The 71,011-nt window shown below is 32.5% G+C and overlaps 7 protein-coding genes across 15 annotated transcripts; 1 reads left to right on the top strand and 6 right to left on the bottom strand.

Annotated features, from left to right (window-relative positions):
* Positions 1–1,897: 1,897 nt before the first annotated feature.
* Positions 1,898–5,792, bottom strand: LOC110615805. 2 transcript variants are annotated; one of them, XM_021757930.2, is made up of 7 exons: positions 5,591–5,792; positions 5,331–5,501; positions 3,493–3,657; positions 3,193–3,390; positions 2,751–2,825; positions 2,568–2,671; positions 1,898–2,497 (listed from the first exon to the last, which is right to left on the bottom strand). In XM_021757930.2, exons 1-7 carry the CDS (start codon positions 5,649–5,651, stop codon positions 2,387–2,389), a joined length of 885 nt encoding a protein of 294 aa, XP_021613622.1. In that variant the 5' UTR covers positions 5,652–5,792; the 3' UTR covers positions 1,898–2,386. The 2 variants fall into 2 exon arrangements, with proteins under 2 accessions (XP_021613622.1, XP_021613623.1); XM_021757931.2 differs by lacking the exon at positions 2,751–2,825 and having other exon boundaries at positions 5,591–5,788.
* LOC122723667 lies at positions 1,898–24,572 on the bottom strand. Of its 4 annotated transcripts, XM_043956654.1 has the most exons (8): positions 24,368–24,572; positions 24,108–24,278; positions 22,270–22,434; positions 21,971–22,168; positions 21,529–21,603; positions 21,346–21,449; positions 21,004–21,271; positions 1,898–2,225 (listed from the first exon to the last, which is right to left on the bottom strand). In XM_043956654.1, the coding sequence occupies exons 1-8, from the start codon at positions 24,426–24,428 to the stop codon at positions 1,972–1,974; spliced, it is 1,296 nt and encodes a 431-aa protein (XP_043812589.1). In that variant the 5' UTR covers positions 24,429–24,572; the 3' UTR covers positions 1,898–1,971. The 4 variants fall into 4 exon arrangements, with proteins under 4 accessions (XP_043812589.1, XP_043812590.1, XP_043812591.1 ...); XM_043956655.1 differs by lacking the exon at positions 21,529–21,603 and having other exon boundaries at positions 24,368–24,570; XM_043956656.1 differs by lacking the exon at positions 1,898–2,225 and having other exon boundaries at positions 21,057–21,275.
* On the bottom strand, positions 14,387–18,293 carry LOC110615945. 4 transcript variants are annotated; one of them, XM_021758203.2, is made up of 7 exons: positions 18,087–18,293; positions 17,827–17,997; positions 15,989–16,153; positions 15,690–15,887; positions 15,248–15,322; positions 15,065–15,168; positions 14,387–14,994 (listed from the first exon to the last, which is right to left on the bottom strand). In XM_021758203.2, exons 1-7 carry the CDS (start codon positions 18,145–18,147, stop codon positions 14,884–14,886), a joined length of 885 nt encoding a protein of 294 aa, XP_021613895.2. In that variant the 5' UTR covers positions 18,148–18,293; the 3' UTR covers positions 14,387–14,883. The 4 variants fall into 4 exon arrangements, with proteins under 4 accessions (XP_021613895.2, XP_021613892.2, XP_021613893.2 ...); XM_021758200.2 differs by having other exon boundaries at positions 14,387–14,990; positions 18,087–18,292; XM_021758201.2 differs by lacking the exon at positions 15,248–15,322 and having other exon boundaries at positions 14,387–14,990; positions 18,087–18,290.
* A 13,154-nt stretch (positions 24,573–37,726) lies between the features above and the next one.
* On the top strand, positions 37,727–51,844 carry LOC110615490 (AP-1 complex subunit gamma-2). The gene is made up of 18 exons (XM_021757347.2): positions 37,727–38,079; positions 39,451–39,753; positions 39,906–40,047; positions 40,311–40,484; positions 42,111–42,290; positions 43,329–43,483; positions 43,578–43,668; positions 44,702–44,865; positions 45,448–45,502; positions 46,556–46,678; positions 46,819–46,914; positions 47,581–47,708; positions 48,473–48,577; positions 48,678–48,934; positions 49,787–50,035; positions 50,116–50,291; positions 50,716–50,820; positions 51,401–51,844. The coding sequence occupies exons 1-18, from the start codon at positions 38,048–38,050 to the stop codon at positions 51,494–51,496; spliced, it is 2,631 nt and encodes an 876-aa protein (XP_021613039.1). The 5' UTR covers positions 37,727–38,047; the 3' UTR covers positions 51,497–51,844.
* A 1,662-nt stretch (positions 51,845–53,506) lies between these two features.
* Positions 53,507–55,180, bottom strand: LOC110614901 (RING-H2 finger protein ATL47). 2 transcript variants are annotated; one of them, XM_021756589.2, is made up of 2 exons: positions 55,027–55,180; positions 53,507–54,925 (listed from the first exon to the last, which is right to left on the bottom strand). In XM_021756589.2, exon 2 carries the CDS (start codon positions 54,691–54,693, stop codon positions 53,578–53,580), a length of 1,116 nt encoding a protein of 371 aa, XP_021612281.1. In that variant the 5' UTR covers positions 54,694–54,925; positions 55,027–55,180; the 3' UTR covers positions 53,507–53,577. The 2 variants fall into 2 exon arrangements, with proteins under 2 accessions (XP_021612281.1, XP_043812516.1); XM_043956581.1 differs by having other exon boundaries at positions 55,023–55,134.
* A 6,495-nt stretch (positions 55,181–61,675) lies between these two features.
* Positions 61,676–62,234, bottom strand: LOC110615334. Its single transcript, XM_021757179.1, has 2 exons — positions 61,918–62,234; positions 61,676–61,829 (listed from the first exon to the last, which is right to left on the bottom strand). Exons 1-2 carry the CDS (start codon positions 62,232–62,234, stop codon positions 61,676–61,678), a joined length of 471 nt encoding a protein of 156 aa, XP_021612871.1.
* A 382-nt stretch (positions 62,235–62,616) lies between these two features.
* Positions 62,617–64,983, bottom strand: LOC110615335. Its single transcript, XM_021757180.1, has 3 exons — positions 64,025–64,983; positions 63,269–63,544; positions 62,617–63,151 (listed from the first exon to the last, which is right to left on the bottom strand). The coding sequence occupies exons 1-3, from the start codon at positions 64,981–64,983 to the stop codon at positions 62,617–62,619; spliced, it is 1,770 nt and encodes a 589-aa protein (XP_021612872.1).
* Positions 64,984–71,011: the final 6,028 nt, after the last annotated feature.

A 71,011-nucleotide genomic window follows, 5' to 3' on the forward strand; every position in this document is an offset into this window, starting at 1 on the left:
AACTTGCCGAATGGTCCCACCCATCGACCGCCCTACCAGAAGGATCTCCGAAACAACGTTCAAACTCCTTAGAGGTAACCTTTAATCCTCAAAAATTTTGAATTGACTCATCTTCATCTCAGGTACTGCAAAAGGGTCCCAAAACAGAGATAAGTTAGGATAATCTTCCGTCGAGATGATAAAAGCGAGTTTAAAGCAAATTCCTGGGGCAATACAAAAATCCCGCCGGAAGAAGGAAACAGACAAACAAATTCGAAAGAAAAATCCCTTTGCTCCCACAGAATGCCTGGGACTGGTAAGGAGGTGATGTTAATATATATCCGAAAGTTTGTATTTTGCAGGACAGGGGAGCCGAATTCTCAACTAATGACCGTCAGAGTCCTTAAAAGGTATTCATGGGAAAGGAAAGAAAGGACATGTCCAGATAATGATGACAAGAAAGCAAAGATAGCAGAGAACGCGGAAAGTAAAGAAAAGCCCGAAAGAGGAAAGAGCATATAGGATTCAGAAACTGCGCAACGATAAAAAGAGGAAAGGGTATTATAAAGACACCTAGACACGAACAGACGCGGCCATAATGGTTCTTGATATTCACCCCCTCGGCAGTTGGAGCAATAACTCCCAAGAAGGTGAAGGGGCAATTGATGACCGCTGGATTTTTTCACCCCGGACCAGGGGCTTAACCACAGCTAAAGGCCCATAACATAGGGGCCCACGTATCTGATATACCCAACAAGCCTGGCTCATTCAACCTTCAAGACCGGGCTCGGCCCAGCTTCTTCACTCATAACGACCCAGCCCACACGAAGCATGCTCTCTCCTCTCAGGCCTAGCGTCCGGCCCGACTCTCGGCCCAACCCAGGATCCAGAATAATATTCACCAGACAGCCTGGCAGATTCGCTTAAACGTACGCATGAGGAGAATCAGAGGCCGTTACGCATGGAGCAAGCGGCTGATACCCTAGTACCTCCGAATCCGCATGGCAGAGACGCGTGGCCCAATCCTGGAGAGGCCTTTACACGTCACCAGCAAGCAAGACAATGTATAAAAGAGGAGTCCCCTCCTCAGGAAACTTAAGCCTTATTCTGTAATACATAAACCCTTGTAAAACTCTATTCTATTGGATCTCAGATCATCAGTTCCCATAATTAATATATTAGATTTTATTACTGAATAAATTGACATCACTATTATGCCAACTTCGTTAAAATTTAATAAATTTTATTTTTTAAAAAATAATTTTAACGAATTTTATTTTTTTAAAAATATATTTTTTAAAAATTGATTATTATATATTAATAATAATAAGTATTAAAATTTTTAATTTACTTTGTTGCAATTGAATTTAATAATGTAAGGATTTACACTTAATTACTATTTTGAGTTTAAAATTTTAGAAAAAATATTTTATTTTTATTAGTAGATAGAGTGAATTTATAAAAGAAAAAAAATATTTTATAAAATAATATTAATATAAAAACTGCAAAAACAACTAGTTTCAAAATAAAGCAATTGTTTGAAGTAAGCTCATGTACCAGAATTAGGACATAAATTAGCAGTTATAACAAGCCATTTCTAACATTTTTAATAGCAGCATGTTGATTTGGAGAAACTGTAGGTGTGAAAATGTCAAGGACATTCAAAAATCAGATTCGAGTTTGTAATTGCTTTATTACACAGGTCCAGGCCATCTTCCTTCCACCAACCATAGAGCTTCCCTTTTTTTCCCCCAAATTTGTGTTCTTAAGAAAATTATTTCCCAAATCAGGCCGTCTGATCTGGGAAATAAACCATCTGTTTCGCGTCAACTATGTCGGACTTGAATCTTTTGTATTCATCCACTTAAAAGCTATTGAACTGAAGAAAGCAAAATACGCAAGCAAACACATGCGGAAGTGTAACAACCATGTTCACATAAGTAAAACTCTCCCAGAGAGAAATTTAAACATAGAGAAATTTCACTGGCTAACTCACTTTCTCTTGACTAAGCCCTCTCTCACTACCAAGGATCCATTCAGTGGAGACGTTTCTTCGGCCGCTTTAGCAAATTCCATGATGTTGGCTTGTATCATAGTATCTATCCTTCCACGGCCATCCAACAAAACATCATCCTGGTCTCCTTGCTTGGAAACTTCATTACTTGAGTTTGACAATTTCAAGGGACCATTCAAACTCACTAAATCCTCTAATTCATCAGGAGGTATCTGTGACTTCTCAAAGTTATTTACATCAGAATCAAGTAAAGATACAAATCCCTTGCTTGAAGTTTGATAAGTGGTACGCCTACTAGAAGCATGTGAACCTACAGCGTTAATACTGAACAGAAGTGACAGATGAGATAGGTTCAAACATATGAACCTCCGCAAGAGTCCATAAAGCCTGGAGCTAGCAACTACGCTTCTGATGTCGGAGTAGAACATCAGTATTGGTTTCACCAGATTGATTAGGCAAAGCTTCCATGTCTTGCCGCAATGAAGGGGACTGGAGCCTTCCTGTCTATAAAGTTAGGTTAGAAATGGTGCAAGTAATATATGGAGGAACACCATATGAACAAGCAAAAACTTACATAAGACCTAATATGAGGATGCATCACAAACCCCATGACCATCCCTAGTACACATGAGAAGACCAGTCCAAGAGCAAGAACCCAAATGGAAACACCTCCAAATGCTGCAAAAATTAGAATAACAAGATTTGGTCAACGATCAAAACACAATATAAAAGGGAAAAAAAAGGTATTGAGCATGACTATCTCGTGGTCCTTCTATCCCTTTGACAAATTTGGGAGTCCCACTCCAATTGGTTGATACTCCCAGCAATGGTCCTATATAATAACTTTTGTCATACACCAAAGCATGAATTTAGCATAAAATGAGTCTCAGCTAAAACCAGACTCTTTTCTTCAAACACTAGAGAAAAATGTAGTAAAACAGATTCATGCAGGACTAAAAAGACTGAAAACTTAAACCAGTTCATGCCCCTAAGGTTCATTCAGTAATATAGATAAATTTGAATTACATTCTTTTGACGTTAAAACTAAAAGCAATTATGGGATAAGAGGCTGAAAATGTTAATGTTGAATACCATGTGTTCGGCATTGAGAATACTAAATATATTACAGAGCGGGATAAAAACACAACTCTATAATCAAGTGAACAAACCCATTCAGCTCCTGGAAACAAAGAACGCACCAGACTGAGAACCTCTAGCACAATTCTCTGGCTTAAGATCAATCTGGCGAACCAGTTGATTCCCATGATCTGAAATCAGTAACACGCATATTTCAGGAACAAAAGACACCTCAAAATCATTGGAGAATGTTGCATTTTGCGCAGGACCATCCTGATGACCAGTCCCTTCGGAGTACCCTCCAGCGATGGTGGTCACGCCTAGAGAAGTAAAGCATCCAAATTAAAGAAAACGACCAAAAACAACACAAACAAACTGCCGATTTAAGTTCTGAAACCACCACCTTAACCCCAAACAAGTACCTGAGTTGCTTATCATTCTTATAGCACCATTATTTCTATCAGCAACATAAATATTCCCTTTCAGATCCACTGTAAAGCTCTTTGGTTTATTGAACCGGGCAGAACCTGCTGCCCCATCTGAGAACCCAATGACTCCATCACCAGAAAACTGCTTAAAATCACTGTCTGCAAATTTTCGAATAAACTAAAATCTTGAAAAGACATATGTAAAGAGCAGAGATGTGCACAATTTCTAGCTCTGAATCAAAATGAAAAATTGTATTGCAAATAAAATAAACCATAACTATAGGAATTTAATTTTTATCAAAATTACAAGGGTAATTTCACAAATTAGTCCCTAATATATGTCAAAAACCATAGGTTGTTTAATCAGTATCAATTTAGTCCCTGAATTTTAATTCTTCTAACATATTAATCCTTACCATCTACATTTATCATTGACTTGATTAACTTCGTGAACTTATTTTCAATGTGAAATAATTTGATCCCTAAAATTTTGTTTTCTTAAAAAATAGTATTTACATTTGATCTTTTATATTTAAATAATCATATATTTTATAAATATATTAATATTATTCATAATCATAATTATCTAAACATAAAATAGAAAAAATTAATTAAGTAATAATATACTTTTATAGTAAAAGAAAAGTTTTATTGAAATAGTAAAAAATAGTTAATAACAAACACTATATTTTGCTATATTTTAAAAGTATCTATATTCTAGTTTATAATTTAAAAAATATATATATTTTAATTATAGTAGTATTTTTTCAAGGAAAAAATAATTAAATTCTTTTAACATGAATTTTAAGAAAAAAAATTATGCAAAAAAAGTATGTCATTATATGATCTAATATAATTGATTTTAAGAATACATAATCATACTTAACTCATTTGAGTTACATTCTAAAAACTATATTTCAAGTTAAATGTTCATTCATATTAATTATTTGAAATATTAATAATTTCATTAAAATTAAATTTTCATTAAAATATAGCTTTCGGTGAATATTTAGAACTATAATTTTAAACTATGTATGGTCGATTATGTATTTTCAAAATAAATTATATCAAATAATATAAAAATAAATTTTTTGCATGATTTTTTCTTGAAAATCACACGATTATAATCATTTATATAATATAAACTTTAATATGAATAACTAATTTTCTACACAAACTAAAGACCAAATGTAAAAATTTAGCAAAACATACTATTTGACAGTAAGTATTTTTTACCATTTCACAAGGCATTCATTATCTAATTAACTACTTTTAGAAATTTATATTTAAATAACTTATGAAATTTGTAATTACTTAAATATAAAACAACTAACTACTTAAATATAAAATTTAAATGTAGTGACTACACTGTTAATAATTAAAACTTCAGGAATTAAATTATTTCGATATGAATTAAAAATTCACAAAATTAACAGGGACTCGTCTGTCATCAAATTTCAGAGACTGCAGTGTTAGTCTTAATTAGAGTCAATACTAACTTAAATTGCATAAGTGATGTAATTACACACACGCATATATAAACTACTTTCTAAATTATATTACTATGTAATTAGAAATATATAAAATAACATATTTATTGAGAATTTTATATGATAGAAAATTATTTTTATTATTAATTTCTATTAAAATTTTAAAATCAAAACCAAAATCATAAAGAATTACATAAAATTTTATCAAAAACATATTTAAATTTTAGTTATAATGTTATTTCTTAAAAATCGAAAAATAAGAAACTCGGTCAATTTTTAACGAAGAAACTCGAAAAGCGGAACAAAAACAAACACCCTAGTAAAGGTTACGAGAGAAATTACTCTGAGAAATGGGTAGAGATACGGTGTAGAAGACGCTTCCGGAATAATCAAGGACTATGAGATCGGACGATCCAGGCCGAGGGAGAACCATATGTGGATTTAATTTCAGTTTGTGGCCGTCGATCACGGTGGTCACCTTGTAGCCATCGTCTAGAATACGATCCGCTGACACTGAAAAAAGTCAAGACGACGTTATTTCAACTCAGAAACATAAATTGTGGGGGACGTAAAAGGTTAATTATTAGGTTGAGAAGAATAACCATGGTTTGAAGCTAGAAGAAAGAAAACGATGAAGCAGAAAACGAGTAGAAGGGAAGCCATGGAAGATTATCAAAGCTGGAGCAGAACAATAAGAGGAGACCGAGCTTCTTAATTTTACTTGCAGAGGAAGGGGGAAAAAGTAGTGCTGCAGTGGTGAAATGCGGCATTGGAGGAAAGGGCATCTCGTCTAGCTTCTGTTCTTTTTCCCCAAAATTACTGCTTTGCCAGAAAGCTTTACCTGTGCGCTCCGAGAAAGGCCATCTCGAAACTGGGCCCGGAATGTTTGCGTTCATGTTTATCCATGTCTTTATTTTATTAAAAAAATATACAGTAATTTATATTTTATTTATGGATAATTTTCCGGCATATTGCTTGTGATTTAATAAAATTTATAATTTAATTTCTACTTTTTAATTGTAAATTTAATTTTAAAATTTTATTTTATTAATAAAATAAATTTTTTATTAATTTATTATTAGTCAAATGTAATAAAAAAATTAATTTCAATTAAATAAATTAAATTATTATAAATATTAAAATTATAATAATTAAATTATTATAAATGGTTAAACTTAAATGGGTTGTATTATTATAAAAAGTGAAATATAGAGAATTAAAGGATTTTCAAATTTTAGAGAGGAAAGAGAAAATGACAGAAAAATTGCGAGAATAGGCAAAAAAATAAAAGGAGGTCATTGATCTTCGATCACCTTTGGGATCTTTTTCAGTTTTTTCTTTTATTTTCCTGTTTTAATTTTGTTTTTTTTAGTTTATTTGTGTTTCTTTTTGCATTCAAGCAGAGATTGCCTTCATCCTTTATTTTAATTTAAGAAACTCGATTTGAAAGATGATTTTAGAGTGTGCGATCCTTTATTTTGATTTAAGAAGCTCAATTTGAAAGATGATTTTAGAGTGTTTTAGTTTCTCAATGTATTTGGTACTTCGTTTAAATTTTAATTCATGAAAAATTTATAATCAATATGAAAAGATGGAAACGGAATTTTTTTATGAGATATGAGTTGTATTTTCTGTGGAGCAGTAGTAGAGGATACTTCCCACGTTTTTTGAAACTGTGCGATGGTTCAACAATAGAGGCCTGACTCTCTTCGTATTTTCTTATCTATGAATATTATTTGATTCTCTTGGTTATAGGATTTGGAATGTGGGTTATGTTTTAATTATCTTCTACACATGTCCTATTTTTAGGTTTGTGGTGGATATAGAAGTGGAGGAATAAGGATGTATTTCGTAGCATTCATTGCTTGTTAAGCCAATAAATTAGCTGTTTTAAGTTGGAGTTAGCACAGAATTTCCGAACTTAATGTTCACCAAACTATACTCAAATGTAGATAAATATTGATTTTGGGTTAAACTGAATGCAAATGGAGCAGGGGTCTTGTGCAACTGGTGTGGAGTATGGTTGAAGGAGCGGAGCTATATGCTTTATTATTTGGTCTCCGAATAGCATGAAATATGAGAATTTAATGGATGCGGAGCTGCATGCTGTATTATTTAGTCTCCGAATAGTATGGAATATAGGGATCAAATGGTTAATGGTAGAAATGGATTCTAAAACTAACTTTATTTAATGGAAGCCGACATAAAAAAGAATTTACGTCATACTAATATTTTGTATCAATCTCACCAACTGTTATATCTCAATTAATATGTGAGATTTAGACATGTTTATAAACAAGTAAATTATGTTGCGGATGGACTAACTAATCTAACAATGACATTTTTGGTGATTTAAGAAAATTTTCAAGCCCACCTAAAACTTTTGTAAAATTAGTACAGACTAATTTGTATGTATTCGTTAGATGACAACCGCTTAAAAGGTGGTCCTTCTTATATATCAAAAAAAAAAAAAAACAATTTTTTATTATAAAATTTTAATATTTTTATTATTTTATTTTTTAAATTAAGAAATATAAAAAAATTTATCAATATTATTATAAATATATATTTTTATTTTTAATTAATTATTTATATGAATAAATTTGAGTAGTGTGAATTTAATACATAAAATTTGAATATAATCTAAATTCGAATAAATTTATGCTTTTGTTAAACATTCGATTCATGAACGTTCCCATATTATTTTTATCAGAGCCGCTTTTCTTATATATCATAAGGTTTTAAAATTTAATATGAGCAATGTACAATCCATCTTTGGTTGTTTGTTTAAAAAAAGTATTATTTCAATTTTTTTTTTTGAGAGAAAAACGTTTTTGAAAATAAAAACCGTTTAGACCAGGCCATTTTCTAAATAAAATTCGATAACGTTGTGAACAATATTATATTAAATAAGTATAAATTCATATAATTCAACATGAAATATTTTTCAAACAAAACAATATCTAAAAATTGTATTGAATAAGAAATGTGTGTCTATATACAATAATCAAATAAGACTAGTTAATTAATTATATCATATTATATGTTGATTTATTAATTATTTTTTAATTCATTTATAACACTTTTTTTAATGGCAATTAATTTTAAAAAATTTAATATTTGTATTTTAATTTAAATGTTTTAATTTTAGTTTAATTAATTTAACTTTTATATTTTAATATAATTTTCATTGATCCGTAAATTTTTAAATTTGATAGTTTATATAATAATTTGAGTACTTAATTAATATGCTATGTATATTATTGCAATTATTTTTTAATTAGTCAATTGGTTGAAAAAAAATTTAAAATTTATATTCTTTTGTATTTTAATCTAAATATTTAAATTTTAGTTAGATTGTTTTAATATTTATATTGAGATGTAATTTTAGTTAATTTTTAAAATTAAAATTAAAAATAAATAATTTAATTATTAAATATAAAATTTACATCTTAAATGATAATAAATTTTATTTTATAATAATAATAATAATAAATATTTTATAATAAATATATTATTTAATTTAAAATAATAAAATATATAAAATAATTAAAAATAATATATTTATTATAAAATTTTTATAATTATTAATATAAAATAAAATTTATTTACTATTAAAATAATAAAAAATATATTTAATAGTTAAATTATTATTATTTTTAAAATTAAATATATTATTTAATTATAATTAAATATAAATTAATATTTTTTATTTATAGAATTAATTTATATTTAAAAAATAATAAAATATTTTATTTGATCTTTTATATTTTAATTTTTAAAAATTAATTAAAATATAAATGTTAGTCTAATTAAACTAAAATTTAAATATTTAAATTACAACGTAAAATAATTATATTGAACGTTTTTAATTATTTAATTATTAATTTATATAAAAATATTAATAATAATATACATAAAATACTAACTACACTATTAAATTTAAAATTTTAAAAATTAATTAAAATTATATCAAAATATAAAAATTAAATGATTAAATTAAAATTAAAATATAAATAGCGCAAACAATTCGTTAAATTTAAATCAATTCACCTTTTATAATTCGTATCACGTCTTGGCCCATAACCGACCAATCTGTTTCGCAAATAGATTATTATTATTTATATTTTCTTTATTACAATTTATTTAATTTATGTATTAACATTACATTGCTTTTCAATTTCTTATATAAAATATTATTTAGTTTAATGTATAAATCTCATATAATATACTATTTTTTAAATATTAAAAATTTAATTGTATTAAAATAGACCAACTCAAACAAACAAGTTGATTTATAATTAATTAGTTCATTTTATTATAATTTTATTAATAAAATATTTCTAATTATTATTTTAACTGAACGATTTATATTTACTATTTTATAAATAAAAATTATTATCATATATTTATATTTATATATTTAATTAATATATATATATATATTATTTTCCTTTATTTTATTTTAATATGCAATAAAATATTATATTTTATAACGGATAGCAGCAACAAATTTACTACAATAAGTCCATTAACTCATATAACTTATAAAACTACCAATCAGAAAATAGTAAATATCGGAGTCTGAATTTAATAAATTATATCTATAAAATTATTAGACTGTCTAAAAACATAATGAAAGAAAATATAGTGTAAATGAGAGATTACGGCTAATATGATAGTAAATTCACACATAATGAATGAGAAGCTAACTATAGAACTGTTGCCAACACCATATGTTCTTCCCTGCCAAAGCAAACCAACACTATATCAATATAACAATCCTATGCACAACCTTTTCATCCCATTTGAAGTAACCACCGCAATAATAATAGGTGAAAATTAATTTTCTATACCATATCACAATTGAGTTTGATACTTCCTATAGAAAAATAGCTCAAAGTAATGATAGAAAACGGTCTGAATGAATGAAGATAAGAGAAATCAAAAAAATATCATTTTATTATAGTTGTTTAAAATTAACCGAAATATATTACGATATAGTAATAAAATTAGACTGTATCATATATTTATTTCATTATTTCTATATACATTAAATGGTGAGTGTGACTAAAGACCGAACATGTGGACATAAAATTAGACTGTATCATGATTACTATGTTATATAATAGGTTGTTTGCATTAGAATTCACGAATATGATGCATTGCATAATACGATGAAAGTGATGTGGATGAATCTTGAATGATCCTCTAGCCCTCAGTACGATACGATATGACATGGAATGAGATGAGATAGAAAGACCAGGTCGCCCCTGGTACTATGTTATGTAAGCGAACACTAGGTGAGGCCTAATCGCCCCTGGTGTAGTTGGACATGTTATGACATGAGTTATGTAAGCGAATACCAGGTGTGGCCTCATCGCCCCTGGTATAGTTGGACATATTACGGTATGTAGAGGGCTATGGGTGACAAATTCATCCTTGATGTGATATGTTTGTGATGTGACGCATTCCATGATAGCATATGTTAAAATGAACTGTTTTCTTTTTATGGTTTCTGCTCACTGGGCTTTTTAGCTCACCCCTCTCCCCTAACCCCAGGTTTGCAGGGTCAGAGATAGTCAGGAGATCAGCAGGTTACGTCCATGGTCATGTTTATGTAATAGAATAGTAGTGGACATGATGTAATGTAAAGTTATGTATTGATGTAAAAAGAGTTGTATTGCATAATGATATTATGTTATATGTTCAGAGTTATAGTATTGTGCTTGGCCCGAGTTGGATAATCCCTTTGTACATGAGTTTTATTTTATGTTGTTACATGTGATGGACCGAGTTTGACATAGGGTATGCTGACCCTAGAGGTTCTATGAGTTCAGTCACAGTGCATACACAGGTCAAACTGGTTAAAGGTAAAGTTTTAAATGTTTTATGGATATGTTTGATCATGTTTGGGATTTTACCAGCTGTACAGGATGCATAGTAGGCTTGCTACGGGTCCCGGCAGCCTTATGCCGATCTGGATCCTAGCGCCGGTAGCGGTCCGGATTTTCGGGTCGTTAAATAAATATTAATAATTACTATTAAATGAAAACAATTTTTATAAAGATAAATTATTAATTAAAAATAAGAAACAAATTTAAAATTAAAAATAAAAAAATTTCAATAGCTAATTAAGTAATTTTTTTTAAATTAAAATGAGAGCTCAATCTTATTATTGATATCAAAAAATAATGCGTCATATAAAAATAAAGAAGTACATATTCTAAATAAGCTAATTAAGTAATTTTGATATAAATAATTTTAAATAAAATCATTTTTTTACAAAATTTTAATAATTTGAAAAGATTTACTTTTAATTCAAAATTAATTGTGAATTCAAATGAATTGAATTGAATTCTTATATTATTTACCAAATACAAAAATTTAAGAAAAAAAAATTATTTCTTTTAAATTATTTCAAAATTTGGCATTCCGAATAAAGATATTAAGATTTATCATTATCAATTTGTTAATATATTTTATTTTTTAAATTAAAATTAAAAATAAAAATAAATTATTTTATTAAAAATTTTATTAAAAATATATTTTATAAAAAATATTTTCTATTCGAATATTTTTTTAAAGACAAATTTTATATACACATATTAAAAATTATATTTTTTAAATTTCAAAACATATGTATAATTTTTTTTATTACAAATTAATTATTTAATCTATTTAAAAAAATATCAAAACACAGTAGTTTTTATATTTATCACTTATCTTTTTGTCATTCACCGTTTCGGAAGTTTCTAGAAAAAAATTAATCAAAAGGCTAACTTGTTAATCTGTTGAATTTCTTGTAAAATTAATCCGACGGGACAAAACAAGAGAATATGGTGACGAGGATCCGATTATCGGGATTTGGATGCAAAAACAAACCATTTCACCGAGGTCCTTGGTTTGTGGTTACTACAATCTCCTTTCAGGTACTGACTTTATCGCCCAGGCACTAATAGTATTTTTATATGGGAAAAGGCTGCTTTTTTCCCAATAGATACCCGAAATGGCATTGGAAGCAACGAAAAATGAATTGGAAATTGTTCGGAACAAAGATCGTTGGAAATTCTGAACGTAATGCGTTGCAATTTGACAATTCTTTCTTAAAATTTAGAGAGATTTATAATTTAATTTTTAAGAATTATCATTATTAATAAATCAGTTTTTTCATTTTTAAAAATTTATTAAAATATTTTTATCTTTTTTTCCATTAATAAAATAGTACTTTCATCTATTTTTACCGTTAAAAATATAATAGAATACCAAATTAGCTCTCTTCTTTCTCTTTCTCCTGCATTTATTTCACATTCTCTTTTTCTTTGATTCTTCTTTTTATTTGATTTTTTTTCAATTTTTTTTATTCTTATGTTTTTAAGGAGGAGGAGATTCTTCTTTTTCATATTCTCTTTTTTTTCTATTTTTTTTTCTTATTCTCCTTCATCATCATCTCATCATTTTTTTTTCTTCTTATTTAAGGAGAAGGAGGAGGAGATTATTTTTCTTCTTCTTTTTTTTCTTCATCATCATCATCATCTTTTTTTTTTTTTTCTTTTTCTTCTTCTTTTTCTTCATTATCGTCATATTCTTCTCCTTCTTTTTTCTTCTTTTTCAGGAGGAGGAGAGACTATTTCATTGACGGAAAGAAACGATAAGGACATTTTAATAGATATAAAAAAAGATAAAGACATTTTAATAGATATGAAAAAAAATAAGGACGTTTTATAGATTTCAAAAAATATAGAAACTGACTTGTTAATAATGACAATATCTAAAGACTAAATCGATTTTATTTGAGAGTAAAATTGGAGTTTAAAAATTTTATATCTCATTCTTTATCTAATTTTAACAGAAAAAATGATAGAAAAACTATTTCGTTGGCCGAAAGAGAAAATAAAGACGTTTTAATAGGTTTTTAAAAATGTAGAGACTGATTTATTAATAATGGCAATACTCAGAGATTAAATTATAAATTTTCCTGATATTGATGGGTGAAGATGAACAAAATTTAACTTCATAAATTCAAACTCTTATAAAAGTGATTGGGATTAAAAAGTCTTTGCATTGAACTTATATAGATCCTGCATTCCTAGGACTATATAAATTTTTTTTTATTTTACAGTATTATTATTTATTTATTTGAAAATTTAATAAAATTATAATTAATATAATTTCATTATAAATACTCTATAAATAATTATAGAAAATAAATATATATAATTGATTAAAATTATTATAATAAAATATTAATTATGATAAAAATATAAAATAATTAAAAAATTAATAGAATCACTGTATAAAATATTATTAAATAAAAAATTTATTAATTTAAATAACTATAAAACGTTAATAAATATAAATAATTAAAATATTATAAAAAATAAAATTCTAATTCTAATACTCTAAATCAATTATTATAAATATTAAACAACTAAGTTATTAAATTTAAATTACTGTAATTTATTATGTTAGTAATGGTAATAATTTTAGTCTATTCACTTTCTAAAAGTATTATATTTATTATTCATCTTAATATTAGCACAATTTCTATTTTATGCACTCCTTCGCACATCCCTCTATTCTCTATTTGATGCACCGTTACACTAATCTCACACTAATCTCGAAAGTCAATTCATGGTTGTTATTGTTGAAATCATTTATATTATTACAAAGTAATATTCCCATAATTAATATATGAATAAATTGACATCACTATTATTGCCAACTTCGTTAAAATTTAATAAATTTTATTTTTTAAAAAAAATTTTAACGAATTTTATTTTTTAAAAATTTATTATTATATATTAATAATAGTAAGTATTAAAATTTTTAATTTACTTTGTTGCAATTGAATTTAATAATGTAAGGATTTACACTTAATTACTATTTTGAGTTTAAAATTTTAGAAAAAATATTTTATTTTTATTAGTAGATAGAGTGAATTTATAAAAGAAAAAAAAATATTTTATAAAATAATATTAATATAAAAACTGCAAAAACAACTAGTTTCAAAATAAAGCAATTGTTTGAAGTGAGCTCAGGTACCAGAATTAGGACATAAATTAGCGGTTATAACAAGCCATTTCTAACATTTTTAATAGCAGCATGTTGATTTGGAGAAACTGTAGGTGTGAAAATTTCAAGGACATTCAAAAATCAGATTCGAGTTTGTAATTGCTTTATTACACAGGTCCAGGCCATCTTCCTTCCACCAACCATAGAGCTTCCCTTTTTTTCCCCCAAATTTGTGTTCTTAAGAAAATTATTTCCCAAATCAGGCCGTCTGATCTGGGAAATAAACCATCTGTTTCGCGTCAACTGTGTCGGACTTGAATCTTTTGTATTCATCCACTTAAAAGCTATTGAACTGAAGAAAGCAAGATACGCAAGCAAACACATGCGGAAGTGTAACAACCATGTTAACATAGGTAAAACTCTCCCAGAGAGAAATTTAAACATAGAGAAATTTCACTGGCTAACTCACTTTCTCTTGACTAAGCCCTCTCTCACTACCAAGGATCCATTCAGTGGAGACGTTTCTTCGGCCGCTTTAGCAAATTCCATGATGTTGGCTTGTATCATAGTATCTATCCTTCCACGGCCATCCAACAAAACATCATCCTGGTCTCCTTGCTTGGAAACTTCATTACTTGAGTTTGACAATTTCAAGGGACCATTCAAACTCACTAAATCCTCTAATTCATCAGGAGGTATCTGTGACTTCTCTAAGTTATTTACATCAGAATCAAGTAAAGATACAAATCCCTTGCTTGAAGTTTGATAAGTGGTACGCCTACTAGAAGCATGTGAACCTACAGCGTTAATACTGAACAGAAGTGACAGATGAGATAGGTTCAAACATATGAACCTCCGCAAGAGTCCATAAAGCCTGGAGCTAGCAACTACGCTTCTGATGTCGGAGTAGAACATCAGTATTGGTTTCACCAGATTGATTAGGCAAAGCTTCCATGTCTTGCCGCAATGAAGGGGACTGGAGCCTTCCTGTCTATAAAGTTAGGTTAGAAATGGTGCAAGTAATATATGGAGGAACACCATATGAACAAGCAAAAACTTACATAAGACCTAATATGAGGATGAATCACAAACCCCATGACCATCCCTAGTACACATGAGAAGACCAGTCCAAGAGCAAGAACCCAAATGGAAACACCTCCAAATGCTGCAAAAATTAGAATAACAAGATTTGGTCGACGATCAAAACACAATATTAAAGGGAAAAAAAAGGTATTGAGCATGACTATCTCGTGGTCCTTCTATCCCTTTGACAAATTTGGGAGTCCCACTCCAATTGGTTGATACTCCCAGCAATGGTCCTATATAATAACTTTTGTCATACACCAAAGCATGAATTTAGCATAAAATGAGTCTCAGCTAAAACCATACTCTTTTCTTCAAACACTAGAGAAAAATGTAGTAAAACAGATTCATGCAGGACTAAAAAGACTGAAAACTTAAACCAGTTCATGCCCCTAAGGTTCATTCAGTAATATAGATAAATTTGAATTACATTCTTTTGACGTTAAAACTAAAAGCAATTATGGGATAAGAGGCTGAAAATGTTAATGTTGAATACCATGTGTTCGGCATTGAGAATACTAAATATATTACAGAGCGGGATAAAAACACAACTCTATAATCAAGTGAACAAACCCATTCAGCTCCTGGAAACAAAGAACGCACCAGACTGAGAACCTCTAGCACAATTCTCTGGCTTAAGATCAATCTGGCGAACCAGTTGATTCCCATGATCTGAAATCAGTAACGCGCATATTTCAGGAACAAAAGACACCTCAAAATCATTGGAGAATGTTGCATTTTGCGCAGGACCATCCTGATGACCAGTCCCTTCGGAGTACCCTCCAGCGATGGTGGTCACGCCTAGAGAAGTAAAGCATCCAAATTAAAGAAAACGACCAAAAACAACACAAACAAACTGCCGATTTAAGTTCTGAAACACCACCTTAACCCCAAACAAGTACCTGAGTCGCTTATCATTCTTATAGCACCATTATTTCTCTCAGCAACATAAATATTCCCTTTCAGATCGACTGTAAAGCTCTTTGGTTTATTGAACCGGGCAGAACCTGCTGCCCCATCTGAGAACCCAATGACTCCATCACCAGAAAACTGCTTAAAATCACTGTCTGCAAATTTTCGAATAAACTAAAATCTTGAAAAGATATATGTAAAGAGCAGAGATGTGCACAATTTCTAGCTCTGAATCAAAATGAAAAATTGTATTGCAAATAAAATAAACCATAACTATAGGAATTTAATTTTTATCAAAATTACAAGGGTAATTTCACAAATTAGTCCCTAATATATGTCAAAAACCATAGGTTGTTTAATCAGTATCAATTTAGTCCCTGAATTTTAATTCTTCTAACATACTAATCCTTACCATCTACATTTATCATTGACTTGATTAACTTCGTGAACTTATTTTCAATGTGAAATAATTTGATCCCTAAAATTTTGTTTTCTTAAAAAATAGTATTTACATTTGATCTTTTATATTTAAATAATCATATATTTTATAAATATATTAATATTATTCATAATCATAATTAGCTAAACATAAAATAGAAAAAATTAATTAAGTAATAATATACTTTTATAGTAAAAGAAAAGTTTTATTGAAATAGTAAAAAATAGTTAATAACAAACACTATATTTTGCTATATTTTAAAAGTATCTATATTCTAGTTTATAATTTAAAAAATATATATATTTTAATTATAGTAGTATTTTTCAAGGAAAATAATTAAATTCTTTTAACATAAATTTTAAGAAGAAAAAAAATATGCAAAAAAAGTATGTCACTATATGATCTAATATAATTGATTTTAAGAATACATAATCATACTTAACTCATTTGAGTTACATTCTAAAAACTATATTTCAAATTAAATGTTCATTCATGTTAATTTTTTGAAATATTAATAATTTCATTAAAATTAAAATTTTCATTAAAATATAGCTTTCGAAGAATATTTAGAAATATAATTTTTAACTATGTATGGTCGATTATGTATTTTCAAAATAAATTATATCAAATAATATAAAAATAAATTTTTTGCATGATTTTTTCTTAAAAATCACACGATTGTAATCATTTATATAATATAAACTTTAATATGAATAACTAATTTTCTACACAAAATAAAGACCAAATGTAAAAATTTAGCAAAACATACTATTTGACAGTAAGTATTTTTTACCATTTCACAAGGCATTCATTATCTAATTAACTACTTTTAGAAATTTATATTTAAATAACTTATGAAATTTGTAATTACTTAAATATAAAACAACTAACTACTTAAATATAAAATTTAAATGTAGTGACTACACTGTTAATAATTAAAACTTCAGGAATTAAATTATTTCGATATGAATTAAAAATTCACAAAATTAACAGGGACTCGTCTGTCATCAAATTTCAGAGACTGCAGTGTTAGTCTTAATTAGAGTCAACACTAACTTAAATTGCATAAGTGATGTAATTACACACACGCATATATAAACTACTTTCTAAATTATATTACTATGTAATTAGAAATATATAAAATAACATATTTATTGAGAATTTTATATGATAGAAAATTATTTTTATTATTAATTTCTATTAAAATTTTAAAATCAAAACCAAAATCATAAAGAATTACATAAAATTTTATCAAAAACATATTTAAATTTTAGTTATAATGTTATTTCTTAAAAATCGAAAAATAAGAAACTCGGTCAATTTTTAACGAAGAAACTCGAAAAGCGGAACAAAAACAAACACCCTAGTAAAGGTTACGAGAGAAATTACTCTGAGAAATGGGTAGAGATACGGTGTAGAAGACGCTTCCGGAATAATCAAGGACTATGAGATCGGACGATCCAGGCCGAGGGAGAACCATATGTGGATTTAATTTCAGTTTGTGGCCGTCGATCACGGTGGTCACCTTGTAGCCATCGTCTAGAATACGATCCGCTGACACTGAAAAAAGTCAAGACGACGTTATTTCAACTCAGAAACATAAATTGTGGGGGACGTAAAAGGTTAATTATTAGGTTGAGAAGAATAACCATGGTTTGAAGCTAGAAGAAAGAAAACGATGAAGCAGAAAACGAGTAGAAGGGAAGCCATGGAAGATTATCAAAGCTGGAGCAGAACAATGAGAGGAGACCGAGCTTCTTAATTTTACTTGCAGAGGAAGGGGGAAAAAGTAGTGCTGCAGTGGTGAAATGCGGCATTGGAGGAAAGGGCATCTCGTCTAGCTTCTGTTCTTTTTCCCCAAAATTACTGCTTTGCCAGAAAGCTTTACCTGTGCGCTCCGAGAAAGGCCATCTCGAAACTGGGCCCGGAATGTTTGCGTTCATGTTTATCAATGTCTTTATTTTATTAAAAAAATATACAGTAATTTATATTTTATTTATGGATAATTTTCCGGCATATTGCTTGTGATTTAATAAAATTTATAATTTAATTTCTACTTTTTAATTGTAAATTTAATTTTAAAATTTTATTTTATTAATAAAATAAATTTTTATTAATTTATTATTAGTCAAATGTAATAAAAAAATTAATTTCAATTAAATAAATTAAATTATTATAAATATTAAAATTATAATAATTAAATTATTATAAATGGTTAAACTTAAATGGGTTGTATTATTATAAAAAGTGAAATATAGAGAATTAAAGGATTTTCAAATTTTAGAGAGGAAAGAGAAAATGACAGAAAAATTGCGAGAATAGGCAAAAAAATAAAAGGAGGTCATTGATCTTCGATCACCTTTGGGATCTTTTTCAGTTTTTTCTTTTATTTTCCTGTTTTAATTTTGTTTTTTTTTAGTTTATTTGTGTTTCTTTTTGCATTCAAGCAGAGATTGCCTTCATCCTTTATTTTAATTTAAGAAACTCGATTTGAAAGATGATTTTAGAGTGTGCGATCCTTTATTTTGATTTAAGAAGCTCAATTTGAAAGATGATTTTAGAGTGTTTTAGTTTCTCAATGTATTTGGTACTTCGTTTAAATTTTAATTCATGAAAAATTTATAATCAATATGAAAAGATGGAAACGGAATTTTTTTATGAGATATGAGTTGTATTTTCTGTGGAGCAGTAGTAGAGGATACTTCCCACGTTTTTGAAACTGTGCGATGGCTCAACAATAGAGGCCTGACTCTCTTCGTATTTTCTTATCTATGAATATTATTTGATTCTCTTGGTTATAGGATTTGGAATGTGGGTTATGTTTTAATTATCTTCTACACATGTCCTATTTTAGGTTTGTGGTGGATATAGAAGTGGAGGAATAAGGATGTATTTCGTAGCATTCATTGCTTGTTAAGCCAATAAATTAGTTGTTTTAAGTTGGAGTTAGCACAGAATTTCCGAACTTAATGTTCACCAAACTATACTCAAATGTAGATAAATATTGATTTTGGGTTAAACTGAATGCAAATGGAGCAGGGGTCTTGTGCAACTGGTGTGGAGTATGGTTGAAGGAGCGGAGCTATATGCTTTATTATTTGGTCTCCGAATAGCATGGAAATATGAGAATTAAATGGATGCGGAGCTGCATGCTGTATTATTTAGTCTCCGAATAGTATGGAATATAGGGATCAAATGGTTAATGGTAGAAATGGATTCTAAAACTAACTTTATTTAATGGAAGCCGACATAAATAAGAATTTACGTCATACTAATATTTTGTATCAATCTCACCAACTGTTATATCTCAATTAATATGTGAGATTTAGACATGTTTATAAACAAGTAAATTATGTCGCGGATGGACTAACTAATCTAACAATGACATTTTTGGTGATTTAAGAAAATTTTCAAGTCCCACCTAAAACTTTTGTAAAATTAGTACAGACTAATTTGTATGTATTCGTTAGATGACAACCGCTTAAAAGGTGGTCCTTCTTATATATCAAAAAAAAAAATAATAATTTTTTATTATAAAATTTTAATATTTTTATTATTTTATTTTTAAATTAAGAAATATAAAAAAATTTATCAATATTATTATAAATATATATTTTTATTTTTAATTAATTATTTATATGAATAAATTTGAGTAGTGTGAATTTAATACATAAAATTTGAATATAATCTAAATTCGAATAAATTTATGCTTTTGTTAAACATTCGATTCATGAACGTTCCCATATTATTTTTATCAGAGCCGCTTTTCTTATATATCATAAGGTTTTAAAATTTAATATGAGCAATGTACAATCCATCTTTGGTTGTTTGTTTAAAAAAAGTATTATTTCAATTTTTTTTTTTGAGAGAAAAACGTTTTTGAAAATAAAAACCGTTTAGACCAGGCCATTTTCTAAATAAAATTCGATAACGTTGTGAACAATATTATATTAAATAAGTATAAATTCATATAATTCAACATGAAATATTTTTCAAACAAAACAATATCTAAAAATTGTATTGAATAAGAAATGTGTGTCTATATACAATAATCAAATAAGACTAGTTAATTAATTATATCATATTATATGTTGATTTATTAATTATTTTTTAATTCATTTATAACACTTTTTTTAATGGCAATTAATTTTAAAAAATTTAATATTTGTATTTTAATTTAAATGTTTTAATTTTAGTTTAATTAATTTAACTTTGATTTTTAATATAATTTTCATTGATCCGTAAATTTTTAAATTTGATAGTTTATATAATAATTTGAGTACTTAATTAATATGCTATGTATATTATTGCAATTATTTTTTTAATTAGTCAATTGGTTGAAAAAAATTTAAACATAAAATTATATTCTTTTGTATTTTAATCTAAATATTTAAATTTTAGTTAGATTGTTTTAATATTTATATTGAGATGTAATTTTAGTTAATTTTTAAAATTAAAATTAAAAAAAATAATTTAATTATTAAATATAAAATTTACATCTTAAATGATAATAAATTTTATTAAATCCTAATAATAATCAGGAGGTATCTGTAACTAAAATATTATTTACATCAGAATCAAGTAAAGATACAAATCCCTTGCTTGAAGTTTGATAAGTGGTACGCCTACTAGAAGCATGTGAACCTACAGCGTTAATACTGAACAGAAGTGACAGATGAGATAGGTTCAAACATATGAACCTCCGCAAGAGTCCATAAAGCCTGGAGCTAGCAACTACGCTTCTGATGTCGGAGTAGAACATCAGTATTGGTTTCACCAGATTGATTAGGCAAAGCTTCCATGTCTTGCCGCAATGAAGGGGACTGGAGCCTTCCTGTCTATAAAGTTAGGTTAGAAATGGTGCAAGTAATATATGGAGGAACACCATATGAACAAGCAAAAACTTACATAAGACCTAATATGAGGATGAATCACAAACCCCATGACCATCCCTAGTACACATGAGAAGACCAGTCCAAGAGCAAGAACCCAAATGGAAACACCTCCAAATGCTGCAAAAATTAGAATAACAAGATTTGGTCGACGATCAAAACACAATATTAAAGGGAAAAAAAAGGTATTGAGCATGACTATCTCGTGGTCCTTCTATCCCTTTGACAAATTTGGGAGTCCCACTCCAATTGGTTGATACTCCCAGCAATGGTCCTATATAATAACTTTTGTCATACACCAAAGCATGAATTTAGCATAAAATGAGTCTCAGCTAAAACCATACTCTTTTCTTCAAACACTAGAGAAAAATGTAGTAAAACAGATTCATGCAGGACTAAAAAGACTGAAAACTTAAACCAGTTCATGCCCCTAAGGTTCATTCAGTAATATAGATAAATTTGAATTACATTCTTTTGACGTTAAAACTAAAAGCAATTATGGGATAAGAGGCTGAAAATGTTAATGTTGAATACCATGTGTTCGGCATTGAGAATACTAAATATATTACAGAGCGGGATAAAAACACAACTCTATAATCAAGTGAACAAACCCATTCAGCTCCTGGAAACAAAGAACGCACCAGACTGAGAACCTCTAGCACAATTCTCTGGCTTAAGATCAATCTGGCGAACCAGTTGATTCCCATGATCTGAAATCAGTAACGCGCATATTTCAGGAACAAAAGACACCTCAAAATCATTGGAGAATGTTGCATTTTGCGCAGGACCATCCTGATGACCAGTCCCTTCGGAGTACCCTCCAGCGATGGTGGTCACGCCTAGAGAAGTAAAGCATCCAAATTAAAGAAAACGACCAAAAACAACACAAACAAACTGCCGATTTAAGTTCTGAAACACCACCTTAACCCCAAACAAGTACCTGAGTCGCTTATCATTCTTATAGCACCATTATTTCTCTCAGCAACATAAATATTCCCTTTCAGATCGACTGTAAAGCTCTTTGGTTTATTGAACCGGGCAGAACCTGCTGCCCCATCTGAGAACCCAATGACTCCATCACCAGAAAACTGCTTAAAATCACTGTCTGCAAATTTTCGAATAAACTAAAATCTTGAAAAGATATATGTAAAGAGCAGAGATGTGCACAATTTCTAGCTCTGAATCAAAATGAAAAATTGTATTGCAAATAAAATAAACCATAACTATAGGAATTTAATTTTTATCAAAATTACAAGGGTAATTTCACAAATTAGTCCCTAATATATGTCAAAAACCATAGGTTGTTTAATCAGTATCAATTTAGTCCCTGAATTTTAATTCTTCTAACATACTAATCCTTACCATCTACATTTATCATTGACTTGATTAACTTCGTGAACTTATTTTCAATGTGAAATAATTTGATCCCTAAAATTTTGTTTTCTTAAAAAATAGTATTTACATTTGATCTTTTATATTTAAATAATCATATATTTTATAAATATATTAATATTATTCATAATCATAATTAGCTAAACATAAAATAGAAAAAATTAATTAAGTAATAATATACTTTTATAGTAAAAGAAAAGTTTTATTGAAATAGTAAAAAATAGTTAATAACAAACACTATATTTTGCTATATTTTAAAAGTATCTATATTCTAGTTTATAATTTAAAAAATATATATATTTTAATTATAGTAGTATTTTTCAAGGAAAATAATTAAATTCTTTTAACATAAATTTTAAGAAGAAAAAAAATATGCAAAAAAAGTATGTCACTATATGATCTAATATAATTGATTTTAAGAATACATAATCATACTTAACTCATTTGAGTTACATTCTAAAAACTATATTTCAAATTAAATGTTCATTCATGTTAATTTTTTGAAATATTAATAATTTCATTAAAATTAAAATTTTCATTAAAATATAGCTTTCGAAGAATATTTAGAAATATAATTTTTAACTATGTATGGTCGATTATGTATTTTCAAAATAAATTATATCAAATAATATAAAAATAAATTTTTTGCATGATTTTTTCTTAAAAATCACACGATTGTAATCATTTATATAATATAAACTTTAATATGAATAACTAATTTTCTACACAAAATAAAGACCAAATGTAAAAATTTAGCAAAACATACTATTTGACAGTAAGTATTTTTTACCATTTCACAAGGCATTCATTATCTAATTAACTACTTTTAGAAATTTATATTTAAATAACTTATGAAATTTGTAATTACTTAAATATAAAACAACTAACTACTTAAATATAAAATTTAAATGTAGTGACTACACTGTTAATAATTAAAACTTCAGGAATTAAATTATTTCGATATGAATTAAAAATTCACAAAATTAACAGGGACTCGTCTGTCATCAAATTTCAGAGACTGCAGTGTTAGTCTTAATTAGAGTCAACACTAACTTAAATTGCATAAGTGATGTAATTACACACACGCATATATAAACTACTTTCTAAATTATATTACTATGTAATTAGAAATATATAAAATAACATATTTATTGAGAATTTTATATGATAGAAAATTATTTTTATTATTAATTTCTATTAAAATTTTAAAATCAAAACCAAAATCATAAAGAATTACATAAAATTTTATCAAAAACATATTTAAATTTTAGTTATAATGTTATTTCTTAAAAATCGAAAAATAAGAAACTCGGTCAATTTTTAACGAAGAAACTCGAAAAGCGGAACAAAAACAAACACCCTAGTAAAGGTTACGAGAGAAATTACTCTGAGAAATGGGTAGAGATACGGTGTAGAAGACGCTTCCGAAATAATCAAGGACTATGAGATCGGACGATCCAGGCCGAGGGAGAACCATATGTGGATTTAATTTCAGTTTGTGGCCGTCGATCACGGTGGTCACCTTGTAGCCATCGTCTAGAATACGATCCGCTGACACTGAAAAAAGTCAAGACGACGTTATTTCAACCCAGAAACATAAATTGTGGGGGACGTAAAAGGTTAATTATTAGGTTGAGAAGAATAACCATGGTTTGAAGCTAGAAGAAAGAAAACGATGAAGCAGAAAACGAGTAGAAGGGAAGCCATGGAAGATTATCAAAGCTGGAGCAGAACAATGAGAGGAGACCGAGCTTCTTAATTTTACTTGCAGAGGAAGGGGGAAAAAGTAGTGCTGCAGTGGTGAAATGCGGCATTGGAGGAAAGGGCATCTCGTCTAGCTTCTGTTCTTTTTCCACAAAATTACTGCTTTGCCAGAAAGCTTTACCTGTGCGCTCCGAGAAAGGCCATCTCGAAACTGGGCCCGGAATGTTTGCGTTCATGTTTATCAATGTCTTTATTTTATTAAAAAAATATACAGTAATTTATATTTTATTTATGGATAATTTTCCGGCATATTGCTTGTGATTTAATAAAATTTATAATTTAATTTCTACTTTTTAATTGTAAATTTAATTTTAAAATTTTATTTTATTAATAAAATAAATTTTTTATTAATTTATTATTAGTCAAATGTAATAAAAAAATTAATTTCAATTAAATAAATTAAATTATTATAAATATTAAAATTATAATAATTAAATTATTATAAATATTAAAATTATAATAATTAAATTATTATAAATATTAAAATTATAATAATTAAATTATTATAAATGGTTAAACTTAAATGGGTTGTATTATTATAAAAAGTGAAATATAGAGAATTAAAGGATTTTCAAATTTTAGAGAGGAAAGAGAAAATGACAGAAAAATTGCGAGAATAGGCAAAAAAACATAAAAGGAGGTCATTGATCTTCGATCACCTTTGGGATCTTTTTCAGTTTTTTCTTTTATTTTCCTGTTTTAATTTTGTTTTTTTTTTAATTTTTTTTGTTTATTTGTGTTTCTTTTTGCATTCAAGCAGAGATTGCCTCCGTCCTTTATTTTAATTTAAGAAACTCGATTTGGAAGATGATTTTAGAGTATGCGATCCTTTATTTTGATTTAAGAAGCTCAATTTGGAAGATAATTTTAGAGTGTTTTAGTTTCTAATGTATTTGGTACTTCGTTTGAATTTTAATTCATGAAAAATTTATAATCAATATGAAAAGATGGAAACGGAATTTTTTTATGAGATATGAGTTGTATTTTTTGTGGAGTAGTAATAGAGGATACTTCCCACGTTTTTTGATACTGTGCAATGGCTCAACAATAGAGGCCTGACTCTCTTCGTATTTTCTTATCTATGAATATTATTTGATTATCTTGGTTTTAGGATTTGGAATGTGGGTTATGTTTTAATTATCTTCTACACATGTCCTATTTTTAGGTTTGTGGTGGATATAGAAGTGGATGAATAAAGATGTGTTTCGTAGCATTTATTGTTTGTTAAGCCAATAAATTAGTTGTTTTAAGTTGGAGTTAGCACAGAATTTCCGAACTTAATGTTCACCAAACTATACTCGAATGTAGATAAATATTGATTTTGGGTTAAACTGAATGCAAATGGAGCAGGGGTCTTGTGCAACTGGTGTGGAGTATGGTTGAAGGAGCGGAGCTATATGCTTTATTATTTGGTATCCGAATAGCATGGAATATGAGAATTAAATGGATGCGGAGCTGCATGCTGTATTATTTAGTCTCCGAATAGTATGGAATATGGGGATCAAATGGTTAATGATAGAAATGGATTCTAAAACTAACTTTATTTAATGGAAGCCGACATAAATAAGAATTTGCGTTATACTAATATTTTGTATCAATGTCACCAACTGTTATATCTCAATTAATATGTGGGATTTAGACATGTTTATAAACAAGTAAATTATGTCGCGGATAGACTACCTAATCTAACAATGACATTTTTGGTGATTTAAGAAAATTTTCAAGTCCATCTAAAACTTTTGTAAAATTAGTACAGACTAATTTGTATGTATTCGTTAGATGACAACCGCTTAAACGGTGGTCCTTCTTATATATAAAAAAAATATATTAATAATTTTTTATTATAAAATTTTAATATTTTTATTATTTTATTTTTTAAATTAAGAAATATAAAAAAATTTATCAATATTATTATAAATATATATTTTTATTTTTAATTAATTATTTATATGAATAAATTTGAGTAGTGTGAATTTAATACATAAAATTTGAATATAATCTAAATTCGAATAAATTTATGCTTTTGTTAAACATTCTATTCATGAACGTTCCCATATTATTTTTATCAGAGTCGCTTTTCTTATATATCATAAGGTTTTAAAATTTAATATGAGCAATGTACAATCCACCTTTGGTTGTTTGTTTAAAAAAAGTATTATTTCATTTTTTTTTTGAGAGAAAAACGTTTTTGAAAATAAAAAACGTGTAGACCAGGCCATTTTCTAAATAAAATTCGATAACGTTGTGAACAATATTATATTAAATAAGTATAAATTCATATAATTCAACATGAAATATTTTTCAAACAAAACAATATCTAAAAATTGTATTGAATAAGAAATGTGTGTGATGATCTGAGATCCAATGGAATAGAGTTTTACAAGGGTTTTGTATTACTGAATAAGGCTTGAGTTTCCTGAGGAGGGGACTCCTCTTTTATACATTGTCTTGCTTGCCGGTGGCGTGTGAAGGTCTCTCCAGGATTGGGCCACGCGTCTCTGCCATGCGGATTCAGAGGTACTAGGGTATCAGCCGCCTGCTCCATGCGTAACGGCCTCTGATTCTCCTCGTGCGTACGTTCGAGCGGATCTGCCAGGCTGTCTGGTGAATATTATTCCGGATCCTGGGCTGGGCTGAGAGTTGGGCCAGATGCTAAGCCTGAGTGGAGAGGGTCTGCTTCGTGCGGGCCGGGCCAGCTTGAGTGAGGAAGATGGGCCGAGCCCGGCCTTGAAGGTTGGATGAGCCAGGCTTGTTATGCATATAAGGTGTGTGGACCCCTACATCGTGGGCCTTGGGCTGTGGTCAAGCCCCTGGTCCGGGGTGAAGGAATCCAGCGGTCATCAATTTGATAAATATGTTCCTCTTCCTGGTCCATGATAGATCTGGTTTTCTTCTGGGTCCCTTCTTGCTGGGCTCCCTGGTGGATCTCTCCATGTTCTTCCTGGTGAAAGGACCTGTAAATAAGAAAGAATGGTCAGGGGCCTACCGGGTGTGCCCCGGCAGAGGCCCTCCGACGCTCAAGTCAGATTTTATGGCTCAGAGTAGTATATTTAGGCAAGGGTTACAGTAAGAATAAAAATGGTGTCCAGGAAGGAGAAGGAAGAAGAAGAGAGTCCCTCCTGCGTGGCCTTTACCGTGATATATATATCTGTCTCTCTGCCACAATGCTAGCTGTCTTCTGCCACAATGTTAGCTGTCTTCTGCCGCCTAGCTCCATATGTACGGATGTGTCAGGCGCCCGCTCCATGCGTAATGGCCATTAATTCTCCTCTGATACACATGCGGAAGGACCTACCAGTGGGGCATCTTGGTCATTTTCCCCTTTCCGGGCTGGGTTGAATGGTAGGGCTGAAGTTGAGCCTGGTGAGGGCCTGATTACTGGGCCGAGAGGTTTGGGCCGGCTTGATTGAGGAGTCTAGGCGGAGTCCGGCCCTGTGACTGAGCGGGCTGGACCTGGCTCTCGAGGGGAATATTGAAGCCTTCGGATCATGGACTGTTTTCATGGGCCTGGCCTTTAGACCGGGGTGAAGAAATCCAGCGATCATCAATTGCCCCTTTATCACCTCAGCAGTTATTCCATGACTGGGGAGGGGATAAATCTTTAAACTCTATTCATGACCGTGTGGTCTGAGAACTGCTATTGTCGAAAGTATCCCTTTCTTGCCTTTTTATTATTTTTGTCTGAGCGTTGGACTCTCGTGTATGTTTTTTGCCCCTGAGTATTTATGGGCTGTCTTCTCTCGGGCGTTTTGCGGGCTCTTTGTTGCCTGGACCTTTCTCTAGGCCAGCTGAGTTGGTTTAGTGTGAGCGGTCAATTCTCGAGGTCGGTGCCTCTTATGATTGCCCCTGATTCTCTGTTTGGCTTTGTATTTTGGTATGCAGTTTGCTTAGGAATCGCCTTGCCTTAATTCGGCCTGTCTTATCGGGTTTACCAGTACTGCGCTCGTTTTCTTGAGATCGGCATGATGCTTTGGTACTTTTGGCTGTTGTGTGAGATTAAAGTCTCTCTACCTGATGACTTGAGCTCCTTTGGGAGGTCGGAGTTTAGCTTTTTCATTTATGGTCCCGTGCCCCAATCTTTTATGTGAGATCAGAACTATGTTCTTTATGAGTTGTTTTTGCTTGTAGCACCGGATGATCTTGGGGATTCTGGCTATTTTTGCTTCGGGAGATCTTTGAGATCTTTGCCGGTCTTCTACCTCAGTGAGGTCTTCTGCCTCATTGAGGTCTTCTGCCTCAGTGAGGTTTTCTGCCTCAGTGAGGTCTTCTGCCTTAGTGAGGTCTTCTGCCTCATTGAAGTCTTCTGCCTCATTGAGGTCTTCTGCCTCAGTGAGGTCTTCTGCCTCATTGAGGTCTTCTGCCTCTTTGAGGTCTTCTGCCTCTTTGAGGTCTTCTGCCTCTTTGAGGTCTTCTGCCTCTTTGAGGTCTTCTGCCTCATTGAGGTCTTCTGCCTCTTTGAGGTCTTCTGCCTCTTTTGAGGTCTTCTGCCTCTTTGAGGTCTTCTGCCTCTTTGAGGTCTTCTGCCTCTTTTGAGGTCTTCTGCCTCATTGAGGTCTTCTGCCTCTTTTGAGGTCTTCTGCCTCTTTTGAGGTCTTCTGCCTCATTGAGGTCTTCTGCCTCTTTGAGGTCTTCTGCCTCTTTGAGGTCTTCTGCCTCTTTTGAGGTCTTCTGCCTCTTTGAGGTCTTCTGCCTCTTTTGAGGTCTTCTGCCTCATTGAGGTCTTCTGCCTCATTGAGGTCTTCTCTTGCTAGGACCTCAGTGAGGTCTTCTTTTGTCAAGACCTTATTGAGGTCTTCCTTTGCTAGGACCTCAGTGAGGTCTTCTTTTGTCAAGACCTTATTGAGGTCTTCCTTTGTCAAGACCTCATTGAGGTCTTCTCTTGTCAAGACCTTATTGAGGTCTTCCTTTGCTAGGACCTCAGTGAGGTCTTCCTTTGCTAGGACCTCAGTGAGGTCTTCTTTTGTCAAGACCTTATTGAGGTCTTCCTGCTCCGGGAGGTCTTTTAAGATCTTCACCGGCCGTTTTTATTTTGTTTTCCCGGGAGTTCTAGGGGATCCCGGTCTTCTTTGTTTTCCCGGGAGTTCTAGGGGATCCCGGTCTTCATGCTTCGGGAGGCATCTTTAAGATCCTCGCCGGCCGTTCCGGGGTGACCTCGGGGACCGCCGGCAGTTTTTTGTGCCTTCTTGAGGTTTTTGCACAAGATTCAGGCTCATTGGCCTTACTGTCGCTTCGTCATCTCAGCTGGTTTTGTGCCTAACTGAGGTCTTGTTTATTTTTCTGAATTTTTCTGCAAAATAAGAGCTTGCACAGAGCGTATATAACGAGAATGCTTGTTGTTAATTCAATAATATCCGTCAATAAATAATATGTCACACATGTCACTCGGTTTCACCTTTCAGATGCATGCAAGTATTAACTCATGCAATTTCAGGGATGCAATGAACAATATTTTTGCATGTGTAAATTTTTACAGGATTTTACTTTACAAAAGCAATATGTTCAAATACATAATCCCTTTCATTAGAATATTCATGCTATTTTAACTAGCAGCGAAAACTTTTCCATTGAGCTAGTTAATTTTATTTATTTTCTCCATGACATATTAATTATTTTTCATTTATTTTATTTTATTTTTAACTGAACATTATTAATTTTAAAAACTGAAATAATAATTCTTCTTTCCTTAATAATAGAAAACTCAAGCATTGATATGAGGGCATTCAGGACAATACTGACGCAAGGCTTATTTATTATTATTATTATTATTTGAAAAATACGGATGCTTACCTCTCGAATCGTAGGAAGCTCCCTTCGCAGCATATCATAATCTCTTCCGGGGTTAAGTTTTTGTATATATTCAAGCTCATCATCTGAGAATGGGATTGAAGCTTGAGGCCAATGAATCCACTCAAAATGTGGGTCCTCCAATGTTTCGTGTTAAAAGAAGAGGAGAATCCTTATGAACAGGACTGAGGTCATTACTCAGTACCATATCCCCAAAAGTCAAGCAACTCTCTTCCGTGGGGACTTTAAGAGCAATTTGCAACCTTCTTTTCACTGTATGTGCATTATCGCCACGATCCACTTCCGTCCTCAAGACACAACCAGTCTTAGTCTGCACAAAAACTCGTCTCCTCCCAGCGGGTTGTTTCCCCTCCATTCTCCTGTTCTCGTGATATTCCCCACCGAGTGGGCTGTTGAAGATTGCCACTGCCATCTGGGTTTGAACTGGGCTGTCCCAAGCACGTAGTCCACATGACGACGAAATCGGCAGCACCGACATCGTTCATGTCGACGCCGGCCTGCATGGTCGCATTGCTACATGGTCACACCGACCTCACTTGTTGGAGCTCGACCAGACCCACGACTTCCTCCTCAGGTCGGCGCGTCTTTGGCTGCTCGATCTCCTTCCATTCTTGCTATTTCAACCATCCGACCTGCTTTTTCCTCACGGACTCCTCTTCTCTAACCTGTTACCTGGAACTTCACAGCAGATCTGCCCATCCAATCTCTACAATATGTGTATTGTTGATCTCACATTTTTTAACAAAGATATTCATCATCTGAAATTTCACTTCTTTAAATCTCAAAGAAAAGATTAGTAATAATAAAATTTACTAAATATTAAAATAAACTATTTAAAAACTAATCAAAATATTCTTGAACCAGCTGGGTCTTTCTTTTCAACTTAGTTATTCAGCTAGGTTATCCGCTGGGTTGTCTTCCCCGTCCTCGAGGTGACCGAGCTTTCTCTGCTGTTACAACGCACGGCTTCGGGCTTCACCGGTGATACCCATGATTGGACACGACATTGGATCGTCACCTTCCCGTGCCGGCTGTCCTGACGCCATTCATCAGGCGTGAAATCACTGTCATTGTGAACCCAAAGCAACAGATTCCCTGTTTTTCACTCTTTCCGAACAATGATGAAGAAGAAGAAAAGAGAAAAGTTGTTGCTGATTGGCAGTGGGCCCTAATCATCCTGTGTGGGTCAGGAATTCTTGACTTCTTGTTGAAAGCATCTCCACTCACGTCTTTACTCTGTTATTTTCCTCAAACAGGGCCCCGATCTCGAGCGTGATCTCCAGCACGGATCTAGTTTCACACATGGGTTCGGCTCCCACGTGTAATCTCTTAACGATGTTGTTGATTTTAGTGAAAGTCCACCAGTTATTCCTTCTCAAGCCAACGTGCCTTCACTTATAATACTATGATTATTGGATTTGCCGAGCTCTTTTCAGTTCTGCTACTTCGACCGGCGAAACCATTGACGGTCTTACTAGCGGTGTTTGATCAGTCGTTCTTTCGACAACCAGACGGGCTAATGCCGACCATGCCGATCTGGGTATCTCAGTTCACCTTGTTTTCGAGCTGGATGACATACTGCGTCCGAACTTTTCCACCTCGACCTGCCTGGATATTTGATTATTTGCTATTGTCTCCAGGTTGCTCTGATACTTGAGGGGCGTTGCTCTGCAACAGAGTTGGATGGCTATGTCCGACCTGAAATGTTAGTCCGAACTTGTCTATTTTTCATTTATTAATTTTCTCTCTAACTTGCTAACCTGAGATTTTACAGCCGATCTCACAACTTCAACAAATATATATATATTTCTCATTCTTTTTTCCTTTTACAGAAAAGATTAAAATCTACACTCATAGACAAGCACTTCAATCTGAAGTTTCACCTCATCACCTCATCAGATCTTCAAAGAAAAAGTTAGTAGTAATAAAATTCAATAAATGTTAAAATAAACAACGAGGGTAGGAAAATGAAGATTAAGAGACTGTCAAGATATTCTTACACCAGCTGGGTTTTTCTTTTCAGCTGGGTTACTGTAAATCTCCAGCTTTCTTTTTCGTGTAAGCTTTCTTTTTTGTATTGTCTCCCTGTCGCCCCGATGCTTTCCATCTGTCTTGAAATGCGACTCCAACCTCGACCACGAATCTAGTTTCGAACATGGATCCGACCTCAACGAGCAATCTATCGCTGTGGTCGTCGGATTTGCTGAGTTCCTTTCTGTCTTGCTAAACACGGCTCCGACCTCCTTTTTTCTCACGGACTTCTCTTCTCTTTCTCTCACCTTCTTCTTCTCTCTTTTTTTTTTTTGATATATTTTTTTTATATATATATATTTTTATATATATACAGTGGACCTCAAAATTTCAACAATACATATATTCCTCACCCTTTTTTTTTTTTTTACAGAAAATATTCACCAGACTTCAAAGAAAAAATCAGCCGTAATAAAATCTAATAAATATTAAAATAAATTATCTGAAAAACCATCAAAATATTCTTTAGCACAATGAACCTTTCTTTTCAGCTGGGTTATCTGCTCAAACTTTCGTACCTTATGTGGATCTCAATGGGTGGATCTGAAAACTTTTGAGATAGTAAAATCTCTTTCGTGGAGGGCACATTCCCGGCCAAACTCGGCGAGGGGTTAAAAGGAATGGGTGGTTGGTTGTTTGGAGTTGTAGGACTGGAAAATAAGAACCGCTGCCCCTCTTGGGCAGAGCTCAGATTATTTGGAATGACGTTAAGGTTATTTTCTTGGTGGTTTGCCATTGTGGATCTCAGTGGGTTTTGAAAGTGAAAACTCCGGCGATGAAAAGATCTCCTTCGTTTCCCACAGACGGCGCCAATTGATGATCTGAGATCCAATGGAATAGGGTTTTACAAGGGTTTTGTATTACTGAATAAGGCTTGAGTTTCCTGAGGAGGGGACTCCTCTTTTATACATTGTCTTGCTTGCCGGTGGCGTGTGAAGGTCTCTCCAGGATTGGGCCACGCGTCTCTGCCATGCGGATTCGGAGGTACTAGGGTATCAGCCGCCTGCTCCATGCGTAACGGCCTCTGATTCTCCTCGTGCGTACGTTCGAGCGGATCTGCCAGGCTGTCTGGTGAATATTATTCCGGATCCTGGGCTGGGCTGAGAGTTGGGCCAGATGCTAAGCCTGAGTGGAGAGGGTCCGCTTCGTGCGGGCCGGGCCAGCTTGAGTGAGGAAGATGGGCCGAGCCCGGCCTTGAAGGTTGGATGAGCCAGGCTTGTTATGCATATCAGGTGTGTGGACCCCTACATCGTGGGCCTTGGGCTGTGGTCAAGCCCCTGGTCCGGGGTGAAGGAATCCAGCGGTCATCAATTTGATAAATATGTTCCTCTTCCTGGTCCATGATAGATATGGTTTTCTTCTGGGTCCCTTCTTGCTGGGCTCCCTGGTGGATCTCTCCATGTTCTTCCTGGTGAAAGGACCTGTAAATAAGAAAGAATGGTCAGGGGCCTACCGGGTGTGCCCCGGCAGAGGCCCTCCGACGCTCAAGTCAGATTTTATGGCTCAGAGTAGTATATTTAGGCAAGGGTTACAGTAAGAATAAAAATGGTGTCCAGGAAGGAGAAGGAAGAAGAAGAGAGTCCCTCCTGCGTGGCCTTTACCGTGATATATATATATGTCTCTCTGCCACAATGCTAGCTGTCTTCTGCCACAATGTTAGTTGTCTTCTGCCGCCTAGCTCCATATGTACGGATGTGTCAGGCGCCCGCTCCATGCGTAACGGCCATTAATTCTCCTCTGATACACATGCGGAAGGACCTACCAGTGGGGCATCTTGGTCATTTTCCCCTTTCCGGGCTGGGTTGAATGGTAGGGCTGAAGTTGAGCCTGGTGAGGGCCTGATTACTGGGCCGAGAAGTTTGGGCCGGCTTGATTGAGGAGTCTAGGCGGAGTCCGGCCCTGTGACTGAGCGGGCTGGACCTGGCTCTCGAGGGGAATATTGAAGCCTTCGGATCATGGACTGTTTTCATGGGCCTGGCCTTTAGACCGGGGTGAAGAAATCCAGCGATCATCAGTGTGTATATATACAATAATCAAATAAGACTAGTTAATTAATTATATCATATTATATGTTGATTTATTAATTATTTTTTAATTCATTTATAACACTTTTTTTAATGGCAATTAATTTAAAAAAATTTAATATTTGTATTTTATTTTAAATGTTTTAATTTTAGTTAATTAATTTAACTTTTATATTTTAATATAATTTTCATTGATCTGTAAATTTTTAAATTTAATAGTTTATATAGTAATTTGAGTACTTAATTAATATGCTATGTATATTATTATAATTATTTTTTAATTAGTCAATTGGTCGAAAAAAAAATTTAAAATTTATATTCTTTTGTATTTTAATCTAAATATTTAAATTTTAGTTAGATTGATTTAATATTTATATAGAGATGTAATTTTAGTTAATTTTTAAAATTAAAATTAAAAATAAATAATTTAATTATTAAATATAAAATTTACATCTTAAATGATAATAAATTTTATTTTATAATAATAATAAATATTTTATAATAAATATATTATTTAATTTAAAATAATAAAATATATAAAATAATTAAAAATAATATATTTATTATAAAATTTTTATAATTATTAATATAAAAAAAAATTTATTTACTATTAAAATAATAAAAAATATATTTAATAGTTAAATTATTATTATTTTTAAAATTAAATATATTATTTAATTATAATTAAATATAAATTAATATTTTTTATTTATAGAATTAATTTATATTTAAAAAATAATAAAATATTTTATTTGATCTTTTATATTTTAATTTTTAAAAATTAATTAACATATAAATGTTAGTCTAATTAAACTAAAATTTAAATATTTAAATTACAACGTAAAATAATTATATTGAACGTTTTTAATTATTTAATTATTAATTTATATAAAAATATTAATAATAATATACATAAAATAGCACTCCCAGGCTTAGCCTGATGGTAAGTGCATCCGGTTAAACCTGATAGATCTCAGGTTCGAATCCCCCATCCCCATTTCAAAAAAAAAAAAATATACATAAAATACTAACTACACTATTAAATTTAAAATTTTAAAAATTAATTAAAATTATATCAAAATATAAAAATTAAATAATTAAATTAAAATTAAAATATAAATAGCGCAAACAATTCGTTAAATTTAAATCAATTCACCTTTTATAGTTCGTATCACGTCTTGGCCCATAACCCACCAATCTGTTTCGCAAATAGATGATTATTATTTCTATTTTCTTTATTACAATTTATTTAATTTATGTGTTTATATAACTGGTTAAACATTACATTGCTTTTCAATTTCTCATATAAAATATTATTTAGTTTAATGTATAAATCTCATATAATATACTATTTTTTAAATATTAAAAATTGAATTGTATTAAAATAGACCAACTCAAACAAACAAGTTGATTTATAATTAATTAGTTTATTTTATTATAATTTTATTTATAAAATATTTCTAATTATTATTTTAACTGAACGATTTATATTTACTATTTTATAAATAAAAATTATTATCATATATTTATATTTATATATTTAATTAATAATATATATATATATTATTTTCCTTTATTTTATTTTAATATGCAATAAAATATTATATTTTATAACGGATAGCAGCAACAAATTTACTACAATAAGTCCATTAACTCATATAACTTATAAAACTACCAATCAGAAAATAGTAAATATCGGAGTCTGAATTTAAGAAATTATATCTATAAAACTATTAGACTGTCTAAAAACATAATGAAAGAAAATATAGTGTACATGAGAGACTACGGCTAATATGATAGTAAATTCACACATAATGAATGAGAAGCTAACTATAGAACTGTTGCCAACACCATATGTTCTTCCCTGCCAAAGCAAACCAACACTATATCAATATAACAATACTATGCACAACCTTTTCATCCCATTTGAAGTAACCACCGCAATAATAATAGGTGAAAATTAATTTTTTATATCATATCACAATTGAGTTTGATACTTCCTATAGGAAAATAGCTCAAAGTAATAATAGAAAACGGTCTGAATGAATGAAGATAAGAGAAATCAACAAAAATATTATTTTATTATAATTGTTTAAAATTAGCCGAAATATGTTACGATATAGTAATAAAATTAGACTGTATCATACATTTATTTTATTCTTTCTATATACATTAAATGTGGTGAGTGTGATTAAAGGCTGAACATGTGGACATAAAAAAAAAACATACTCTAAAATTTTATATTGTAATCTATAAATAGGACACAAATAATTATATAATACAATTAATCAAACGAATAGAAACTGATAAAATCTCATGAAAAAGTCACTAAAGAAAAAATTTCAATTTAAAAAATATTTGAATAGGTCATACACTCTATTAAACAGTTGATTGTGTACACATAACATGAATGAGCAATACATAGCAATTCATATAATCATTACATAACAAATTAATATAGTCATTACTTACAAAATATTATACTAAAGTATTTAATGAACCAACCAAAATATCTAATAAATCAAGAGCTAGAAGTCTAGGGAAAATTCTCATTACTTATTGATAAGGAAAAAACAACGTCATCGGAATAGTTTCATTCAAAGCATTTCGATTGATTAAATAAACTATTAATGAGGTATTATTTCATTTATTTTGATTCTCATTATAGCTCATAATCAATGAAATGTGTATTTTTAATTAAATTTAATTTTATTTTGAACACTTAATCGTCTACGATGAGAATAGTTACAATAGTATAATGTGCAATCACTCTGTCACTTCAAAGTTCCATGTAATAATCATAAATTATTTTTATTTAAAAAAATGTCAATGGCTGGTTAATTATTTTAGTATTTTTAATTTTTTCAAAGAGCGAGAAACAACTAAAATTTTAGCAGTGAGCTTTATGAAGATGATAAAATTTAGTTATTTTAATAGTAATATATTTAATTCAGTTTTATTATCTACTTGATTTCTTTATTCAGATTATTTAAAGGAATCGAATTTTTATTCATTAGTTCATTTGATTATAAATTTATCAATAAAATATTACTTATAATTATTATTTTAGTTGAATGAGTTATATTTACTATTTTATAAATAAAAATTATTATTACATATTTCTATTTATATATTTAATTAATATCATAATTATATATATACTATTTTATTTATTTTGATTCCATTATAACTCGTAATCAATTAAATATTTTATTTGTAATTAAATTAAAATTTCTTTTAATTTAGTTCAATTAATATTGTAAAAATTGATAATGTTTTAATTAATTAAAATTTTGTTTTGCTTCCATTAGAATAACCAATATAAACTGCTCAAACGTTCACGGCAATTATTCCGATGAAATTATTCAAATTAGCAATTCCACATCACCCGCAGGTGAACCTATCATTGCACGCAGCAGGAAGTTTACACTGCGTTTTTTTCTTCTGTAATTCCTTTGCAAAGTGCAACACAAGTGAAAAGAAAATAAGAGCTATTCGGTATCTGTCTTCAGATCCAAATCTGTCTTCCTTCGCTATTCTATGACAGATCCCTGAATTAACATATTCGGCTCTTCGACTATCGAGTTCGGGTCAATCCGTATTATCTTACTGAGTCCGTTGGGATTTTTTTTTCGTCTCGGCTTGTTTTCTTTCCTTTTGATCTGATCGAGCTCGCCGGAGAGGCTTCAAAAGGACCCAATCATGAATCCCTTCTCGTCCGGTACGCGTCTAAGGTGAGTTAAGAATCTTACTCTTGCTATTTTATTAGATCCTACAAGCATTTTTTTCATGTTCTTGATAATTTTAGTTTTAACCAACCTGTTTGGAAGCTAGAACTGTGCAATTCTGGTTTTCATTGGATTGCTCTAGCTGAAAGTGTAGTATAATTTGATTGGGATCGAATCTGCTGTGTTTTTTTTAAGCGTTTTGTTCATCATTTGGTTCTGGTAGCTGGATTTTGCTGCTTTTGTATGGTCAATTCGCGTTTGTTTTGAACGTGTAGAATGGATTAGCTTTGAGCTTTTTTTTTTTTAAGTTGCAATTAGAGAGAGGACATTGAAATGTGGAAAAATCCTTGCCTTGGACGGTTTGCTGAAAATGATAATTTACGAGGATTAGAGTTCTATTAAACTCTATAGAGATTTTAGTTGCGCGGGGATGACAATATATTACTGTGATATCTCTTCCTTTTTTTTAAACTTCCTAGGGTTTTCTAGCTTCTCAATGATCTAGTAAGCTATTCATTTGAATGCTGTCTACACTAGAAGAGGGTGATGTGTCACATGGACGGTAATTCCTGCCGGCCACTTCTTCTGAACTAAAATGTTTTGTAGATGATCCATCTATCATAGCTTAAAAGTGAATTGTGAATGGCAAAGATTCTTAACTAATTGCATTGAGGGTATAGCAGCAGAATTAGGTTAAAAAGAGAGGCACCTGTATCATATATGTACATGTGTAAGTTTAAGGCGTAAAAAGCATGACCCTGCTTTCGAGAAGTATATGCTTTCTACATGTTTTCCATTTCAGGATGCATGCGAAATTTATATTTCAGCAGTTTGCCTCTTCCTAAGCATTTTCAAATTACCTTTACTACCTTAAAGGATCGCATATTTAAGCTTTGGAAACAATTTATGACTTTCAATAGGATATAATGTGAAACATACAGTCTAAGCCAGGAGTTTGTTGATGGATTTGCAATATTTACCAATATAGTGGAGGAAGCTTTTCCTGTTCCAAATTGGGCTTGTAATTCTTAACGTGTGCCAAAAGAGATATACTCTATCGGTGTTGCTAGACAGTTTTATTTGTAATGTTTTCCTTTTCCAATCAATTCATTTGTGGGGTGAATTACCACCCATACAATTCTTTTTTCTGAGTCACTGACAAATACAATATGCATCATGAACTAGTAGACTGTGCACGTACTCAATATGGTTATTTGGTTTAAGATTAGGGCTGTTATATTTTACATCTTCTGTCATCTGGTGACTTCTGGTTATTATTTTGCCAAATGATTGAAGCAACTTACTGAATTGTACATTTCATAGATGATGGATGATAGACTTATCTGTAAAGTTCAACATGTTTCTATTACTGTACAGGGACATGATTCGGGCAATACGTGCTTGCAAAACTGCTGCTGATGAGCGTGCTGTCATAAGAAAAGAGTGTGCTGCTATTCGTGCAGCTATTAATGAAAATGGTCAAGATTATAGGCACCGCAACTTGGCAAAGCTGATGTTTATTCACATGCTTGGTTATCCAACACATTTTGGTCAAATGGAGTGCCTGAAATTGATCGCATCTGCTGGATTTCCGGAGAAGAGAATAGGATATCTTGGCCTCATGCTACTTCTTGATGAACGGCAAGAAGTTCTAATGTTGGTCACGAACTCATTAAAACAGTATCCAATTTGTTTTTTCTGGCTTTACAAAGCTCCCTATATCCTTTTCTTGACTTTGTCAATTGTATAATATTTCTTGCAATAGCCAATATAATGAATACGGAAACAAGGAAATCCCACTTTCTGCTTTTGCGCCCTTAACTTATGTGCAGAGATCTCAATCACTCCAACCAGTATATTGTAGGGCTCGCTCTTTGTGCTTTGGGAAATATTTGTTCTGCCGAAATGGCTCGCGATCTTGCACCAGAAGTGGAAAGATTGCTCCAATTTCGGGATCCAAATATTCGGAAAAAGGTGACCTTGTTTTTTTGAATAATGAAAAATAAGTTTTTTTTTTGGCCCGGGGGGACCTTTATTTCTTGTGCATGTTAATTAAATGACCCCCCCCCCCCCTCTCCAAAAAATGAGAAGATGGAAAAAAAAATCCAGGATGGTGCTTTTCTGAGTTATTTTTGTGTGTTTATTTTACTTGTGTAGCTTTTCCAATCCCTATTTTATGATTTATTCTCTGGTTTTGCATCTTTATTTCACATTTTCTAATTTGATCTTTAATACAGGCTGCATTATGCTCCATACGGATTATAAGGAAAGTCCCTGATCTAGCAGAAAATTTTATAAACTCTGCTGCTGCATTACTTAAAGAAAAACATCATGGAGTCTTAATAACAGGCATTCAACTCTGCACAGATCTATGTAAAGTCAGTCCAGAAGCCCTTGAATATTTTCGAAAGGTAATTGTTATGGCCTTTTTTCAGGGTGTTTGATTTAGTTTATAAAAATTAGCTTATAAGCATTATTAAGCAACTATGTGTTTGGTTTAACTGCTCATAAATATTTGATAAGCAGTTGACACATTTGGTAACGAATAGCTTATGAGCAGATTTATTGTTACATTGCTATAAAGGATATTAAATGAGATATATGGTGGATTTTTAAAATTAAATGAGGATAATGCGGTAAACTTGTTGGTTAAACTAACTCATATATTCAGTGCTTATAGGCATCAACATGAAAAGCCGGTTCTCCCTTTTAGCTCTTTTTTTGGCTTATGTTAAGCCCATAAATGGTTATAAACAAATAGATCATCATAATTTTAGAGCTTATAAGTGCTAAGACAAAAGCAGTCTTAATCTATTCACTGGCATACTAGAAGGTATCCAGCATTCTTTTTATCAGCCCTATCCAACCAAACCTCAGTAATGTGCTGGAAAGGCTAATTTAAGTTCATCTGATTGGTTATATAATAGGAGTTTTATTCTTATTTAATTAACATTGGCATGTGTTTATATGGAAATACAGCTTTCAGCTTCTAAAACATATAGTTTCAGATATGGGTTCGTTTCAGGTGATTAAAACATGTCACTAACTGAGGATTATAGATTTTGTGTGGAACTGTGGATTTGTGGATTTATATGGTTCGGTTGAGATCAATCACTTTGCTACAGAAGATTAGTGATTTTCTTAAGAATCTGATCACCATAGTTTACAAATAGAACATGACTTTATGGTTGCATTGCTTCAGTTTTGTAGAAGGCACCAAAAGGGGCAGGGTGAGGCAATGGGTCACCTCCTTGTCTTGCCTGCAAAGGCTAGGTGCCTTCCATAGAGGTGAGTGCCTCTGATCCCTGAGGTGCCAGGCGAGAGGTGCTAGAGGCGTTGCCTCACTGAAATAACAATATATGTATTCTTGGTCTTTAAATGTTGTAAATAGCAAAAATGAAAACCCAAGCCTCTCAATCTGTTTCAAACAGCAGCCAACATCTCTAAAGACTCTTTTCTTCCTCTCTTTTGTTCTCCTAATCGCAGCCAACTGGTATGTCTCTTGTTCTCTCTCTTTCTCTCCTCTTATCCTCCTTCCTTTCTCTTTCTCTTCCTCTCTTTTTTCCTGCTGGACCTGATGTGACAACAGATTCCTTTTTTTTTTAAATTTCTCTTATTCTCTTCTCTCCTCTTCTTTTCTTCTTCCATTCTCTTCTTCCCTTTCAAAAATGGCATTATGGCAGTATGATTTTGTTTTAATTACTATGTTGTATTGTATATATATATGTATAGTTCTCTGTATAGATGTATAAGTTTAAGCTATGGTGCCTCACTTTAAAAAGACTCTCGCCTTGTCTCTCGCCTCTTACCTAAGGCCATAGGATACCATGTTGCCTTAGTGTCTTAATAACACTGAAGTGGTAAATTTGGAATTCGTTGTGCTTTTTTTAGGTCAAATAATTTGAGAGCAAGGCTCTATTATATTATTGTTTGAATTGTAACAAGGGTACTTTTTTATGAAAAGAACTAAACTTTTAGGTGGTAATTTTTTTTTATCCAATATTATTATGACAAGTTTTAAAATTACTAATATGTAGAAATGCACGGAAGGTTTGGTCAGAACTCTAAAAGATGTGGCGAACAGTCCATATGCACCTGAGTATGATATTTCTGGCATTACAGACCCTTTTCTCCATATCAGATTGCTTAAACTTCTGCGCATGCTAGGCCAAGGGGATGCTGATGCCAGCGACGCTATGAATGACATACTTGCACAGGTCAGTGATCTTGTGCCTATCTTATTCTGTCCTCTCAATTTGGAAATAATTTCGGTTTATTTGAATATATCAGTTTTTGAAGACATGAATTTCTTCTCAGGTTTTGATTATATTTATCAATTTTAAGCAGAATTAAAGAGATAATGTAAGAAGATCAACATTATCAACTTTTTAAGTTTTTTTTTCGTGCTTCTCCATACTAGAGTGTTTGGTTATATTTAGAATTGAACTAGTGTCTGAAAGAAAGGTACTTATAGTGACAATCTTCTCCTACCTTTTGGGTAATTTAGGTGGGTGACTATGAAGGAGCTAATTTTTTTTGAGCTTGTGTTAAAAGATGAAAATGAGACTCTGGGCCAGAATCCTTGTTGAGCAGACAATATGGAGCTCTTGTTTATTCTTTATTGTTTTATTTGAATATTTGACTAGACTTTCTTGTGACATCTCACAGTAGTTTGCAATGCAGTTCTCAATTATAGGGTTAGGATCCTTAGGCAGGTAGGAGAAAAGTACTCTTATTATGTGTACTTTTAGCATGTGGACAACAATTTTGTGGTTTGAACTTGTAACTGATGGGGAATATGAAGTGAAGTTTACCTAATTCAAATTACTTTTGTCATCTGAACTAGATTATGTAAAAGATTGTTCGTTAGTCATGCCTTAATTATATAACAAGATTCTGTGCTCTTGTTTGAGCAATTTGATTCTTTAGGCTTAAGTCATTTAGATGCAGCTATCAAATCATGCTTGTGTGTAATTAATTTTTGGATCCTGAAATCAGTTGATCAACATGCGAAGCCCAACATCCAGGCAAAACTTTTGCAATTAATTTATCATTGGAGCCTCTTTTATATAATTAGCGTATGGTCCTTATTTTCAAATGAATGTAAGCTTTTCTAGTTCACTACTTTAAAAACATCTAATGAACGATTGCAAGTGGTCACAGTTCCTTAAACCATTGTTTTCTTTAGTACATTTGGCATTTACTTCATACATCGACTCTTCATATATTATTTTGTGGCTTGGCATTTCCTGTAGGTGGCAACAAAAGCTGAATCAAACAAAAATGCTGGCAATGCTATTTTATATGAATGTGTGGAAACTATCATGAGCATTGAAGATAATGGTGGTTTACGGGTGCTTGCTATTAATATCTTGGGAAGATTCTTGTCAAACCGTGACAACAATATCAGGTTTCGTTGAACAAAAAAAAAATCTTTTAAATAATATGTAGCTCCCTTTACAGTATATATATAATATATTTTCTTTTGTTTTTTTTTGTTGTAGATATGTTGCATTGAACATGCTGATGAAGGCCATTACTATAGATGCTCAAGCAGTGCAAAGGCATCGGGCAACAATCTTGGATTGTGTTAAGGTATGCGTGGTTGTACTAAGCATGACACAGTAGTTAAATTTTACATGTAAATTTAAGAAACTTAAGGAAATAAAACTATCATTGGATCCATATGATATTTGGATACTAAAAATTGAATTAAGTAGTGAAAATCAAATGCAGTGCATGTGCACTAGGTACTTGCAAAGTTATATTTTGTCCAAATAACTGGAATTAAAATAAAAAAGAGTGATTGAGGGGCTATTCTGAAATGATTTTAGGACTGCTACATACTCTGTACATTTTTTTATTCATCATAGACAGCCTGATGCATACAATATTTACAAGAAAGATATCTTCTTTTTCCATGTTTATAACTTCTGAAGCAAACATGGATGCATATTTTGAATTTGGTGTTTGACAATGGTTTTTTAGTTATACAAAAAATTTTAATGAGTTCAATTAGTTTATATTTTTAACTTTGAGGTATATTAATGAGCTATATATTCAGCCCTTCCCCCCCCACCCTCTCTAATCTCCCACATCTTTTTTTGGGCCTGGGAAAAGTCAGGCTTAACTACTTTATGGATTTGTAATGCATAAAAATTGCTGATAAGTCTGGACTCTGGAATTATTGCACTTAATAATTCACTCATATAATTCACTCATATTTTCTTGACATTTTCAATCTAAAACTGCTGGATTAACAGAATTAACTTATTTACCAGTAATCTGTCACTTTGGATATGGGGTCTTGTGTTTTGATTGGTAATTTGCAATTGAAATAATCAGAGCTGAGGATTTAAATTTGGCTAACACTGTTGTTTTTCTGTGGATTCCCCCCCCCCCTTCAAAAAAATAAATAAATAAATAACTCTTGCTATTTGTATTTGATTATTATTTTCTCATTCCTGCTAGTCCATCTTACATTTTACTAGTTAATAATTTTAGGTTTTAGCTGAGTTGCTTGCTGAACCTGATAATTCCTTTATTGTTTATTCTGCATAATATTGCTACAAAAGTAAGTCTTTTGAACAACTCAAGAAGCCTGTGGTTTGGCTTATTTCCCTTTCAGGATTCAGATGCTTCTATCCGTAAAAGAGCCCTTGAACTTGTTTACCTTCTAGTGAATGAGGACAATGTAAAGCCTTTGACAAAAGAGCTAATTGAATATTTGGAAGCAAGTGATCAAGAATTTAAGGGAGATCTTACCGCCAAAATTTGCTCCATTGTTGAAAAGTAAGTTGTGCTGCTTACCAATTATGATTTATAGTTTTCCGCCCTGGTTATTGGATACATTTATATTGGGTTGTCTTACATTTGCCACGCCATTTCAATGAATACAGCATTGCTTCCACCTTTTTTTACAAGGGAATCAATACCATGTTTTATAATAAAATTATATTTTGAATTAATGATTCATTGGGAGATGGTATGTGATTCAGAACAGTGTTTCCAGAATGGCCATCGTTCCATTTTTTTAGTTGTTACACAATTTTTTCTGTGGACAGTGTAATGATCAATTTTCAAGCTACCCGTTGAAGTTTTTTCTCATAATGGGAAGTGATTTGTATTGATTTTTAACATAAATGTGTCTACATCTTACCTTTCCAAAAAGTTTTCCCTTTTTGATATTTTTATCAATGATGGCAAATATTTACTCAATTCTATGTCATATCCTATCCTGCTGTCATGAGTCCCATGCCTTTGAAGGTTAGGGATAGAGAGTAATATAATGAGATTCAGTTTTTTGATATTTTTGTCAATGATGGCAAGTATTGAGATTTTTGTTATACTTACTTTTGCTTTTTGGTGCTTTAGGTTCTCCCCTGAGAAAATTTGGTATGTTGATCAGATGCTTAAAGTTCTTACCGAGGTAAAATTCTGAATACCATGTTTGAAATTTGTTCTGAAACGTTTCAATGTTTTGATTTTTAGCATGATCTTCATCCTGGCTTAAAAGGCTTTACTATTTGGGGTGCTGAAATAAGCAAAAAATTATTTCTATGGCAACTGCCATTTATTGGTTTTTTACTCAAGATGCCAGAATGGAGGGTTCCTTTTCTTGAAGGGAAACGTACAAAAAATACCTTGTGGTGTCATTAATTTTTCACTTCAAGGTCTATAGTTTATTTCAAGGTATATGATTCAATTTTATGTCAAGGTAGTACTTCACGGTATTGTGTTTTTACAAAGAACGGCGATTTCTAGACCCCAAGCTAATATGGAATTCGTATCACAAGGTATTATTGTGACATAAAATTGAACCACATACCTTGAAGTAAACCGCGTACCCTGAAGTAAAAAATCAATGAAACCACGGGCACTTTTTTGTACTTTTCCTTATCTTGAATCAATTGGAACAGGAACATATTGTGCTCTATTTAGGTTATGGCACAAGCTCTTAATATCCTTCTCCATGTGTCGTTCTAATCATCCCATCAGGCAATTTCATCTGGATCTTTAGCTCTTGTAAAATTACATTCTCTAAATTGTCCCTCTTGTTCTAACATCTTCAATCCTTTCCTCAAAGAGGCATCTTTTGTTATATTGGTGTCATATATTTATCACAAGTTCATAATGCTTTGTGCTTGACCCACCTAACTGATCTAGTTTTTAAGTTCAATACCTGCTTCAGCTATGTATTGTGCAATGTATTGCTGCTGTTACATAACAAATCTCAAATGGCTTTGGAGCCTGTAAATGGAGACATTTTAGAACTTGAGAAGTTGAGAGTTCAAGTTGCAAAAAAATATAGATTTTTTAGAACTAAAACAACCGTGAAGAAAGAGGAGCCCCAAAGGAATAGATTTGAGCATCTAGTAGTCCAATCTGTCAAAACATATGGCATCAGTTAAGCTTTAATGTGGGCAATTCTGATGATATATTTTATTTTATAAAATGCTGATCTAAATGCTATGCTTAGTAGGCTGGAAATTTTGTAAAAGATGAAGTGTGGCACGCCCTTATTGTTGCTATAAGCAATGCTTCTGATCTCCATGGATATACAGTCAGGGCTTTATACAGAGCATGTCAAACATCAGTTGAACAGGTATTCAACTTTTCCTTTTGATATATGTATGTGCATTGCAAGCTATCAGCTTGAACATTCAAGTCTTCATTCTTAAAAAGAAGAATGTGCTTGATATTTGTATCACTCAATTTGAAGGTTTGTTCAAATATTTTCATCAGGAAACCCTTGTTCGAGTTGCAGTATGGTGCATTGGAGAATATGGTGACATGTTGGTGAACAATGTTGGGATGTTTGAAATAGAGAATCCTATAACTGTGAGTATAATTGTTTCTATGCATCTTTTATAGGGCTATATTTGTATTCGCTGCTGTATTGCCCAGTATTATAACAAGTCTGCATACATGGTGCTAAGCACAGGATATTCTGAATTCTGATCAAAATTATGAAAAAAACTACATTGTGAATCTTCCTTATTCCATTGACACGTAATTTTAGAACGAGGGATATAGGATAACGAAATATCACTTTAATATTCACACCTTGTAACTTTTAAAGTGCACTGGTGTTCTTCCATGGATATGCTTTGAAAGTGCTACAAGTCTGTTGCTAGCATACTGAAATGTTGAAAAACAAGTTTCAGCACTGAAGCTAGTGCCTTTGGAATTGTCCTTTGTCCTTTTCTTTTCTTTCTGTTATTAGACATTGCATAACTTGAAGGTGAAAATACATGATAGTATCGATTCTTTATCTTCTGTGCCACTGAGTTCCCTAGTGTTCTTTGCATGGTGTATGATGACTTATCAAGCAGCTTTATAAATGCTTATGAATCAGTCCAAAAACTGCACATTTAATGTTGTTAACAATGATTTAAGTGGGTGGACTTGTTAATTTGCTTATAGTTATAGCCTCTTCAGAATTATCTTCTTGTCTTCTCTCTTCTTCCCTTGTTTAGTGGCCTTCCAAATTTAATTTCTAAGCAGGTAACAGAGTCTGATGCTGTGGATGTTGTTGAGATTGCTATAAAGCGCCAGGCCTCTGATCTCACTACTAAAGCAATGGCTTTGATTGCTTTATTGAAGCTCTCTTCCCGGTTCCCAGCTTGCTCAGGGTATGTTGTTTGTTGTTTGTTTTGCAATTTTTTTCCTGTTTTTGTTGCAACTGTATAGATACTCTTTTTAATGGCCTGTCTATTTTATTAAGCTTAGAGAAATATGCAGAAACCTCTATAAGAGGCTATACTTATCTATTGATGTCTGCCCATGTGACACAGCATGAAGCCCTAAAGAAAAACACACGCACACGAAGAGCATTTGAGAGAACGAACTCTTCATAAAATAATAGCATTTGTGAAAAACTTGACTTTAGCACATGGAAATTAAGGTTTTATATAGACACTGGTCTCCTAAACTAACTAGGAAAATATTAGTCTTAACTAAAGTGAGAAATTTAGATACACAAAAATAAGAATCCTAAGATACATAATACCCTAATAAAGTAGGAAATAGCCAACTCCCAAGTAAAATAGGAAAAATAAAAATAAAATCCTAATTGAAGTAGGAAATGTTAGAACTGAAAAATCCAGCTGAATCTGCCAATCGGGAATCAAAAAGTGGTCTGGACTGAAGAAACACGCCTACGGTATGTTTGGTCTGTAAATCATGTCATACACCAGCAAGGAAAACAAATATTATTACCTTTTGGACATGTTACAACATTTGCAGTTTGAATATTAATTATAATAAATTATTATTGATATTTTAATTGTGAATTCTGTCATTTTTCTTATACCATGAATATAATTATACTTCTGATGGTATTTGGGGAAGATATGTGACCTAATTTTAAGGAGTTTTTTCTTGGATAATTTTGTAGGAGGATCAAGGATATAATAGTTCAATATAAAGGAAACCTTGTTCTTGAATTGCAGCAGAGATCCCTTGAGTTCAACTCTATTGTTGAGAAGCATCAGAATATTAGGTATGTAGTCAGATTTTTAGCATATTAGCTAATTATCCTTTGAAATTCCATGATTATTAGCAATTATTAGATTCAGAAATTAATAGATGAGATTGTGCAGGTCTGCTCTGGTTGAAAGGATGCCAGTTTTGGATGAGGCTGCTTTCTTTGGAAAGAGAGCTGGTTCTTTGCTGACAACTGAGTCAATTTCCAATGGGGCATCTCTTAATCTTCCAAATGGAGTTGCTAAGCTCTCTGCAGCTCCTCTTGTAGATTTACTTGATCTTTCAGATGATGCTCCTGCACCAAGCTCTTCTGATGGCAACTTTCTTCATGATCTTCTTGGTGTTGATTTAGCACCAGCTTCAGCGCAACCAGGTTAGTTTGGGATCTTCTCTGGTGGAGCTCATGTAAATCTTCAACACTGCACCGTTTGTTTTTTTTCTTTCCAGTTCCTAGGGATCTGCATGTTTTTATTGTCAAGGGTCTATACCTGCTCACAAGCCCAAGGCCAATCATATGAGTAGGAATGATATTTGGTTTGCTTGATCATTGTTTCCATTGTCCAACTCTGGTAGCCATATAGACATGTTGGATAGATTCATTTGTATTCCTACTTGGTTGAATATGAATGACCCAAGACCATATGCTAATTGACTGAGCTCTGCCTGGACTTCAAATTGTACTGGATATTCCTATAAATCCACTTTAACAGTATCCTAAGATAAAAACTATTGGTAGTTTTACATTCTAAATAAAACAGGTTTAGGTTCTGAATTTTAGCTGAATGTTGGTAAGTGGGGTGGAGCTTGGCTTAAATCCATTCAGACCCAAATTTTTGTTTGCTTGAAATGTGTTTTGCAAACTCTTTTGTGTTGAACGGTGTTTAATATAATTAATTCATTACTTCAAATGCTTATTGAAGAAGTGAATTGTGAAAAGCATTAAAGCAAAATTTTGTTCTGGTGGCTTAATTCTGTTAGTTTACTCTCATTTTTATTTGTTATTCCTACTGAATAGCTCTCATATCATTGCTGCATTGAGCTTTTAATAAAGAATCACATTTTTTCTAGTTTGGGGCAACTGTTTCTTGTTTTGTCTGCTCTTTTGTTCAATGAGTAGCTTGCTTGGAAGTTGAACTGTGTTTCTATTGCAAATTTTATATTTTAATTTCATTATTGATGAGTTATAATAATAATATTGTTATAATTTCTCTCTGCATTTTTTTAGGCACAAGCCAGGCTCCCAAAGCTGGTACAGATGTTCTACTAGATCTTTTGTCCATTGGAACGACTACTCCAGTACAAAGCAATTCATACAAACCTGACATGTTATCGTCTGGTCAAGATAGCCAAAAACCAATTGCTACATTAGATGTACTCTCATTACCTTCATCTTCAGCCCAAGCCAATTCCTCTGTTGGAGCTTCTCCCATGATGGATTTGTTGGATGGCTTAGCCCCCAGCTCATCAAATCGTGGTAAATTTTTGTTGGCATTGACATTCTGTTTGACTACCTTTTTAAAGACCTAGTAGTGACAACCTTATTTCCCTGAACAGAGGATAATGGTCCAGTTTATCCATCTATAGTTGCATTCGAGAGCAGCAACTTGAGGATGACATTTAACTTCTCAAAGTCACCTGGGAACCCGCAAACAACATTAATCCAGGCCACTTTCACAAATTTGTCATCAAATGCATTTACGGATTTTGTTTTCCAGGCAGCAGTTCCAAAGGTGAGTCAAAATGATGGTCCTATATCAATTTTTCTGGCCACATCTCTCTTGATGTGTCTTTACTTATGCATGACCCTGTCCACCCTTTGCATCATGAAGTATGTTCTCTTCCTTACTTTTTCATGTAATATGGAGACTTCAATAAATTTTAAATTTAACCAATGCCGTATGCTTGAAAGTTCTGGGATTTTCATTGGTGGTTTGACAGTCCATTTTATTGATTATGTATTTTTCATCGTGTTTATAAGACCACCAAAAGAAGTATACTAGTTTGACAGTCCATCATATTGATTTTGTTTACCTGACATCTTTTATTAGACAACCAAAAGAAGTATAATAACAGTAATCTTGATCCAACTGCAGAGAAAAAGTTTCACATCTGTTTCAACATGCATTCTGATACTTTTCTGTTATCAATTTATAGTTTCTTCAGCTGCACTTAGATCCAGCTAGCGGCAATATGCTACCTGCAAGTGGTAATGGGTCAGTCACACAAAGCTTGAGAGTAACTAACAGCCAACATGGAAAGGTATATTTTTTCCACATCTGAATTTCTGGAGTCTGGAGCATTCATATTTGTAGTAAATCAGAGAATGTCATATATAATTTAGTTTTCTAGTAACTACTAGTAATACATTATTTCTGTGTATGGGAAAATTATGTTTCTGTCAGCATGATTAACAGTTGTATGATTTGTATGGTTAGAGTTGGCTCTTCTAGTGTCAAGCTTCTCTTAACATGAAAATAATTCTTAATGGTTCTCCTGGGTTTACCACATTTGTGAACAACCACAAGCTTCCTTTGAATACAGTATTCTCAGATGTCAGCGGAACCTTAAGACGGAAGTCAGGACTTTTCCTTTCTTGCTTCAATGTTCTAAAATTGAACTATAAATATAAGTAATTTTCTGCAGTGGCAATATTTTATGTGCTGCTTACATATTGTGCCTAGTATTTGTGTTCTTGCAACCACAACATAATTTATACTAATTTATTTGCTCCATCAGATCATTTTGCTTTCCAAAATCATACTGTCATACTTCATTCTTTCTCTGGTTTCATTGTTGTGGATAATATTAGATGGTGAAATAATTCCATGTTTGTTTCCAGAAATCACTTGTGATGCGCATAAGGATAGCTTACAAGCTGAACAACAAAGATATGTTGGAAGAAGGACAAATCAACAATTTCCCTCGGGATTTGTGAAATTAATTGGTCCAGATAGTGGTCACGATGCCACATTGCCATGTATGACCTCCAAATTTTTTCTCCTCTGAGAAGCACCTTACTCTTTGTAGTGATAGTAAAGTATATTGTTTGTATTCTTCTATTGAGGGCAGTATTATAGCAGCTGATGAGAATTTCTTTCTTTTTTTTTCCTTTTTTAATTTTGGGGTTTGGGATTGTACTTATCACAAATTTTCCTCTTAGGTGTTTTGTGTACATTATTACAAAATTTCTGCTGAATTTGCCTTTTTGAGGCTCAGAGAAAGGACCTAGTCCCATAATGAAACTCCAATTGCTGTGCAGTTTGTTTTTGAACCCACAGCCTCAGGTCTTTGTCTATGCTCACAGTCGCTAACTTCAGTTTGCAATTGTGTTACTGTACATTTATTTTGGATCATTAATGGATCCATTTCACGTATTCTGTTCAATATATTACAAAACACTGAACATTATTAAATTAAAAAAAAAAAAATCAGTTTTAGTTTATTTTGTGGTTGGACATAATGGATTTAATCCGAAATAAGTTTGGACATGTTTTCTGGGCTTTGTTCTTCTAAGTCTACAAGTATGTGACCTTTGTTACTTGACTTTTCAATTTCATATTGAATAGCCCTATTTGTTTTTTTTTTTCAAAAAAAAAAAAACTGTGTTATATATGTATTTTTTGAAGAGCCCAACTTTACCTTCCAAAAAAACAAAAGAGCCCAAGTTAAAAATTGCTCTTAGCTGGCACTAACTTGAAGCTTACGAGATTGACAATACGGAGAACAGCACAAAGGCATTTCCATAATATTTTTTATTGAAACCAGATCGTCCGGGCATACTCTTCTTAACTACCCATTAATCTATGCTTTTCCTTTGGAATCAGAAAATCAATTTTCTCACTCCTCTCCCCATAATCTATAAAATCTTGCATTATTACATCAACCTGAAAAGGACGCTGACACTGAGGATAACTTGACTAATGTGCCTTCTGGAATGGTAATTATATTAATAATAATAATAATAATGATGTCAACTTACCTACTCCTTACGTTGCATGCATCACTTTTGATCTTTCGGCTTTACCTTACCTGCTCCCATCTTTCCCAGTTACTGTTGGCTGCTGCAGCTAGCCCCTGCCCAGCTGTTGCACTTCCACATGACTATAATGGTGTTTCTGAGTTGGGGTACCCAAAATAATCTCAAATCATATCCAGATCAAATCAAAACTAGTTTTTGTCTTTTATTATCCTAAAAGAAATATAACTATTTTTTTAAAAATACATTCCATTTATTATATTGAATAATATAATTAAAGAGTATATTAAGAAGATAATATAAAATTTGTTACTTAAATATATCAACAGTGAAATAATATTTTTGTAAGCATATTTTGCATTGCAATGCGTATGTATAGATAAAGTTAGTTATTATTTATTGATCAAATATTTGTTGGTGGAAATGGGGGTGGGAAACACATTTTTATTTCTTTAATAAATTTATTTTTTAGGTGGTGGGGCTACAGGTTCAGCTCCAGCCCCACTTATCATGTCGACTATCCAAGTTATGGCTCCTCATCACAAGAGTCTCTCAAACCACTTTTCACGGACCCTTCATTCTACCCACAACTTGTGATTTGACTATATTATCACTGTAACCCTAGATTTTCCCCAACCCTTTTCATTTGGCTTCCCAGCAGGAAAATGGAATGCAAAAGTATCTATGACATTTGAACCACCCTATCAAATATCACAGCTTTGTGATTCAAACGCCACATTTTCTTCTTTTTCACAGGGTGACCTGTGAGTTCAGCAAAAAATGAAAAGCATTTTCTCGGTCCTATGCATGCAAGGAATTTCTCTGAAAAGAAAAAGCTAAAGCAGATTACCATTTACCAAAAAAGGGTCGAGTTAAAGAAGAAAATAAAGGCAGAGCCTTCTTTGACATGAAAGTAACTAATGATGGTAAGGATCAAAAGAAATAGTATAAAGCAAAAGCCAAAAGCTAGAAAAAAAAATTTGCTTAAATAATTGGATTAATTGTTATCATTTGAACAGTACAACAAAGCTCGGGAATTTTTACCTTGTGGGTTCTATCACTAAGCTCTTATCACTCCATGGCAAATCCACAGATACAGAAGAAATACCCCTGTGGGTTTCAGATAAACTTGGGAATTTACCTTTCTTAGACCATTGCCATATCTTGGAAACAGAAAAACTTTCACCATTACTTCTGTTAATCTTCTTCCCCTCAACATCTCCATCAGTTAAGGGATCCCCATTTTGTCCATTTCTTCCTTTCACAAGCTTGATAGGACCAGGACCAGCACCTGTGCCAGGGCAAAGAGCCACTTGCAAATCTAGATCAGCAACCACATAGTGGTATGACCCCATTGAATAACATCTTCTTGCATCCAAATTACTGCTACTGGTCTCGACTGCTTCGCTATTTGAGCTTTTAAATTTACCGAGTCTCACAGAAAACACCCTTTTTGAATTGATTCTCTCATTCTCTGCTGGTTTTTGGCCAACCGATACCCCACTTCCTGCTGTACTTGAAAACCCATCTTCTTCCCTTGGTTCTTCATCATCAAAAACTGGATTTTCAAAGGGGATCCCTGGTGTATAGAGGGTTCCTCTGCAAAGGGGGCAAGTTGAATTGGATAGTAACCATGTGTCTATGCAATCAATGTGGAAGGCATGACTACATGCAGGCAGCAACCTCAACTTGTCTTTCTCTGAGAATTCAGAGAGGCAAACTGCACAATCAAATGGCTCTTTTAGACCCTTAATCTCCTTGTAAAGAAATACAGGCAGTGCGTCAATAAAAGCTTGATCTAGGCCAGAATCATGAAGATGGAAGAGTTGTTGCAACTGTCTTTGGATAGCATCAGATCCGGCCATTTCTGGGTATCTATCGGACTCAGATACTGATGATCTATGTCTTATGAGAAATCTAACAAGCAGGTGGAGAACACCAGAAATGAAAAATATAACAGCTAGAATAATTATGATAAAAAGGAGAGCGGGGCTTATTTTGTTACTAGAAGAAGCTTGTTTCTGGTAATCACTATTATATGGCAATGAAGGAGAATACGAAGAAGAGGAAGCAGACGAGGACGATGAAAGCAAAGAGTAAGGATGGTGAGAAAAGTGAGCACCTTTGTGGATAATTTGAGATTGAAACCAAGACATTTTAGTCAATCACCATGCCTAAACATCATCAATTATCTCAAAAACTTTCTCGGATTAAACAGTTTTGTCGCCCATATGCAATCTCCAAAGAACCCATATATAATTCCTTTGCTCTTGAGAATTGAGATCAAACCCGACACTCATATACTGAGGCACAATACTTCTTATGCTTGCAAGAAACCCAGCTCACTTTTATCAAGAATTTGAAGAGAAGCTTTAGGAGATGTGTTAGCTAAAACAAAACAAAACTTTTCAATGGCGTGCAAGTAAAAACGGATAAAAAGAAAGGCCTCTCAATACTTAGGAGATGCGAAAGAGTTGTCGTTTACCTACCTCAGTTCCTGCAAACACCTGCCATTGATGGAGCCCATCGTGTTAATTTCTCTAGCCTCGGCGGACAGTGACTGCTGCAGAAAGAAAAATAACCTTAATAAAGAGAAAACGCGGTGCCTTTGATGGTTAAATTTGCTTTATTGGAAGGAAAAGGTGGTCGTGGTGAACTACAGCCAATTTTCCATAATTTATTTTTAATTTTTAAAATTAAATTATAAGTTTTCTATATTTATATTTGTACTGCCTTTTATTAAAAAAAATTATTGATGTCCTTAAATAGATGATGCTATCAATTTTTGTATTTAAAAAAAATTAATTTTAGGAATTTTTTTTATATAAAAGGGACAAATACGAGTAAAAATTTGTATTTTTATTGATTTAATTTTTTAATGAAAGTTTAAATTCAAAATTTCATAATCTTCCCTTTGAGCTAAGGCAGCTATGACATTTCCTTGCATTTGGTTTTGATAGTCTTTTTTGCTGTATTTTGGGGAAAGGTTATTTTGTTTTAGGCATAAAATTTTTACCAAAGAGTTTAGAAATTGTAAATGTTAAATTTCTTAATATCTTAAATTCTAATATTATATAATTTTTTTATTAAAAAATTAGGGCAAATTACAGCTTTATTTCTGAATTTTAAAATAATTATTAAATTGATTTTTATAACTTTAAAAATAAATAGTTCTGTTCAAATAAAATGATTTTCTATTTATTTTTACTATTAAAAGTATGAAAATATCTTTATTATTCTTTTAAATGAGTAAATTATATATTAATTTTTAATTTTTAATATAATTAATAAATCTATTATGATATTTTTAAAATTAAATATTTAAATTTTTTTATAATCAGTTTATTTAGATTCTAATTTTTTTATTTATTTATTACAATTAAAAATATAGAAAATATTTTTATTGTCTCTTTTTAAATAAAACATATTGAGAAGTTAAAAGTTTCATACATTTCCCTTATTTATTAATTTTTAAACATTTTAAGAATACTTAAATTTATATTAATTTTTATCTAAATTATCACATTTAATTAATTTTCAACACTTTTTATGTTTTTCGGTTTTCATTCATTAAAATATTACGGTACTTCATAATTTCAAAATTTTTAAAAAATACTTAACACTTTAGTTATTTTTAAATAGTATCAAATAACTTTTAAATAAGACATAGTTTTTTACAAAAAATATTTTAAAAAAATTATATTTTTAGAAGTTTTATAACCCATCAGATTTAAACTAATATCTATAATGGATGGAGGAATTATAATTTTAGATGAACTGAATATAGAGTGATTTAAGGATTCAATTTTAAAAATATAAGAATTAATATGTTAATCACGCTAAAATTTATAGATTAAAGTGTAATTTATGCGGTAAAAACTTAACCATTCATGAGAGTATTTTAGATATTTAAAATATTTATTTTTTCTCTGACTTGTTAACTAAAGGAATTATAAATAAAATAACCTCCGCAAGTTCCTCTGTGGTCCCTTTGTGACTCGATACTCTCGCATTTTCCTCTTTCTTAAACCTAACTTCTTCTTTCCTCTTCCTCATAGAAAACGATCTGTGTCAATTGACTATCGATGAAGAAAAAAATGTTGTTGCCCCTATTAAGAGCTCCAGAAATATTTCGATCATCACTTATAATTTCTGTAAGGTGGGGATATTTCTCACATACAATTCAATCAATTTTCAGAATATGCAGACCTCTTTGGCAGATTTATGACGGCAATTCTCGGACAGTTATTGTATTAAAAGGTTTGGTTCATAGTTACAAGCAGAACATTTTATTTTTGATGGAAACAAAAGCTCTTAGTTCTCGTATGTAATTTTTTCATAATTTTTTACATTTTGATGGTTGTTTCTCAATTAATAGATAAGGATTAGGAGGAAACATTTCGTTAATGTGGAAGAGTCATGGGTATGTTTCTGTAGTTGACTTTTCTTTAAATTTTATTGATCCAGTTGTTTCGGAAGGTAATGTTCAATAGAGGTTTATTTGTTATTATGGGTTTTTGAAATCGCAACGACGACGTCAGTCTTGGAACCTTATTCGAGTTTTATCTCGTAGAAGCTCTCTTCCGTAACTTTGTTCGGGAGACTTTAATGATTTATGCTTGAGAGATGAGAAAGAAGGAGGAATATCTTTGCCAAATTATCTTATGCAGGGGTTTAGACAGGCACTTGAGCATTTTTTGCCAAATTATCTTATGCAGGGATTTAATTTTGAATGATTGTAAATTTTTGTTAGACTCTAGAACTGATATTTCTGTTAGATGGATTCGTCATAATGCTACTTTAGCTGCTCATACTTTGGCTAGAGAATCTATCATGTATAATCGTCTCTCTGTTTGGGATAATATCTTTATTTGTTTGATGAAATTTTTTTAATATAATTAGTAGTTTTGTTTTCAAAAAAAATTAAATGATCTTCAATTTGGGTGGATTGATTATAAAGAGATTTAAATATTTACATTTAAAAATATAAAAAGTAATCTATTAATTACGCTAAAAATCAGGAAGTATTAAAATATAATTTAGTCTGAAAATATCATAGTTTCTAAGATTTAATCTCAACTACATGTAAGTTTTTTTTTTCTGTCATTAAATTTTAATTAGCATAGATTTTTTCTTCTCACAATCTATCGTTTTTGCGAACAACTCCCATGCTAATAAATTAAAATTAAAATCTTTAGTTTTTATTTAAAATATAAAAATGTAAAATAATATAAATTTTAGTTCTTAAAATAAACATATTTTAACTGAACTTTTAGATAAAAACTTTATATTTCGTTTTTTTTAAGTTATTTCATTTAACTTATGAACTAGAAAATTCATATTGTATTAAAAAATTAAATTGTATTGAGATTCTTTAACTTTGGATAGTTATTATACTAAAATTTAAAATTTTGAAATTAAAAAAAATATATTATTCATTGAATAGTAACCCATAAAAATAAATATAGAGAAACATATACATTAAATTTGAAAAGTTTTATCCCCATAACAACGCATTCTTTCAAAGTTTTTAAAATCAAAGAAAAATATCAATGTGCTTTTTTTTTAATTATCATGATTTAAGGTTAATTTCCACCGTTAGATCTTACATCCGTTCTTAATTTTAAAACTAAATTAAATTAAAATTTATATTCCTTTTTCCTCTGAGATATTAATTCATTGATAAGAGGCACAAGGTTCACAGAAGTATAGTCTAATGCCTAAATATATTGAAAAACAACAAGGATCTTAAGGTTGAAAACCAAATAACAAACCCTAAAATCCAAAAATCCTCTTGACCCATTCACATATTCAGGAAGCAAATTGAAGGTGTGCCACTCACCTTCTCCGTCATCTCCGGTTGCCAAGGCTAATAAGGGCATAACAAATAATGGTTCTTCTAACAGAAAGCGAAAGCCAAACAAAAATGATGAAAAACAGAGGAGGAAAATCACAAAAGCAACTGATAATAAGAATTTAAGGAATAGAGTAAAGAAGGAGAAGCGAAGTCTGATAATTTTCAGATTCCTTATTCATCCGTTTGGCAATCTTTAAATAAAGAATTTGTGGAATGCTCACAGCTAAAAAGAAGGAAAAATAAAAATGGTGGATTCCCCACCGATAACTGGAAATAGAACATAAAGCAAGAATCCAGCCACTACTCTTATAAAGTTATTGGTTGAGGAGAGTAGTTGCCCATGATCCCATGATCCTTGCACATTACTAGGAACAAGTAAAAAACTAAAAAAGTTGCTGAGGCAAATGAAGATATTTTGTTATCAATCCATCCCCCGCAAAGTCCTTATCCTCAAGGACAAAAGCCGGATAAACCATTGAAAATCGCCTGAGATTTTCCTATGTTGCATCCGCTTCTGAGGTGCCAGTCCATTTAACCAGAACTTCAATAATCGGCCTACATTGTGCCTTTTGGATAACTCGTTTCTATAAAATCCTCTCAGGTACTCGTAGAATGATGGATTCATCAGTGACCGGAGGCAGAGTAGAAGTGGGAGGTGGCCTGGCGCCGAGATGTTTGCGCAAGAGGCTAACATGAAAGACATTATGTATTTTTGCATCTTCACGCAGGCGAAGACGGTAAGCTACGGAACCTACTTTCTCCACTATTTCAAAGGGGCCATAGAAGCAAGGTGAAAGCTTAAGAGAGTGACGAAAAGCAATTGAAGTCTGTCTATAAGGTTGTAATTTCAAGTAAACAAAATCACCTATTGTGAATTCCACCTCTCTTATGTGTTTATCAGATTGGATCTTCATGTGCTCCTGTGCAACTTGTAAGTTTCTCTTCAAATCACGTAAGATGCTGGTGCAATCTCTAAGATAAGCATCCACTGCAGCAACCTGTGTCGTGCCCGGAAAGTATGAAATTACTATGGGCAGTAATCTTCTGTACACCACTTCAAAGGGAGAGATCTGCAGCAACCTGTGTCGTGCCCGGAACGTATGGAATTACTATGGGTGGTGATCTCCCGTACACCACTTCAAAGGGAGAGATTTTTGTGGCCGAATGCTTACTTGTATTGTAACTCAACTCAGCCCAAGGTAGCCATTCGCTCCATTTTCGAGGCTGCTTTCTTGCAAAACATCATAAATATTATTCCAAAATTCTATTGAGAACTTTGGTCTGCCCATCGCTTTGAGAATGATAGCTGGAGCTCATATTGAGTTCGGTTCCCTGCAGTTTAAATAAGTGAGACCAAAATAAACTTATAAAAACCTAGTCACGATTGCTAATAATGGACCGTGGAACTCCATGGAGTTTGACTACATGATTAATGAATTCAGTAGCGACTATGATGGCCATATAAGGATGGCGCAAAGGAATGAGATGGCAGTACTTGGAGAGACGGTCAACCACCGCTCACTACAAAAATTTAACGGATTAGTAAAGGAAATTTCCGTTACTAATTATTAAAAATCTGTTACTAAAACTATTTTGTAATGGATTTGTAACGGAAAATTTTCATTACAGCAAACCTCGTTGCTAATGCATTAGTAACGGATTTTCTATTCATTACTAATTTAGTAACGGATTTTCTAATCCGTTACTAATTTAATAATGGATTTGTAACGAAAAATCCATTACTAAATATTGTTTCCTCTTCGTTGGTTTTAGTAACGGATTTTTTTAGTAATGGATTTTTCTGTTACAAAAATCCGTTACTAATTGTGAAAAGGTAATAACAGATTTTTCCGTTACTAATCCGTTATTATTTTTAACAGATCAATAACAACTTAATCCGTTACTAATCCGTTACTATTTATAAAATTACAATAAAATATTACAAATTATATAATCTAATCAGACAATTTAACCTGTAAATACACTCACCTATTACAACTCATCTCAATAACAAAATGTAAAAACCAAATGTCATAGCTATCATGAATGCACTCAAATCCAATATCATATATTATGTAAATCAAATCAAACATATATCCAAGTATCAAGTTGTGCAATTTTAAACTAAAAAAATTAACAAATTATTTATTATCCTAGTACATATGTGTAATGAAAAAAGAAACTATAAATGTGTAGTATTTTCGTCATCGTCCTCGTCCTCATCATTAGCTTCATCTGCTTGATCAGGAGGCTGTGCAGAAGTTCCCTCACCAGGAGCTGAAGGCTGGATGCCTTGCCTTTGACTCACAAGCTGCATAAGTAAATCCTTCACCTGTGAGAGCTCAGAGGTAATCCGCACATTTTGCTCACGCAATACTTGTTCATTATCCTCATGCTCCTGTACCTTGCGTCTGAGATCAGCCACTTCATCTTGAAGATCCTTATTTTGCTGAGCTGATGTGAAGGATGTGCTAGCAGAAGTCTTGTTTGGGAAGAAAACTGAAACCTGTGATCCAAGACCATACACCCTTCTTTTTTTCTCTCCACCTACTGCCTCAAAGTATAACTGAGCCTCATCAATGTAGGATGCCTGACTACTGTCATTATCTGTCTGTGATGCTTGCTCTTTCAAAGTCAGAAAGCTGTCCTTCAAAAAAAGATACCATGTGATATAACAGTATAAAAAACAAATCAAATACTTTACTATAAATTTATTTAATTTCTCACATGAATGGTCTTTGAGCGTGCATCAACAAACTCTGAGGTACCCTTCTTTTTATGAGTAGTCTCAAATAACTCATGAGGTAGAGGATCTCTGCCTAGTCTTTCGCGCTACAAGTAAAATATAAATAGTAATAACATGCTTCAATATAAATTCACAACAAATTTTATAAAATTTAAAGCATTTGAAAAAATTTAAGTGAAAATGAATAGTACATACCATCTGTTGTTGATGCCTATACTGAGATATGGATCCTCCACAATGTCTTGATGGGCCAGCGCCTTGCCCACCTGTTTCACTCTTTCTGTTATTAGAGAATTTTTTGCATTTCTCTTTATACTCAGTTGCTCCCCAAGCGGATTGCCATGCATCCATTACTCCTTCTGTCAGTGATAGCCTCTTCTCCTTCCCATTCCTTACGCTACACATAAGGCTACGATACCGCTCGGCAGCTTTCTTCCTCTAAGCTATCTTCATAAGCTGCTCTATTGCCTCCTCCCATAAGAAGTGTTTTTGTAATTACTCATATTTAGTGAGAAATAATGCACAGTAAAAATAATCACATGTACTGTAAAATTTGTATTACCTTAAATTCTTGCCAATAGAATTCTTTAACCTCTTCTGATACATTTTTCCAACAAAAGCCATCTGCTACTAACTTTTCCTTGAAGATCAATATAATCCGCCTAGCAATCGGATCAGAAGGCTGCATGCTGTAGAAGAATAATTGACAAAATAATTATATTGAAATAAGCATAGAAATTAAATGCATATTTAAAAATACTTATAAATTTTACTCACATTGAGTTTACTAAGGAAATATATGGTCTGTATCCTGTGGGTCCGCAACTACCAGAAGCAGATGCAGATGCAGATGCAGCCATCGATGGAATAGGTGGCAAACCTATGGGAGCTGAGGCAGTAGCAGATGTGTGCACTAAAGTAGGAGAGGATGATGCAGCACCCTGTGTGGATCTCTCACCCTGGTCTGGTCTAGGAATCAAAGCAGTGTGCTGTACCAAATCTTGATTGATATTTTCTGATTTATTTGTGTGGACACTACCCCTGCCATGGTCTCCTCGACCCCGTGATGAAGATCCACGTCCTCGTCCTCTCATCCTGTATAAATTTACATTAAACAAATCACATATAGTTAATATATTTAATAACTGAAAGTAAAAGTAGATATCAATTATTTTATACCTTTTATTCACTATCTACATCTAAGTCATTATTATCATCATCATCAACATCATCGTCCGTTTCTGTTGCTATTATAGTTTCATCTTCATCATTTTCTTCACCATCATCAATTTCAATAACATCCCCAGTTGGATAATTTAATTGTTGTGTTGAATCATCAATTTCAATAACAATGGCAGTGTGTTCCATTTCATCTTGTTGAAATGGTTCTTCATCAGGTTGTGTATTTTCTTGTGTTGGAATTTGAATCATAGAACGTGCTTTGACTTTTATAGCAGTCCACCATTCAATTTTATCTCACTTTAGGCTAGGATACGAAGTATATATCACTTGTATTGCTTGTACTCCCAGCACAAAAGGCTCATATCTATTAAAAGATCGTTTATGATTTACATCGATAAGTTTATATTTACTATGGATCTTTGTGCCTACATTTGGAGTGGGGTCAAACCAATTGCATTTGAAAAGTACAACTCGCTTGATTGGAAGACCTGGATACTCCAAACGTATAACTTCAAGCAATTGTCCATAATAATCGCTCTCTTCGTTGCTGTAATTTGACCCCTTAATACACACCCCACTGTTCATAGTTGCTCTACTTGTACAGTATGACTTTGATTGAAACTTATATCCATTCACCATATATCCATTGTATGATGTCACACTTCGTAATGGACCCTTTGCAAGCGATATGATAAACTTGTTGGATATATTGCTGCACGAATCATGAGCAAAATTGTTGAACCATATAGCAAATTTACTCTCCAATTTGATGTCAATCTGAGAATCATTGACTGACGGATCATTTGAGCGCAGTTGATCAATGTAAATGCTGTAAAAATCTCAACTTCATTAGAAAAAGTAATTTAAAAAATAATATATAAATTACTTATTAACGATAACTTACTCAATGTAGGGTTTCACTTCTGGACAATTTAATAATATGTACATTTGTGCTGCTTTATACTCATCCTCCATAAGGTATCTGGTTCTCCCTTTTCCTATTGGTCGACCGGACTGCATGAAAATTGATAGGTTACCTTCATAATTTTCAGTATTTTCTGAAATGTCAACATTTCTTGGCACTTTTCGATGTCTAGTTTGAACATACGGCTCAAAGTAATGCGCACAAAATGAAGTGGCTTCTTCTACTAGGTACGCATTACAAATTGATCCCTCGACTCTAGCTTTATTTCTGATATTATTCTTAAACCGTCGCAGATATCTATAAAATATATGACCAACATTAGTAAACATTATTAAATAACTTAATTAAAGTGAAGTTAAAAGAACTTACCGTTCAAAAGGATACATCCACCGATATTGCATTGGACCTGCCAACTATGCTTCATATGCTAGATGGACGGGGAGGTGTTCCATACAATCAAAGAAACTTGGAGGGAAAACACGCTCAAGCTTACATATGATCAAAGGAATTTCACCATGCAACCGCAACATATCACTCTCACTTATAGCGGTAGATGTTAATTCCCTAAAAAAATTGCTCAACTCTGTTATGGGCTGCCAAACATTCGAAGGAAGCAACTCACGAAATGCAATTGGAATAATCCGCTGCATGAAAACATGACAGTCATGACTCTTCATCCCAAACATCTTCAGCCTCTTCATATCAATACATCGGCCCATATTGGAAACATAACCATCAGGAAACTTGAGATTTTTCAGCCAATCACATAAGACCTACTTACTTTGCTTATCTAGAGTATAACAAGCTTTGGGATATCTCCCAGTGACTTGATCCATTTCCAACTCTGGTCGATCGCAGATCACATTGAGGTCTGCCCTTGACTTAGCATTATCCTTTGTCTTTCCCTCAACACTCATTACAGTGTTGATTATATTTTCAAAAAATTTTTTCTCAATGTGCATTACATCAAGATTGTGTCGAATCAAATTACTTTTCCAATACGGTAAATCCCACAAGATACTTCTTTTTCGCCAACCGCATTGCTTTGATAGACTGGAATTTATTTCAAATGCATCCTCATCTATAACCCTCTTAAACCCCAATTCATTAATCTGTTTCAGTATTTCTTCACCGGAAATAGGTGGTTTAGCTTTCTTAGTAACAGATACATTCTTCCTAAAAGCTGTTTTATTTCTTCTAAAAGAATGGCTAGGAGGTAAAAATTTGCGATGATTATCAAACCATGATTGCTTACCTCCTCTTGTCAATGTAAATGCATCACTATCTTCCATGCAATAAGGACAAGCAGTTCGTCCTGCAGTGCTCCATCCAGATAACATTGCATAAGCAGAAAAATCACTTATAGTCCACATTAAAGCAGCTCGCAAGTTGAAATTTTCTTTATTGAATGCATCATATGTTTCAACTCCATTCTCCCATAAATCTTTCAACTCAGTTACTAGGGGTTGCAAATACACATCCAACTTATCTTTTGGATTTCTAGGCCCTGGGACAAGTATAGTGAGAAACATATACTCACCTTTCATGCATAACCATGGGGGTAAATTGTACGGTGTCAATATGACAGGCCATGATGAATATTGCTGACCAGATTGTCCAAAGGGTTGAAAACCATCGGTACATAGTGCCAGACGGACATTACGTTTCTCAGCACTGAAATGAGGCCAATTATTATCAAAAGCTTTCCATGTATGCGAATCAGCTGGATGATGCATTAAATCATCATTAGTCCCATGATTGGCATGCTAAGTCATATCCTTAGCTGTAGCATTAGATGCGTACAACCTTTGTAGTCTAGGTGTGATTGGCATGTAATACATTTTACTATAAGCAACTTGGGTTTTACTAGAGCTCTGGCTATCTTGCAATCGTTTGTATCTCGGATGATCACACACCTTGCACCTGAGCAATTCATTATCCTCATCCCAATAAATCATACAACCATTTAAGCAATTATGAATCTTCTGAATTGGTAATCCCAAGCCTTCAAGCAATTTCTTTGTAGAGTAGAAATTATCAGTAAACAAATTATCAGTAGGTAAAATTTCTTTGATTAATTGACAAATATTATCAAAACAACGTTCGGACAAATGATGTTCAGATTTGATATTCAATATCCTTGCCACAGCTGACAGTTGTGAATGATTTTCACAACCTGGCCACAATTCCTGATTAGCAGCGGCCAACATGTCATACAATCTCTGAGTAGATTGGTTTGGAGGCTCAGTACTTATTGATGGGGAGAAACTAGGCCCTGCTGCATCTGCAACTAGTTGCTCATAAGCATTAGAGAACTCACCATGTTGATATTCCACATTGCAAGTATTGTCAATCGAATCATTACTTCTTCTATGGACCGCATTGTAGTTTTGAATTTCGCCATGTAAATACCATACGTAATAGTCTCTAACAAACCCATATTTCATCAGATGAAACCTAATTGTATTCTCATCTTCAAAACTGCGATTTTGGCACTTAAATCGATTACATGGACACCTAATTAGTTCTCCATTCAAACAGTCTAGAAACTATTTGGCAGCTGATATGAATTCATTTAATCCTTCAAGGAATAAAGGATTTAGTAGACCATCTTTTAGTCTTGCATACATCCAACCTCTATCAGAATGCATATTGTACCTATTGTACCTATTGTACCTAGAAAAGAGTTGGTCATAACTCAAAACGACTATCAATATTTGCATATTGAATTTCAATCACAATCTAAGTTATTGAAAGATGACTATATCAATTAATTCATCCAACCAAATAAAATGACTATCAATTTGAAAGTTGACGAAGACAAAGAGAAGCTCCCTTCAACTCAACCAGACTAGGAAAATCTATAATGTCCAATATACCTTGTGTTCGTTTGATTAAACTTTTATCACTCCAAAACCAGGGAAATCTACCAAGTCCAATATACTTAATTGGAGTTCATTTGACTACACTTCATGTAAATAATCAAGTGAAAATAAAATGTAACTACCATGAAATATTTTTAAATTTAAGGAAGAGGTGACCATAAGTCTTGTTATCATTTTCTGTACTTTTGGCAATTTTTTTAACACATCTATGTATAAATTTATTAATATATTTTATTTTTAAATTAAAATTAAAAAATTGAAAATAAGTTAGATTTTGAGAAGGAGGACTTACAGGGAAAGGCATCCCCAAAAGTATATATTTTATTTTTAAATAAGAAGATAAGTTAGTTTTTGAAAATTAAATAAAATTAATATATTTTATTTTTAAATTTATCAATTATGGAGTAACTTATCATTGTGTTGATTTTTTTTAAATTTTAATTTAGCTTTTAGAACTTTTAATGAAAGACATATTGCTCAAAATATCATTCTTGCTCAAAAGACTTATTTTTGAAACAGCTTTAAATAAGAAAATAAGTTAGTTTTTGAAAATTAAATAAAATAAAATTAATATATTTTATTTTTAAATTTATCAATTATGGAGTAACTTATCATTGTGTTGATTTTTTAAAATTTTAGTTTAGCTTTAAGAATTTTTAATGAAAGACATATTGCTCAAAATATCATTCTTCTATATTTAATTTCAGAAGATCTTATTATTTCCTCCAGTTATGAGTTTTATGGATTTTCTTCAAAAGCTACTGGAATCACACAACAAGAAAACAAGAAGAATTGAAATCACAATCTACTGAAATCATTGAAATCACAACAACTGCAGCATCTCTTCATTCTAGAATGCTACAAGAAGTTGTTGGCAGGTTAACATTTAACCATACCTTAGATTTCAAGGGAAAAAGAAGACACTTAGGAGTAACTTATCATCCATGTTCAATTGGTGCTTAAGGAATTGCTAATCATTGCATTTGGTTAAGAAAATTCATGTCTAATTTGGTTTGTCCACAAAATCAAGCCACAAAACTCTTTTGTAATAGCAAGTTTGCAATAACAGTGACTAAAAATCCAGTGCACCACGGAAAAATGAAGCACATGAAGATTAAATATCATTTCCTAAGAGAAGTTGAAGCTGATTATGAAGTGAATATGTGTTACTGCAAATTAGAAGTTCAAGTTGCAGACCTTCTCACTAAACCACTGCAGAAAAAGCAATTTGAGCTATTGAGGACCAAGCTGGGAGTATTAACCATACCTTAGATTTCAAGAGAAAAAGAAGACACTTAGGAGTAACTTATCATCCATGTTCAATTGGTGCTTAAGGAATTGCTAATCATTGCATTTGGTTAATAAAATTAATGTCTAATTTGGTTTGTCCACAAAATCAAGCCACAAAACTCTTTTGTAATAGCAAGTTTGCAATAACAGTGACTAAAAATCCAGTGCACCACGGAAAAATGAAGCACATGAAGATTAAATATCATTTCCTAAGAGAAGTTGAAGTTGATTATGAAGTGAATATGTGTTACTGCAAATTAGAAGTTCAAGTTGCAGACCTTCTCACTAAACCACTGCAGAAAAAGCAATTTGAGCTATTGAGGACCAAGCTGGGAGTATTAACCATACCTTAGATTTCAAGGGAAAAAGAAGACACTTAGGAGTAACTTATCATCCATGTTCAATTGGTGCTTAAGGAATTGCTAATCATTGCATTTGGTTAATAAAATTAATGTCTAATTTGGTTTGTCCACAAAATCAAGCCACAAAACTCTTTTGTAATAGCAAGTTTGCAATAACAGTGACTAAAAATCCAGTGCACCACGGAAAAATGAAGCACATGAAGATTAAATATCATTTCCTAAGAGAAGTTGAAGCTGATTATGAAGTGAATATGTGTTACTGCAAATTAGAAGTTCAAGTTGTAGACCTTCTCACTAAACCACTGCAGAAAAAGCAATTTGAGCTATTGAGGACCAAGCTGGGAGTATTAACCATACCTTAGATTTCAAGGGAAAAAGAAGACACTTAGGAGTAACTTATCATCCATGTTCAATTGGTGCTTAAGGAATTGCTAATCATTGCATTTGGTTAATAAAATTAATGTCTAATTTGGTTTGTCCACAAAATCAAGCCGCAAAACTCTTTTGTAATAGCAAGTTTGCAATAACAGTGACTAAAAATCCAGTGCACCACGGAAAAATGAAGCACATGAAGATTAAATATCATTTCCTAAGAGAAGTTGAAGCTGATTATGAAGTGAATATGTGTTACTGCAAATTAGAATGTAACGACCCCAAAATGGACCGTCACCGGCGCTAGGATTCAGGTCGGCTTAAGGCCGCCAGAACCCGTAGCAAGCCTGCTATACTCTCTGTGTACCTGTAAACCTCATACATGATCATACATTTTCTGTGAAAATAAAACTCTTTTCTGAACCAAGGCTTAACCTGTGCATGCACTATCTCTGTACTCTGTACTCATGTACTCTGTACTCTGTATCCCTGACTAGAGCTTGCTCTAGATGGGTTAACTCATACCTGTTAAGCCTGGTTTTCACATACAGGAAAGCATATATATACATATACAGATCATGTACAAAACATACATCACTAGGTCAAGCAACAACTATTACATCTCTTGAATATTACATGTCCACTCTAAGCTATTACAGATCTCTTTATTTTTCCCGTACTCTGCTGGACTGTCCCTGTACACTGTACACTGAACCTGCAAAACTGGGGTTAAGGGAGTGGGATGAGCTCTATAGCCCAGTGAGTAGAACAGTAAAACATCGCAGTAAAATATGATCTCATGAAATGCATCATATCACAGACAAGCCACATCAAGAGTAAACCTGTCACCACATAGTCCCAGTAACTCTGTGCCAGGGCGTAGAATCGAGCACCTGGTCTTCCTGTCATATATGTATATGTGTATATAACACCTGTGTACTTACCATTGCCAGGGCGTCGTCAAAGGCTCCTGGACTTTACTATATACCTGCCAGGGCGTAGTCAAAGGCTCCTGGACTTTGCTATACCTGCCAGGGCGTAGTCAAAGGCTCCTGGACTTCCTGTCTGAGACTATTGGATCATTCAGCATTCACTCACATTACCAAAGAACGATGCAATGCAACATATTCGTGCATACTAATGCAATCAACCTATGGCATAAACATGATGCATGAGATATGCTAAAAGCAGTTGTGGTTCACTTAAAAGTCATAAGTTTAGTTCCACTCACCTCTGGCTATCTGGACTGACTGACTCTGCAGGCTCTACTCCTCTGGAGCAGTACTCACTGCTGCTATCTCTGGTTCCTTTGGTCTGTACCTATCCAGATAAACGCACATGAGGGACCAAACTAGCTGATGACTAACTCTATTTAAATTCCCCAAGAATCCCCTAAACCTCTCTCTAATAGTCATGCAAAGCAAGCAAAGGAAAGCTGGACAGAACACTTTCGGCGGCAGGTTCGGCGGCCGAAAGTCCTCTCCAGAGACGAAACTCAAGCACCTTCGGCGGCACCTTCGGCGGCCGAATCCCCCAAACAGAGCCGAACATGCACAACTCGCGGGGGCAAACTATGGCAGCCTAAACCACCATGCAAGAGGTTCGGCGGCCGAATGCACCTTCGGCTGCCGAACCTGAGTTCATCCAGAACTCAGCTTCAACGGCAAACCATCTCCTCCTTCCCTTCAATCTCTCCAAACCATATATACTCCAACTCCTCAACACACATATACTCACGTATATGATCACAGGGGTCCAAAACTATCTACTAACCCCAAACAACAAATCAAACATAACACAGAAACATGTATACATGCATAACTCATCAAAATCACTACTTCTCACTTAAACATGCATCTCTCTCCCTTAACTTCCATAAAACCTTCAGAAAACACATAAACAGGGTCAAGAGCATTACTTACCTCCTGTAACAAGAAGCTGAACACTCTGAACAAAGGAAAACGGACCAACTCTCCTCAAACTCTCAAACTCTCACAAACTTAGCTTTTTGCTTCAAAACACTCAAACTCTCGTGTTCACAAAACACTCTGTATGAGCTGCTCAACCTCAGCAAATACACCAGGGGAGACGTGGCCAACTTCTGGACATGATCTGGTGATAACACCTGTCCAAAATGCTGACTAAGGGAGACAAACCTGCTGGCTAAGCAACTCAGCTTCGGCTGCCGGATCGCATGCAAAACCATGCAACATTCGGGGGCCGAACCTGAATTCGGAAGCCAAACATTGGGCACTTTCGGCGGCCGAACTTATCTTCGGCGGCCGAACTTGGCTCCTCTGCCTTGGCTCATTTCAACTCAAGAACAAAACACATCATAACACGTAGAAAACATAACTCCTACCCTTATATCGAATCCCAACACCCCGGATTCCACCAGACCACAGAAATTCCGGTGCCGGATTCTAGCCGGGTATTACATTCTCCCCTCCTTAAGAACATTCGTCCTCGAAGGTTCCTAAAACACACAATTAACACATGAAACGGAGAAAATGAACCTCAAAACAAATATGGATACTGCTGGAGCATAGACTCCCGCGTCTCCCAGGTGCACTCTTCTAGATTATGGTGGTTCCATAGAACTTTCACCATCGGAATCTCCTTGTTCCTTAGCTGTCTGATCTGCGTGTCCAGAATCCGCACTGGCTACTCTATATAGGTGAGATCCGTATGAATCTCCACCTCAGGCTCACTCAGAACCTGATTCGGATCTGACACAAACTGTCGTAGCATAGAAACATGAAAGACCGGGTGAATTCTCTCCATAGAAGCAGGTAAATCCAGCTTATACGACACATTTCCGATCCTCTGCAACACCTCAAAGGGTCCAATGTACC

Source organism: Manihot esculenta, chromosome 5 (genome assembly GCF_001659605.2).
Source record: "Manihot esculenta cultivar AM560-2 chromosome 5, M.esculenta_v8, whole genome shotgun sequence".
In the NCBI taxonomy this organism is placed as follows: Eukaryota; Viridiplantae; Streptophyta; class Magnoliopsida; order Malpighiales; family Euphorbiaceae; genus Manihot; species Manihot esculenta.

Excerpts from the sequence above, each read along its gene's own strand:
- LOC110615805 (XM_021757930.2), bottom strand. The coding sequence starts at position 5,651 with ATGGCTTCCCTTCTACTCGTTTTCTGCTTCATCGTTTTCTTTCTTCTA. Across the intron at positions 5,502-5,590 it reads TCTTCTAGCTTCAAACCATG|TGTCAGCGGATCGTATTCTA; the intron begins GTTATTCTTCTC and ends GACTTTTTTCAG. Across the intron at positions 3,658-5,330 it reads ATCTCTACCCATTTCTCAGA|ACAGTGATTTTAAGCAGTTT; the intron begins GTAATTTCTCTC and ends GAAAATTTGCAG.
- LOC110615945 (XM_021758200.2), bottom strand. The coding sequence starts at position 18,147 with ATGGCTTCCCTTCTACTCGTTTTCTGCTTCATCGTTTTCTTTCTTCTA. Across the intron at positions 15,888-15,988 it reads AAGAATGATAAGCGACTCAG|GCGTGACCACCATCGCTGGA; the intron begins GTACTTGTTTGG and ends TTACTTCTCTAG. Across the intron at positions 14,991-15,064 it reads ATCCTCATATTAGGTCTTAT|GAAGGCTCCAGTCCCCTTCA; the intron begins GTAAGTTTTTGC and ends CTTTATAGACAG.
- LOC122723667 (XM_043956654.1), bottom strand. The coding sequence starts at position 24,428 with ATGGCTTCCCTTCTACTCGTTTTCTGCTTCATCGTTTTCTTTCTTCTA. Across the intron at positions 22,435-24,107 it reads ATCTCTACCCATTTCTCAGA|ACAGTGATTTTAAGCAGTTT; the intron begins GTAATTTCTCTC and ends GAAAATTTGCAG. Across the intron at positions 21,272-21,345 it reads ATCCTCATATTAGGTCTTAT|GAAGGCTCCAGTCCCCTTCA; the intron begins GTAAGTTTTTGC and ends CTTTATAGACAG.
- LOC110615490 (XM_021757347.2), top strand. The coding sequence starts at position 38,048 with ATGAATCCCTTCTCGTCCGGTACGCGTCTAAG. Across the intron at positions 45,503-46,555 it reads TGCTTAAAGTTCTTACCGAG|GCTGGAAATTTTGTAAAAGA; the intron begins GTAAAATTCTGA and ends TATGCTTAGTAG. Across the intron at positions 46,915-47,580 it reads AAATAGAGAATCCTATAACT|GTAACAGAGTCTGATGCTGT; the intron begins GTGAGTATAATT and ends ATTTCTAAGCAG.
- LOC110614901 (XM_021756589.2), bottom strand. The coding sequence starts at position 54,693 with ATGTCTTGGTTTCAATCTCAAATTATCCACAAAGGTGCTCACTTTTCT.
- LOC110615334 (XM_021757179.1), bottom strand. The coding sequence starts at position 62,234 with ATGAGAGGACGAGGACGTGGATCTTCATCACGGGGTCGAGGAGACCAT. Across the intron at positions 61,830-61,917 it reads ATTTCCTTAGTAAACTCAAT|CATGCAGCCTTCTGATCCGA; the intron begins GTGAGTAAAATT and ends ATTCTTCTACAG.
- LOC110615335 (XM_021757180.1), bottom strand. The coding sequence starts at position 64,983 with ATGCATCATCCAGCTGATTCGCATACATGGAAAGCTTTTGATAATAAT. Across the intron at positions 63,545-64,024 it reads ACTCTAGATAAGCAAAGTAA|ATATCTGCGACGGTTTAAGA; the intron begins GTAGGTCTTATG and ends TATATTTTATAG. Across the intron at positions 63,152-63,268 it reads GAGTATAAAGCAGCACAAAT|CATTTACATTGATCAACTGC; the intron begins GTACATATTATT and ends AGATTTTTACAG.